The sequence below is a fragment of the Sminthopsis crassicaudata genome, chromosome 1 (genome assembly GCF_048593235.1).
Source record: "Sminthopsis crassicaudata isolate SCR6 chromosome 1, ASM4859323v1, whole genome shotgun sequence".
In the NCBI taxonomy this organism is placed as follows: domain Eukaryota; kingdom Metazoa; phylum Chordata; class Mammalia; order Dasyuromorphia; family Dasyuridae; genus Sminthopsis; species Sminthopsis crassicaudata.
The window spans coordinates 66,031,350-66,089,843 of NC_133617.1; the positions used below are offsets into that span (position 1 = coordinate 66,031,350).

The 58,494-nt window shown below is 37.1% G+C and overlaps 1 protein-coding gene across 1 annotated transcript; it reads left to right on the forward strand.

Annotated features, from left to right (window-relative positions):
* The first annotated feature begins 10,974 nt into the window (after positions 1-10,974).
* UHRF1 (ubiquitin like with PHD and ring finger domains 1) lies at positions 10,975-52,427 on the forward strand. The gene is given in 18 exon segments (XM_074308520.1): positions 10,975-10,992; positions 13,086-13,201; positions 13,204-13,247; positions 25,648-25,911; positions 32,564-32,727; positions 33,231-33,446; positions 37,311-37,420; positions 37,556-37,742; positions 39,304-39,427; positions 39,574-39,681; positions 40,619-40,723; positions 40,846-40,952; positions 43,283-43,445; positions 43,585-43,722; positions 47,504-47,627; positions 47,715-47,872; positions 50,972-51,070; positions 52,126-52,427. Coding segments are annotated over 17 exon segments (2,364 nt in total). The 5' UTR covers positions 10,975-10,992; positions 13,086-13,095; the 3' UTR covers positions 52,273-52,427.
* Positions 52,428-58,494: the final 6,067 nt, after the last annotated feature.

Consider the following 58,494-nt stretch of genomic DNA (forward strand, 5'->3'; position numbering starts at 1 on the left):
AGAAAAAGAAAGAGACCAATATTACAGAAATATTTATAGCAGCTCTTTTTGTGGTAGCAAAGGATTGAATATTGAGGAGATGTCCATCAATTGAGAAATGGCTGAACAAATTGTGATACATAATGTGATGGAATATTATTTATTTATTCATTTATTTATTTTGCTGAGGCAATTGGAGTTAAGTGACTTGCCCAAGAAGTGTTACGTGACTGAGGTCAAATTTGAACTCAGGTCCTCCTGACTTAGTGATGGAATATTATTATGATATAACAAATGACGAAGGGGATGGTTTCAGAAAAAACTTTGGAAGACTAGAATGAATTGCCAGGTGAAGCAAGCAGAACCAGGAGCATCATTCATCATCACAGCAGTATAGCAATAAAGATCAACTGTGAAAAGCTTTTAAGTACTCTGATCAAGATAATGATCCAAAACAATTCCAAAGGTCTCCCTGTGAAAAATGCTATCTATATTTAGAGACAGAGAACTGATGAACTCTGAGAGCATATTAAAGCATACTTTTTCACTTATTTTATTTTTCCTCTTCCCCCCAAAATGCTTAATATGGGAATATGTTTTGCATAACTTCACACATTTTATAAATGATATTATACTACTTGTCTTCTCAATTGGATAGGGGAGGGGCTGCAGGGGAGGAATTTGGAACTCAAATTTTTTTTTAAATGTTAAAATAAGTAAAGTATATTTTTTAAAAAAGAAATGTTAATTTGTAGCTACAGAAAGAGAATTCTTAAATACAAAAAGTGATAAAAGAAATTACAAAAGATAAATACTTTTTGATTACATGAAATTGAAAAGCTTTGTATAAACAAAATGAACAAACCTATAATGAGAAGGGAAATGGAAGACTGAGGAAAAAAATCTTTTCAGCAACTATCTTTGAAAAGGATTGACTATCTCAGAAATATAATAATAGAAATATTTAGGCCAAAATCTATCTTCCAATAGAAAGTTATATAAAAGATGTGAAAAAAATTCTTAAAAAAATAAATTAAGAACCATTAACAATCATATGAAAAAAAGCTCTCCATCAGAAATAATAAGAGAAAGAAAAATTAAGACATCACTGAGATTTATTTCACTTATATCCAGAAGATTTCCAAAGATGATAACCAAAGATAGAACAGTCACTGCTGAAAGGGTTGAGGAAAGATAGGCACACTAATGCTTTGTTGGTGGAGCTATGAATTGGTATATGGATTATAGAAAGCAATTTAGAATTATGCAAATACAGTGGGTAAAATGTTCATATCCATTGACATAGAGATTTCACTACTAAGGAGGTTATTGATTTAAAAAAAGAAAAAAAGCTCTATAAACACCAAATAGTCATAGTAGCACTTTTTCTGGTAATAAAAAAATAGAAAGAAGGTGGTTAGGTGGCTCAGTAGAATTAGGAAGACTCATCTTTATGAGTTTAAATTCTGGTTCAGATACCTACTAACTGTTTGACACTAGATAAGTCATGTAACACTATTTGCCTCAGTTTTCTCATCTATAAAAAGAGCTGGAAAAGAAATGGCAAACCATTCCATATCTTTTCCAAGAAAATCCCAAATGAGTCATAACAACAAAGAACTTAAAAACAAAGTTGATTCCAATTGGTTGAATAATGACTAAACAAATTGTAAATGAATGTAAAGCAGTATTTCTGGGTTATAGGAAATGATGAGCAAGATGAATACAGAGAATCATGAAAGAACTTATATGAACTGATACAAAGTAAAGCAAAAAGAGCCAGGAAAACAATATATACAAGGACCACAGTAATGTAAATGGAAAGAATAACTCTGAAAATAATCAAAAGTGAATTTTGCTAAATTACAGATCAAAATTGGCCCCCAAAAATAAGGATTAAAAGACATTGCCTTTTAAAAAAAGTTAGGTTCCATGAGTGTGTTGATCAGTTTGATCCTTTTTTCTTCAAAATAAATAAATAAAAACACACCTTTGTTATAAGGGAGGAGAGGTGGTAGGGGGTAGAAAAAGAGTAGTCCATACCAGTCCAAGTTTATTTTAAAAAGAAATGTTAGTATATTTTCTGCAATGGAATAATCCTTCTATTTTAGTTTCTATATGAATTGTTTGTGAGACAGCATAGCACAGGCATAGAAAGCTGGCTTTCTACTCAGAAGTCCTACTTCGGATACATATTGGCTATGTGACCCTGTGCAAATCATTTAACCTCTCAGTGTCCTTGGATAATTTTCTAAGATGATAATTCTCAAAGTAGGCATTGAGTTGGGAATTTCCACATTGGGAAATATACTATACTAAAGAAATTACAGTGCTGATTCAAAAATAGGAGAAAAGGAAAAGCAAGAAGGAAGGAAAGTTGGGAAAGAATAGAAGAAAGGAAGAAAAAATTAGGTTCAAAAGAAAAGAAAGGAAAGGAAAGGAAATCAACATCTTTGGAGTTCAATGTTTTTATCTGTAAAATAAGAGAATTGGGCTAGGTGATTGCTTATAATGCTTTTATATTCTAGTGTTCTAATGAATCTTTGATTATGGGCAAATAGCTGATTCTAATAACTTTTAAGCAATTTGTATTAGGCTTACTACTATCCCATTTTATTTATCCCATAAAAAAGGGAAAAGATCCTATGTGCAAAAATATGGAAATTGAGAAGGATGCCCATCAAATGGGGAATGGTTGAACAAGTTGTAGAATATGAATATAAATAGAATACTACTGTGCTATGAGAAATGATGAACAGAGGGATTTCAGAAAAACTTAGACTTATATGAACTGATGCTTAGTGAAGTGATCAGAACCAGAAGAACATTGTATAAAGTAACAAGATTAAATGATGATCAACTTTGATGAACTTTGTGCTCTTCTCAGCAATGCAATGATCCAAGACAATTCCAAAGGACTCATGATGGAAAATGCCATCCATATCGAGAGAAAACTATGGAATTTGAATATGGATCAAAGTATATTATTTTCACTTTTTTCCTGTGTTTTTTTTCTTTTGTTCTGTTTCTTCTTTCACAACATTACTAATGTGGAAATATGTTTAACACAATTGCACATGTATAACCAATATTAGGTTACTATCTTCAGGAGAGGGGAGGGGAAATGATGTAGAGAAAAAAATTTGGAAATCAGAATCTTAAATGAATGGTTGAAAACTTTCTTTACATACATTGGGAAAAATACTATTGAAATTTGTATTAGACTCATTATAATAATAATTCTTTTGTAAAGGGGTTGGATTTTTTTGAAACAGAACATGGCAAATGTCAAAGATGGAAAAGTTTTAATAAAGTAATAAATTAAAAAAAATAAAGGAGCATGTACATGAAAATAATGTCCTTTTGTTTTATGTGGTAATGGAATTTCATCAGTTCATTCTTACTATATGAGGAGGAAATTGCTTAGGTCAGAGGTGGTTAGCAATAGGAACTCTTTGTCAGTCAGACATCTTTCTGATTAAAATATTTATACATTAGTAAAATATGTCCAAAAGATTTTTAAAGGCACATTTTAACTAAAACTTGGAATAGAGATTGTTTTGCTTCCTGAGATCACACTAAAGTTTTAGTGCTTAAGAAAAAACAACTTTGACTTTGGACTAATATTCTTTTTATTATTATTATTATAGCTTTTTATTTACAAAAAAATAGGCATGGGTAATTTTTCAACATTTATTCTTGCAAAACCTTCTGTTCCAAATTTTTCCCTCTTTCCCCCCACCTCAGTCCAATACATGTTAAATATATTAAAATATATGTTAAATCCAACATACACACACACACACAATTATCTTGGTGCAAAAAAAAAAAAAAAAAAAAAAAATCAGACCTAGAAAGAAAGAAAAAAAACCTGAGAAGGAAAACAAAAATGCAAGCAAACAATAACAGAAAGAATGAAAATGCTATGTTGTGGTCCACACTCATTTCCCATATGGACTAATATTCTTTTGAAATTTCTAAGTGGGGTTTTGGAGTTAGCTGTCCAGTTTTTCAGAGTATGTTTGTGTGTGGGGGGGGGGGGAGCTTCTTATTTATGATCAAGGAATCTCACCAAGCCCTAGCAGAGTGCTTGATGCACAATAGATATTTAATAAAGTTGTTGATACATCTCTTATAACAAATAATATTTTTGTGATAATAGCTTTTTATTTTCAAAATAAATGCAAAGATAGTTTTCAGCATTCAGCCTTGCAAAACCTTGTGTTCCAAAATTTCCTCCCTCCCTTCTATTCACCCCCTTCCCCTAGAAGCATCCAATATATGTTACATAGTTTCAGTTTTTTTTTTTTTAAACAGAGTCTTCAGTGATATTATTGCTACATCACAATAACTCTTCTCAGCAACAGAAAAACCCAACACAACAAGAGGTATGTCTCTATTTCCCTCAGATTCCAGATTTTAATTATTTGAGAGATGAGGAGCTTTACATATCACATGAGTGACATAAATATCTAATGCATGGCTCACAGAAAGTTAAAAACCAGAAGAAAGAAAAATCTCTAATATTTAATGGTAGATCTAGGCATAAAAATTAATATTAATCCCAGTTTTGTCAATTTCTCATTTTAATCACATTAAGTTTCTCTTTTTTACTTTCTAGTAAATTTATTTTTAATACACATTGATTTATAAATCATGTTGGGAGAGAAAAATCAGAGAAAAACGGAAAAAAAAAACCATGAGAGAGTTTAAAAAATAGAAAAAAGAAATGAACAAAGTATGTGTTGATTTACATTCATTCTCCTTAGTTGTTTTTCTGGGTGCAGATGGCATTTTCTGTCCAAAGTCTATTGGAATTGCTTTGGATAACTGAATGCCTGAGAAGATCCAAATCTTTCATAGCTGATCATCGCACATTCTTGCTGTTATTGTGTACAATATATTCTTGGTTCTACTTGTTTTGCTCAGTATCAGTTTGTGTAAATTTTTCCAGGTCTTTCTAAAATCAGCTTGTTCATCATTTTTTCATAGAACAATAATATTCCATTGGCTTCATAGCCACTTGTTCAGCCGTTCCCCAATTGATGCACATCCACTCATTTTCCAATTTTTTGCTACCACAAAAAGAGCTGCCGCAAACATTTTTTGCACATGTGGGTCCTTTTTCCTCCTTTATGATTTTCTTCGGATACAGACTCAGTAATGGCAATGCTAGATCAAAGAGTATGCACAGTTTGCCAAAGCAAAGTTTGCCCTTTGAACATGATTTCAAATTGTTTTCTAGAATGCTTGGATCATTTCACAATTCCACCAACAATGTATCAGTGTCCCAGTTTTCCCACATCCCCTCCAACATTCATCATTATTTGTTCCTGTCATCTTAGCCAATCTGACAGGTGTGTAGTGGTATCTCAGAGTTGTCTTAATTTGCATTTCTCTGATCAGTAGTGATTTGGAACACTCTTTCATAACTCATAATTTCTTATAGAATAATAATATTCCATAACATTCATATACCATAACTTATTCAGCCATTCCCAAACTGATAGGCATCCACTCAGTTTCTAGTTCCTTGCCACTACAAAAAGGGCTGCTACAAGCATTTTTGCAGTTATGAGTCCCTTTTCTCTTTTTAATGTTTTCTTTGGGATACAGACCCAGAAGAGACACTGCTGGATTAAAGGGTAAACACATTTAGATAGCCCTTTAGAAATAGTTCCAAATTGATTTCTAGAATAGTTATATCAATTTACAATGCCACTAACAATGTATTAGTGTCCCTGTTTCCCCACATCCCTTCCAATCTTTTTCATTAACTTTTCCTGTCATCTTAGCCAATCAGAGAGGTATGCAGTGGTACCTCAAAGTTGTTTAAATTTGCATTTCTCTAATCAATAGTGATGTAGAGCATTTGTTCATATGACTTTAATTGCTTCATCTAAAAATTGTTCATATCCTTTAATCATTTATCAATTGAAGAATGGTTTATATTTTTATAAATTTGAGTCAATTCTCTATGTATTTTAGAAATGAGGCATTTATAAAAACTCTTGGATGTAAAATTCCTCCCCCTCCAGTTTTTTGCTTCCCTTCTAATTTTGGCTGCATTGTTTTGTTTGTATAAAAAGCTTTTAATTTAATATAGTCAAAATTATCCATTTTGCATTTCATAATGTTTTCTAATTCTTTTTTGTCCTTAAATTCCTTCCTTCTCCACAAATCCGAGAGGTATACAACCCCTTTTTCTTGTTTTCTTATCACTCTTTATGTCTAAATCATGAATCCATTTCGACCTTATCTTTATAAAAGATTTTAGATATTGGTCAGTGTCTAGTTTCTGCCATACCAATTTCCAATTTTTCCAGCAATTTTTGTCAAATTAGTGAGTTCTTATCCCAGAAACTGGAATGTTTATCAAACATTAGATTACTATAGTCATTGAGTATGGTGTATTATGAACCTAACCTATTCCATTGAACTACTATTCCATTTCTTAGCCAGTAATGGTTTTAATGCCTGATACTTTACAATATAGTTTTAGGTCTGGTACATCTAGGCTACTTTTAACAAATAGTATTTTTTAAAGCCATGAAAAAAGAAAAGGGGGAAAAAAAACCCAGCACAATGGATCAGTGTCATGGATCAAAGGAAAAAGAGTGAAAACATGTATAATGTTAACACCTATGAAACTCCCACCTCCACAAAGGAGTAGTTTGGGGGTGCCTTCTCATTTGTTTTTTATTCTCATACTCTTTGATCTTAATAGTTTTATTTTATTCTTTTTTTATTTGGGGGAGTGTAGTTTTTCATTTATATTGTTATAGTCATTGTGTATATTGTTTATTGATTCTTACTTATTTCACTCTGTATTAGTAAGTTCATGTAAATCTTTCTATACTTCTCTGTATCTGTCACATTCATCATTTCTTTCAGCACAGTAATATTTTATTATATTCAGGTATCACAATTTGTATAGCAATTCCCCGTCTATTTTGTTTCTTATTCTTTGCTCTTGCAAAGAGTACTACTATCAATATTTTGGTGTATATAGGGACTTTCTTCTTATCAATGACTTCTTTGAGATACAAGACCAGTAATGGAGTCTTTGGTTCAAAAGTTATCAACATTTTAAGCATTTTATTTACATAAATCCAATTTTCTAAACATTTTCCAATGAATAAAAACTTGGACAGACTTCAAGAGATAGTGGAGGATAGAAGGGCCTAGAGCGAGACTATGGAAGGATCTATGAAGTCATGAAGAGTTGGATACAACTGAACAACAAATGTATATGTAGAGATGTAATGTAGAGATGTTGGTTCAGATCTATGATTTCTTGATTATGTAAAGAGATGGAGGGGTGAGAAATGGATCACAGGGTAGGGGGAGCAATCAGCAGGCCACTTTCTATTTATTTTTAGGTTTATCTGCATTTATATTATATTTTATTTTTTCTCAATAATGTATTTTTTCAAATACATGTAAAAGCAGTTTTCAATGTTCATTTTTATAAGACTTTGTGCTCTAATTTTTTTTCTTTCTTCTTTACCTTCTCCCTTCCCTTTCAAAAAGCAAACAATCTGATATAGGTTAAATATGTGCAATCCTTTTGAATATATTTGCAAATCTGTTAACCATTTGTGCAAGAAAAATCAGACCAAAAGAGGAAAAAACCACGAGAAAGAAAGTAAATGAACAATGCTTTGATTCACATTCAGTCTTCATAATTCTCTTTCTGGATGTGTAATAGGATTCTTAAGTCTTATTGAAACTCAATTGAATTTCCTCATTGTTGAAAAGAGCCAAGTCTACCACATAATCTTGATGCTATGTACAATGTTCTCTTGGTTCTGTTCACTTTACTCAAAGTCAGTTCATGTAAGTCTTTCCAGACTTTTCTGAAACCAGCCTGCTCATCATTTCTTATAGAGCAATAATATTCTATTACTTTCATATACCATAACTTTATTCCCCAACTGATGGGCATCCAACTGATGGGCATCCACTCAGTTTCCAGTTCCTTGCCACTACAAAAAAAGTGGCTACAAACATTTTTGCATATGTGGGCCCTTTTCCCTTTTTTATGATATGTTTGGGATATGAACCTAGTAGTGGCAGTGCTGGATCAAAGAGTATCCACAGTTTTACAGACCTTTGGACATAATTCTAAATTACTCTCCAGAATGCATTAGTATCTCAATTTTCTCACATCCCCTTGAACATTTGTCATTATCTTTTCCTGTTATCTTAGCCATCTGAGAAATGTGAAGTGGTTCCTCAGGGTTGCCTTAATTTGCCTTTATGTAATCAGCAATGCCTTAGAGCACTTTTTCATGTGACTAGAAATGCAGGCCACTTTCCTTAGAATAGAGAATGTAGAGAAGAGTAAGATGAAATAAGACTGAGCAAGTAGGTGGGAGCTAGATTGAAGAATGCCTTCCTTGAATGTGAAGATGAGGATGTATATGTTATCCTAGAGGCTAGTGGAGCAACTTGAAGCTATTTGACTTGAGGAATAATAATGATGATAATAATTATAGCCAGCATTTATTTGCCACTTTAAGTTTTGAATTATAATTTACTATTTCTTTGGTTCCTAACAATAATTGTGAGAGGTAGGTACTATGGTTAGATGAGTTTTAGAAGACAACCATTTTTGCAGCTGGAGACTGGATCACAGATTTAGAGCTAGATAAGGACCTGAAACTCCACATTTTACAGATGGGGGAAACTGAGGTCCAAAGAACCTAATTGACTTGCCCAAGATTGCACAGGTAGTGACAAAAGCAGGTTTGAACTAGATAGATTGCCTATCTCTTTCCAGTGTTTTATCATTCATCTCACAGTATTTAGATATGGATAGAGTGCCAGGCCTGGAATCAGGAAGACATCCTCCTGAGTTAAAAACTGGTCTCAGACACCAGCTGGGTGGCCTTGATCCTGTGTGCCTCAGGTCCTCATCTACAAAAATGAAGAAAATGAGAAATTACTCCAGAATCTCTGCCAAGAAAATCCCAAATGGGACTACCGAAGGGTCCCATACAAGTGAAATGACTGAACAACTATAATAATTCCTCTCTGTTGATTATTGAGGGTAGAAACTGGAGAAAGTAGGGAGACTAAAATTATATCTCTAACTACTTGAGTTGTACAGAGAGGCAGGGCCCTGCTTTCCCAGTATTCATCATCTGTGGATAGATTTGATCCCAGTCTCAGATCCTCAGATAGGAGGGTGGAAAGGTAACTTGTCAATAGCTTTAAATGCCTTATCACTTTGTAAGTTCTCCAGTAATGGTTGAGTAATGACTAGTTAGAAATATTGTGGAAAAAATTCATAGAATAGGAGGAGCATTTTAAAATGCTTTCTCAAGGCAAACCACTGTACTGGACCTCATGGCAGGTAGGGCCTGGACTAGGTGGCCTTTGAGATCCTATCAGCTCCAATTCTCTTTGATTCCAGAATTCATATATGAATTTCAGTGATTATAAGTAGTCAAATACTTCTAAGTGATACCCTCTTTTTTATTGCCATGTGTTTGCAACAAGAGGCTGGCGAGGCTCTGACAAATCTTTCTAGCCTCTCAAAGGTTTGCTTCCTTTTGGAAGTGATCAGACTGATAAGCCGGGGTGCCTGTGGACATAGCAGTGAGTATTCTCTCTTACGGCCAAGGATGGCTGGTCCTTTGAACAAGGAATTATTTTTGTTCAATTCAGTGCATGGTTACTGAGCAGGTATTCACTCTTGTGCTAGACCTGTCCCGGGTTGACTCCTGGGGCTCCAGAATACCTTCCCACAGGAGTAAATTGAGCGCTAAGGGAGCCCGGCAGGAGGCCAGGAGGCCAAGATCTCCAAATAAGAATCTTTCCCAGCTCAGGCAAGACTTCCCAGAAGCGGTAGGACTTGATCTGGCGCTTGCAGAAGGGGTAGAGGAAAGGAGGGGGGCAGGGCATTCCGTGCTAGGAACAGCAGGCTCAGAGGCGGGAAAAGAGCCGGGCCTGCTGGAGAATGGCGCATGGGCCCATCTGTTCGGCTGGCGCCAGCGGGCTCTGCAGGCCGAGGGTCTGAGAGCTAAGGTTGGGAGCAGCTAAATGCCACGTGCTTAGTGCAGAACTAATGTTGCAACAATTCAGGGCTGGAAAAGTTGCCAGAGCCCTCAGTATCCTGTCCTAGGGAGAGCCGTAGGCACCGGCATTGCATGGGCAAGAACAGTACAAACCGGCCTTCACGGGCGGGAAACTAAAAGCGGGGGGAGGGGAGGCAGGGGTCCCAGGGAGCAAGGCGGGCCCCTACAGGCTTGGCCTGGCTGGAGCCCAGGGTTGGGCCTGCAGTGGAAGGTTGGATAAGGTTGGAAATTTAGGGTGGGTGGAGCCGACCGTGGAATGGGTAAATTGGGCAAGTCGTTTAAAAGCTTCCGGCAAGTGATAACCGCACACCACCTGCCCCTGGTCCTTTTCTTTTCGGGGTCTTTGTGTGAGAGTGGAAGGAAGGAAGCTGGTCATCTTGGGAATGAGAAGGGGGGGTTTACTTGTGTCAAAACAGGACCAGATGGTCGCCCCCACGCCCCCAGCGATCCCCAAGAGATGGGGCAGTAGAGGGCTGTCTCAAGTTCGGGGCTAAAGCCAAGGAGCCACAAACACGGGGAGCTCGGGTTTCGCCTTTGCTGGCCCAGGTCCAGTTCCTAGCGGTGCCTTTGCTGGGACTGTGCGGGTGGCAGTGCCTACCTCTGCACTGGCCAGGTCCCAGCAGGAGCAGGAGAAAAGCAGCAGCGGTAGCGGCAGAACTACCTGCTGCCGCTGCAGAGGCCCCGCTGCTCTCGGCTCCCCCACTTAGCTGGCGCCTCGCAGGCTCTCGGGTGCAGGAGGGGAGGGGCAAGGGGCCCCGGATAGGGCTGGGGGGCGGAGGAGGCCGGCCTCCTCACCCCTCTTTTCTAATTCCCGCCACGAGGTGGCCAATCAGGGACTGCAACCCCGGACTGGGGTATTTCAGCGCCAAGCTACAAACCGGGGCTTTCGCGGGAAATTGCAGAGCAGCTGGGAGCGCCGCAGGCGGAGGTGAGTTGTCTGTCACAGCTCTGGGCTACGCTCCCCGGACTGGACGAGCATTTTCCTTTTTCTGGGACGGGACGGATGGTAGCGCAACTCGGGGACTTTGTAAGTGGGAATTCCTCCCGGAGTTCCCGCGCCCGGAGAGCGGAGGAAACTCGGAGGCTGAGAGTTACTCTAGTCCGGACAATCGCGTGTATAGCGAGTCCCAGCCGGGCAAAGGCTGCGTTAGCGGGATCAGCCCCGGTGCCCTGCCCGGGGGTCCCTCGCTGCCGCGCACTTGCCAACTTTATTCGGTGTCTGTGCTAACTGGGGCAGTGAGTAAACGGGGCTAGAATGAGGAACTCCGGAGAGCCGGAGCTCGGGAGAAGAAAGGACTTGAATGAGGGGCCTTGTTCTGCGTGCTCCCAGGAGGGGACCCTCAGTGCCGTACGGGCGCGCTGAAGGAGGGCTGGCCCTGCCGCAGTCTAGTTTCAGCTTACTGACAAGGCCCATGTGGCACAGAAGTTGTTGGGAAGGCGGCTTCTCTGAGTACCACCAGGACCGTGCACCCCCGAGCATCCGGCAGCACCAGCAGCACTGGCCTTTCCCGGGCGCTGCCCACACTCCAGCCCTTGGAGTCCCCCGAGGCTTCGGTGCTTTCTGAGGATCCCAGCAAAGGGCTGCTTGGCCCACTGTAGTTCTGGCCGCCCAATACTGCCACCCATCTGGGGGGCTGGAGGCTTCTCTTTATTCTTAGGGAGACATCCAGCATCATCTGCTGTGGGTGAGCAACAAGTGCCAGGCGACTTGAGCATCCACCACCCCCTTCCTGTGGGCTATCTGATGCTAGGAGCCTTTCAGGGAGAGAAGCATCGAGCAGGAGCGCCCTTTGGGGGGCATCACGCCCCAGCCACGGCGGGGGTTCTTCATGTGCCAACAGTCTGCCGTGGCCAAGCTTCCATTGCTATTTTTTGGAGGGGGGCATTCGGGGCCAGTTGCCATCCCAAGAGAGGGGGGAGCTCCACTTGCCTTCTTTTGGAGTCTCTTAGAGCTACAGCCCTTTGGGGGGCGGGTACCACTACTTAGTTTTTACTGCTCCCCTGGGAGCCAAGGGCGAAGTGAAGTAGTTTCAAAGCCTTGTGTCTAGCATCCCACTCCCTATCCCCCAGCCCCTTAGGAAGTGATGGCTCATTTGCATGATATCGCGGGATCTGGACTCTTGGCGAAAGTGCGAATTTCAATTGTGGCGCGGAGAGAAACTTCGCGCGCCATTGCTAGTTGACACCGCCTTTCCCTGGGCCTCTTCCAATGGGTTTGAGCGGGGCGGGGCGTGTAAGGCAAAGTTAGCCAATAATGGATGCGGAGGCTTCGGGAATAGACTGAGGGGAAGTGGATCCGTAGTGGAGAGGCATGGGGGTGAGGGCGGGGGCTAGGTTGAGAGTGTTCATTGATTCTCTCTCCTATGGGGGGGTGGGGGGTGGGATGCGCGCGCGACCTTGGAGGGCGGAGGGGGGAATCCGTAGTGAGCCCGGGCAAGCTGGCTAGACACCACCTCTGCCCGCGCCGGCCCGCGAGCTGGGACCCCTCCCCAGGAGGTGAGTCCTGGGCGGGCCAGGGGCGGGGCATACCTTGTGGAGGACCTGAGAGGACAGTGCGGGTGGGGGGGGCAGGGCGTGGGACCCGCCCCCCTAAGCCTCCGGCTGGGGGGGAGACCCCCGGGACTGCCCGGGCTGGCGAGCGGGGGCAGTGGGAGCGCTGACCCTTTCTCAGATTCCCCGCCTTCTCTCCCTCTTCCTTTCCTCCTTCCTTCTTTCCTTCCTTTTTCTTTACTTTCTTCTATTTTTCTTCACTTCTCTCTCCCACCTTTTTTCTTTCCACTCTATTTTTCTTCCTTACCATCTTTCCATCACTTCCTGCTTCCCTCTTATTTTCTCTTTGCTCTCCTTTTTTCTTCCTTTCTTTACTTTCCCACTTTCTTTGGATCCTCCTTTTTTCTTATCGTTTCTTTTCCTTCTTGTCCTTTTCTCTTCATCCTTTCTCATCTCCTTTCCTCTTACACTTTCTTTCCTTACTCTTTTATCTTCCCTTCCCTTCCTTTTTTATTTCTTTCCTTTCCACAGAGTTACCAACATGTGGATCCAAGTTCGCACCATGGATGGCAAAGAGACCCACCGGGTAGACTCTCTCTCTAAGCTCACCAAGGTGGAGGAGCTGAGGTTGAAGATCCGGGAAGTGTTCAGGTGGAACCAGGGAGACAAAGGCTTTTTTATCGGGGCAAACAGGTAAACTGCCCTTCCCCCTTCTGACTTTTTTTTTTTCCATCGAGAGGCCTGCCAAGGAGGAATCTCTACAATTACTACCGATGCCTCAGTTTCCTCATCGGTAAAATGGGGCTAATAATAGCACCTACTTCCTAGGGTTGTTGTGAGGATTTAAATGAGAATGCATTTGTAGTGCCTAATAAATGCTGTATAAACTATTATCATTATTGTTAGAGGTATGTAAATGAGGCAAAAGAAAGTAGTGGGGTCAGTTAATATTTATTGAGTTTCCCTAAAGCATTTGTGATTTGCTTTCCCCTCCCCCCTTTAAAAGTCCTTTTAAATCCCTTGTCCCAAAGAATTCTTTCTATGGTGTACAGAACAATTTTCAGGGTCAATTAAGAGCTAATCAAGTGTCTTTGCAGGAAACTACCTTAATAATCCTCTAAGAGTATAATGAGAAAACCTTTGCTCTCTGTTGAGACCAAGTATAATCTCAAAGGGTGTGTTCCCTTGTCTTATTAAAAAAAAAAAAAAAAAAAAAAACCAAAAACGGTCTTAGTACTTTGTGCCAAGGGAGACTAGGAAGAAAGGGAGCTTGAGTTTGCTGTAAGAGTCTGAGATGGTTCCTTCAAATGATTTTTTTTTTTACAAGATTTTAGCAGTAAAGGTATCACATTTGTGGTTGGTGGGAGCACAGGGGAACATGGATAGTCAGCATCACTATCGTAGAGTTGAATAAGTTTGTCAGCTAAATGCCCGCCTTTTTTTTTTTTTTTAAACCCTTTTGACTTAGAATCCAAACATGATTATGCTGCCATCTAGCGATTTCATGAATTCCCAAAGTTTGGCATGGGTTCTGTGGTGACTCCCCATTATTGGAACTAGTGCTAAGAGAAAAAATTTTTTGTTCATTTGAATATATTTTTCATCATTGGCATGTTAATTTGCATCATTATTATTATTTTTAAAATTATATATATATATTTTTATAATATTATCCCTTGTATTCATTTTTCCAAATTTTCCTCCCCTCCCTCTATTCCCTCCCCCCATGACAGGCAATCCCATACATTTTACATGTGTTACAATATAACCTAGATACAATACATGTGTGTGGATATCATTTTCTTGTTGCACAATAAACATTAGATTCCGAAGGTACATGCAACCTGGGCAGACAGATATTAGTGCTAACAATTTACATTCACTTCCCAGTGTTTCTTTTCTGGGTGCAGCTACCTCTGTCCATCATTGATCAACTGGAAGTGAGTTGGCTTTTCTTTATGTTGAAGATTTCCACGCATCGTTATTTTTAACCTTTTTTTGGGGGGGGGGTATTTCTGTTTTTGACACTAGTGGTCTCACCTGAAAACCTCTCCACAAGAAAGATGGTTAAAACAAAATCACCAGTTCTGACAAGCATACTTGATACTGGGGATTTGTGGTTTTCTGTTTTTTAATTGTCTTCTGTCAAGAAAGAAGCTATTTCATTATCATTTGTAATCCAAATTCAAGAACCTTTTAGAGTTTTCATTAATTCAAATGCTTCCTTTCATTTAAAGTTTTCATTAATTTCATATCTCGTTTCAGTTCATTTAAATTTTCTCTGAATTTTTGGTCTGACATTTGTTACAGTTCTTTCTTTAACATCACAGTGATATTCTTTAACTGTCCTACTTTATGATTTATTCAATTTGTGTCAGTGCTCGGTAAGTAAAAATTGATAAATAAGTAGTGGGATATCAAAATATACTGGTGGTTTTGGCTCATTCGTTCCTTCTTTCTACTGTGTTTCTTTTGATTTATTTCTTTCTATGACATCTTAAATTAGTATCATTTGAACTATTAGCTACATGATATTAAGAAGGATGTTTTATCTAAACTTTATTATTTCCCCTAGCCCTTGACACAGTCTGTATAAGTGGGTGCCCTTGTTGTTTGCTGAATTGATTTTGTGAACCTTGCTTTGGATGGATCCTCTTATTAAACTGACATTTTGTTAAAAGTCTTGTCACAGAGCATAGCTTCAATTATATTTCAATTTCTCAAGAATCCATAATTTATTGGCGAGGGTATTTTTTCCATTAATCCAGAGAGGCTACCCCTCCTGTCTTATGAAGTGATTTTCTTCAATTATTTGGTTGAAAAGTTCATGCTGCTGGCTAATCTTCTGATGATATGGCTATCTGAACTTGGCTGGTCCTTGGGCAAAGCATTCATCTTGCATATGGGATGTCTGTGTAGCTTTTATAGCTTGGTTAGCACCTGAAAGTGGCTGTGGTGAACTGATAGGTCCCTTACTCCAATACAGTAGTAACTTCATGCCACAATGAGGCATCAGAGAGTACTATAGAGAGTATTTAGCTGTAAAGTATTTCTGTGTACAACACAACTTATTCAGCTTTTCACACTGATCAAGTTGAAAACAAATGTTTTCACTGTTACAAGTTTTGTTGTTTTTCTCACTCTCTTCTTACTTTGCTAAGGAAGGATCAGAATAATACTAAAAAAAAAATTCATGATTTGGGGGTGGGTAGATAGTGTAGTGGATAGAGGACCAGCCTGAGTCAGGAGGACCTGTAAGAGTTTGAGAATGGTTCCTTGTGTGCTAATTAGCTATGTGACCCTGGGAAGGTAACTTAATCCGAATTGCCTCCTTCTGGTCCCAAAATGAATTCGTGATTTTGTTAGTATTGTTATTCTCTTCATGAGTGCAAATTGCAGCCTTTCTCTAGACAGTCTAGATCTGGCTAGGCCTCTGCTAAGTTTCTGCACTTCTCTAGATTGAATATCAAATGATAATCTGTTATAGCTAATCTGTTACAACCCAGCCTTTCCAGCTTGCTAGGAACTACCAGAGCTTGTGTCTCTCTGACATAGCATAACCTTTAGGAGTTTAGATTTATCTGTCTTTAAATGGATGGTAGAGTTGGATTTGAGTGGATTCCTCAATCACTGGGACTGCAGGCATTTAGATGATACTGTTTCTTTCATTTCATGTTAATTTCAAAACAGCTTAGCATTTATACATTTCATTCATTCTACAGGTAATTTATTAAATACCTATTCTGTGTGAGGCACTGGAGATGTGAAGGGCTTTTGTTCCACTGGGTCCTATAGAAGTGTGGTGTAAGGTTGTGTGTGTGTGTGTGTGTGTGTGTGTGTGTGTGTGTGTGGCTGGGGCTGGGAGAGTGAGGAGAGGAGGGATTAAAGAGCAAACTGTAAGGAGGTCACAAATGAGCTGAATCTCAAGGAAAGAAAGGCTTCTTAAAGGTGAGGATGAATCTTTCCTATAATAGATAAATGGTCTTCCAGTTTTTATTTAGAAATTTCCAGCTTTGGGGCAACCTACTCATTACCTGCCCAAAAATCCTATTCTGCTTTTGTATAGCTCTCACTGTTAGGAAGTTTTTCCTTATTGGAATCAGGTAAATCCTGTGTCTCCATTTAATACTACCTGTGTTACATGGGGCAAGTCACTTAGGCATTAATTTCCTGATCTGTAAAAAATAAGGGATTTTAGACTAAATGATGTAAGATCCCTTGCAGCCCTAAATTTTTGCTCCTAAGGTTAGATTTGGCTCCTTGAAATTTCTGACCATTGGTTCTAGTTGTACCTACTGGGACCAAGAAGAACAAGTCTAATTCTTCTTCCATGTGATGGCCCTTTAAAGTATCCTTTAAAGATGAAGACATCTTGTCCTTTCTCAGCTTCCTACAGGCTAAACATTTTGATTTCTTTGAACTATTCCTCATATAGCTTGCACTGAAGGCCTTTCACTAGCAGTTTTTATTCTTCTCCATTCTTTCCAGTTTCTCAAGGCCAGTACCAAAATTCACTGCTCAGAACAGAAAGCGATAGTCTTACCCCGGCAAATATCAGATGATCTCTCTTTTGGTCTGACCACTGTGCTTCTTAATGTAGACTAAGATCATATTTGCTTTTATAGCTCATAATTATATTGAAAAGGGTATGTGTGTGTGGAGGAGATAAAGAAGCCTTAGAGATGAAGCTGAGATTTCTATCCTGGAAGAGTGAGAGGGATGATAGTGCCATAAGTAGAAGAAAGAGGAGGTGGGAGGAGGGGAATGAGTTTAGTGGAGAAAAATGATCAAGTGACATTTATATAAGTCCTTAAAAAGATGCTTTCTATGTGTTATCTCAGGGAAAGTTAGTTTTGGATTAATTTGAGGTATCAATTGGGTCTTGTACTACATTTATTCAACAGGCAGTAGAATTTGTTCCACTCCATGTAGTTCTGGGAGGGAAAATTCTGAGGTTCTCCTCCCCATGTATCGTACGTATATTGGCATATATATGCTTATATATGTGTGTATATGTATGCCTATATGTATATTTTATATCCATATGTATATATTTAGGAGTCATCTGTACAAATGCTGAGTTTAATTCATGGGAAAGCAGTTTAAGAATAGATAGATAGAATTTATTTGATGCAAAAGAAAAATTGCTCATTTTGTAAAAATATAAATCCTCTGGTATGCATACAGCTTACAGATTTTGGAGTTATCATGGCTTTAAGGGAGTTGTCTTATAATATTGTTTAAATTCATTTCACCTTCAGAGATTCCATTCTCTCCCATTAAAGGGAAAATACTTGTGCCATCTATCTCATAGATTGTTATGAGGAAAATACTTTTGAAAACCTTAATTACTATAGAAATGTGAATTATTATTAGAGCATTTTTGTCATTTCTGCTTCCTATACAGGTTTGATTTTTTTATTATTTTTAGAGCTACTTAGAATCCATTTTGAAGTAGCATTTTTGGAGGCACTAAAAAGGGAAGGAAATAACCTTTAATTAGGTTCATATGCTTTCTGTGATTACATTAATTGGGGAATGTGACTTGTCAGGACTATTACCTGGTTTGGGAAGGAGGAGTTTCTTTTTTCTGGTTTTGGTTTTTGAGATTGAATCTCCTTATCTTGCCCAGGCTGAAAGTGAAGGGGCTGGTCAGAGATTGGATCTCACTTAAGATTTGCACAAAAGCTTTTCTCTGACCCTTTTTCCCCATTTGGCTTAATTTGGTTTTCCTTGGAAGCACTCTAATGGCACTTTGCTCCATGGCGCTCCCAAAGGGCACTATGCAGGGTAGATGAGGTTCAGCCTTCCTGCCACTCAGAAATTCCAAACTCAAGAGATACATTAGTGTTGGCCTCCCCAAGGCCAGGAAGTCAAGATATGTGCCACCTTGCTTGGATTAACTATTAGAAAAATTAGGACAGTAAGTTCATAAGAATGTAAGTATTTAGGAAAATAAAATTTATATTTGCTAGCAAAATTTCATTGTTAAATACCTCAGACTTCCTCTTTCCTTCCCCCCCACTTTTTTGTTTCAAATGGTATTCCAAACTTTAAATCCATTAATGTTTGAGGCAAAATATATTATTTGATTTTGATACCTTGTGAATTATGGACATATTTTGGGTCCATATTTTTATTGTTTTATATATATAATTACTCTGAACATTTTTGTACATAGGAATACTGAACCTTTAATAAGTATACTAATGTTTCATCAATCTTCATAGCCTATTGTGGTTTAATTGTAAGTGTTTTTTGAAGTAAATGCATTTACAGTTCTGCATACTACCTGCCAAATAATTTTTCTTGGAGGTTTAATATGCCAGTAATCTTAGGAAATGATAGCTATTTTAAGGGTTGGGGGAAGCTTGAGAAGCCTCATCTTCCGTTAAGATTCTACTTTGTGGACATCATTTCAGGAGTAGGAGAGCTGAGCTTGATTCCTTCTGTGGCTATAGCAGAGCTATAGAGAATCCTTTTTGTTGTTTTGCTCAGATTTATATTTTGGTAACTTGCTGGGATTGATTGCTGGATAGGTCCCTAGGGAAATCCTAGTCTAATTCTGTCCTTTTATTTATTTTTTAACCCACATTTTTATAGCTATCCTTAGAGTTGTTAAAATTTAAAGTATTAATCTGTTTTGTTTTTACACAAGCAAACCCACCTCCTCTTTTTACATTCCCTGAAACACAGTTATAAACTTTTAACCAGACAGAAAAGATGTCTCCTTTAACTTTAAAAAATCCGGGACTGGGACAGCTAGGTGGCGCAGTGGATAGAGCACCAGCCCCGAATTCAGGAGGACCTGAGTTCAAATCTGGTCTAGACACTTAACACTTCCTAGCTGTGTGACCCTGGGCAAGTCACTTAACCCCAGCCTTGGGAAAAATAAAAAATCCGGGACTGATTTTTGTTGTACTTGACCAGAGTTTTGTTGCCTTCATGCTGACTTTGTTTACTTTGTTGCACTGCTTTACATTGTCCTTGTGACTCTTCTTTGTTCACTGTATCATTTTAAACATGTCTTTCCATATTTCCTCTGAATTCCTCGTTGTCGTCGTTCTTTACAGGGAATAATAGCCCATTTCAGTCAGATGTTGTCATTCCCCTACTGTTGTGAATTTCTTTGTTGTAAATTATGCTGATCGGAGCATTTTGAGACATAGGTTATGTTCTAGTTGTTAATTTCTTTGAAACATACCTTTCTAGTGATGGAATATGTGTGCCACAGAATATAGATAGATCAGTAACATTTCTTGCTTTATTCCAAATTGCTTTATAGAATTGCTAAACACATTCACAAGCTTTATCATAAGCATGTGAAGCAATGGTTTTGATTTCTCATAGCTCTTCCAGCAATATCCAGTGTCTCATGTTTTTATACCTGAAAAAACTAAGGCCCTGAGAGAAACTTGATTAAGGTGACATTGGTATTATGGAGCAGATCCAGGATTGGAACTAAGATCATCCTCTGACTCCTGATATCACTCACTTGTTACTATACTGTGCCACAGTTTTGTGTGACTATTATAGCCTATTGAAGCTAGATGTTTGGGTAAACTTGTTAGCTAAAAGTGGCTCTTCAGACAATGTTTTGTATCTAACTCTGGAATTAAGTAACATGTGAATGTCTGTTGGGATATTGATGTGCAGGCATTTTTAAAAGCCCCTTAGTAAAGAGACAGTATTCTATATCTTCTATATTAAATCTGTGTATCATATTGAGATCACATAGTTGTGGAAAGGTAATGAAAACTTCTGCTTCCTGTATCTGCTTGTCTTGGTAAGCAGCAGCCCAAATTGGATTCCTGCAAATCCTGAATATGTTTTAAGCTATTAGAAGTTAGGATGGAAGGGTGTAAAATATGACCACAATGAGAAAATCTGGAAGGGAGGGTTTCCCTGAGAAATAAATTGGTAAAATGAAGATAGACTTGAGCTGTAGTCACCCTAGCTTCTGGACTTCAGTTTCTTCATCCCTGTGTTGGGAGCAAGAATTCTATTTCCTGCCCCTTTTCACCATTCCTGCTGCTCCCCCTGAATTAGCCCTCTTTTGTTGAGAGAAATTTGTGGGTAAAATTTGATGTAGTCTTAGCCAAAGAAAGATTTGGAGAAAGCATGATGTATGTCTTTATGTTATTTGATTGGCCTGCCAGTGTTTGTTCACTGTACTCATGCCACTCACTCCTTTGAACCTGCTAGTCTGATTTTTTTATAAAGATGCCCTGATTTATGGAGCTAGAAGATCCTTCAAGAACCATGTGATCCAACTATTTCATTTTACACATTGAGGAGATTGCATTTACTGAAGGTGGGGTTTCTAGTCATTATTCATTGGGAACTAACATTTCTTCAAGTTTATCTTTTATAAACTTTAGCAGGAGCCGTCCCAAGCAGTTTCTCCTTATTTTTACATTTAGAGGAATGAAACTGCTGCTTCTAGTTTTTCCATTTTACTTCTATCTTAATTAGAAAGGATTTTAATTTTAATCACATTTTTAGCTGAAGCATTAATGTTGTTATTCTATTTAAAATTTTTAATTAGGGATTTTAAAAGCAATTTTTATTTTTTTGTTCAAAGAACAAAGAACAGAAAAGCCTTGTTTGTAAAATTGAATATTATAAACAACTTGCTTTTTAAGGGAAAAAATATATTCAATATATTCTAAAGCTCTCCCATTTGTCTATCTCCCTACAAATTCTCTTCACTGTTTTAAAAACCATTCAATGACCTTTCTTTTTCCTTTTTGAAAAACTTGAGCCTCTCTCCCCCAATTGCTTCTCCTCCCCATTTAAGAAAACTAGCACCCAAAACCAGGGATAAATTGCTCAAAGAAATCAATATCTAATGACAGCTTCTTGGTGGGCTTTAAAATACTATTACAGATTTACTAATCTATAATCTGATTTTAGTAGCTTTTGTGTTCTACACAGATATTTAAGCCATATATCTAGGACTTTTGAGTAGTATCCTCCGTCTCTTGATAGAAGAAATGCACCAATTCTTTATTTTTCTTCCTTCCATACAGATTGCTTTAGTAAATTAATAATTTTGTATTTCAAATAGTAATTGACTGTAGAGTGAGCTGAGTATATACCATTACACCTGATCACACATATAGACACACTCATATTTTATGTATGCCTATGAATTTGAGTTTAAAATAACTTTTGAGAAATATCTGGTTCTGAGACTCATTTTATTTCTAAGAAGTCACGAAGGAAGCTATGGAGGTTTTACTTCTATGGATTAGGCTTTAGTGACATTAATTGCCAATGAATGTTTTAGTTACAGCTAAGCTGTTTCAGTTCTATCTTCAATAGGAAATTAACCATCACTTTTTAATTCTTTAATAATATAATGGACTGTGTTAAGGCACAGCCACCTGGTGTTAATCAAGGCCTAGCATAGATAGTTTAAATGCTTGATGTGTGTCCTATCACAAGTACCATCTGTGCTCATAGGAGTTCGTTATTGTTAAATGAAGAAATGTGGTTTGTTTTTATTTTTGTTTTTTTTCCCCAAATATTTTTGATATCTTCTATTTTTAACAACATTTAGATTTCCTCCCTATCTCTTACAGGGAACTATTCCTAACAAAGAACACTGAGAAAGTCTGACATTGTAGGTAGTATTTCATTCCCTTCATGTCTGGGGCCAGGCTGGGTCTTGGTAATTTCATAACATTTAGTTTTGATTGTTTTATTATGGATATTCTTTCCATTTCCATTGTGGTGTTCATTGTATATGTTTTTTCCTTGGTTCTGCTTCAATTTGTGTCCATTTTTGCAAAGGTTTCCTCTACTTCTCTGTTATTTCTAATGAGAACTTGATTAGAGGCAGCATGGCTTAGTGAATGAGACTGGCCTTGTAATCAAGGAGTCCTCACTTGCTCTCCCCCTTTTTAATTATGGGGTGGCCCTGGGCAAGTTACTATGCTTCTCTAAGAGTCTTGTTTCCTTATCTGAAAAAATGGGAATATCTGTAGTACCTCCTTCACTGAGATTTTGTGAGAATTGAATGGGACAATTTAGGTGAAGTGCTTAAGAAACTATTAGCAACTTCAGTTTGATGGTTCAGTAGGCAAGAATGCATTTTGAAATATGTATCTATTGTATATGCTTGTTTGCATTTAGTAATTTCGCTCAAGACTGTATTAGAAATGGACGAGTCCCTTGGAATCATTTTCACCTAATAAGGTGAAGCTAGCTGACATTTATATGGCACCTTAAGATTTATAAAGAAGTCTGAGATGTTCAAAGATGGGGTCAGTTATTTTTAGAAGTAGTGAAGAATTACCTCCCCCTGAAATGATTGACTTATTAACTTGGCCATTCAGGTGACTCATTTAAGAATGACATCATGGGTTTAGAGTAAAGAGCACTGAATTTGGAATATTGGAAGCTTGGATCCTAATTCTCTTTCTTACTGGCTTTGACTTTGATAATTTGATCTCTGCAAACTTTGATTGGCGTGAGTGTGATCTGGTTGGTTAATTTGAGTGCCTCTTGGGTATCCTTCCTTGGATGTTTTCAGGAAAATAATTAATACAAAGTTTTACAATTTTATTCAGTGTACAAGGCAAAGGTTGCAGACACAAAGTACAAGTATATAACAAAAATCAATTTCCTGATAGTAAGTGGTGAAGTAAAGGCTAAAGCATATTTTCAATCAGGAAAGGCTTTCTGCAGTTTGAACTGTATCTTGAAGGAAGATGATGGACCTGGATTAGCATGAGGGAGGTACTCTTGTAGTTATGGCAATAATGATAGGGAGAGGCAAGTAGGTATATTAGAAAGAATGTTGGACTTAGAATCAAGAGGCATGAGTTTGATTGCTAGTTCTAAAGCTTGCTAGGATAATAGAATATAAAAAAGGAAATAATTCTAGTTGGATCCTTCTCGTTTTATAGTTAAGAAAACCAGAGAGATCAACTGTGTAGGGTCACAAAGATAATCCATTAGATTTGAAATCTTTTAAGCAATCTGGGCTTTTTTCCACATTTCCATTATGTTTACATAATGTAATACAATTATAATTATGTATTACAGTGTGTTATACACTATGGACTCTTTCCTTCCTTCCTTCCTTCCTTCCTTCCTTCCTTCCTTCCTTCCTTCCTCCCTCCCTCCCTCCCTCCCTTGTGTTCCAAATTTTACCCTCCTTCCCCCATCCCTTTCCCTAGATGGCAAGCAATCCAATATATGTTATACATGTTAAAATATGTTAAATCCAATATATGTAAAATATTTATACAATTATCTTGCTGCATAAGAAAAATCAGATCAAAAAAAAAAAAGGAAAGAAAATGAGTAAGAAAACAATGCAAATGAATAACAAAAAGAGTGAGAATATTATGTTGTGATCCACCCTCAGTTCCCACAGTCCTCTCTCTGGGTGTAGATGGCTCTCTTCATCACAAGATCATTGGAACTGGCCTCAGTCATCTCATTGTTGGAAAGAGTCATGACTATGGACATTTTCTGACACATAGTAAGCATTTAATAAATGCTCTTTGACTTGGGTTCTCTTATACTACTGACTATGTGATTTTGTGCAGATCCCTTAATGCTTGCAGGGTCTGCTTCCCTATCTGCAGAATTAAGATAATAATGACACTGCTTCCTTATAGGGCTTTTTTTGAAAAGGGCTAATATTGAATCACTGTGTCAGGATCCAAAAAGGCTCTTTGTTGGGCCAGATCGAATAAGAACCCATGTAATGGCGATAAAGATAGTTTTGACTTTTCAAAAATTAATTTTATAAGCATACCATCGTGGAGAGGTAGGGAATTGGGAGGCACATTTAGATGGGGTTCCTTAGCAGTGTGATACAAAACCAAAAAATAGAGAGTGCTTAGAGAGTTTGGAGTTCTCCAAGAGAGGCATGGCCAGAACAAGGGAACTGATAGTTTTGCTTAATGTGGCCCAACTCAGATTAAATCTGGAATGTTTTCCAGTCTGGGCATTACCTTTTAGGAAGGAAATTGTTAAACTAAACTGCACTGTCAGGCATATTAGTATAACAATTGTTTTAGACTACTTAAAATAACTAGACAATACAAGGTTGGTATATTGCTGTGCTATAGGAAATAATGAGTTGGATTTAGGAAAATATGTGTGTATATGCATGTGTGTGTTTATGTCCCTGATCAGTTGTAGTCCTCTTGGTTGGGGGTGGGTGGGAATTAAGTAAAAAGTACATTAGAGAACAACAACAAAAAATTAGTTCTGAACATAATATGTAGCATTTATTATATATAGGATTTCTTGAGATGGAAATTTATTGCTTTGTATATTGAATCATCTCATGTTCTGCTATGCACAGAGAAAAATTTTTTCTTTGTTTTGTATTGAGGTTTTAAATAAGTTGATTTTAAAACTAAATAAAAAAATTTTTTTTAAACTAAAGAATGTTTTGAGGAGAATAACCAGACTGGTGAAGGATCTCAATCAAGGCTCTTTTAAGGAATGATTGGGCAGTTAACCTGGAAAACTCTATGATAGAAGGTTTGAAGAAAGAAACATAACAGTGGGCTTTCACAAAGGGTGGAGACAAGTAGTAGGGGCTGAAGGACCCAGACAGAGCCAGTTGGGGTGGAGCATGGAGTGCAGGGAGGTGGGAAATAATAGTTTATAAGGAAGCAGGGGAGGTTGTAGGTGAGGGCCACTTAAGAAGGGCTTTACAAAATAAAGGAGTGGAAGAGGAGTTAGATTAGTTCTGGCTAGTCTCAGAAAGCAGACCCTAGCAACAGGGGGAAGAGGTAGGGAAGCAGATTTAATTTGGATATAAGGAAAAAAACTTCTTTCTACAGATGTTTGTCAGTGGGGTGACTGGCTCAGGAGGTAGTGGATTCTACTTTTAGAAGCCTTCAAGCAGAGACTGGCTAACCATTTGTCAGGTGTCTGGTAGAGGGAGTCTTGGTTCAGGTTTAGAGGTTGGATTGGAGGGCCTCAGAGGCACCTTCATATGCAGAGGTGGATTGAAAGACAGAAGTGATGTGTGAAGGGACAACCTGTGAGGGGGCTTCCTGTAATTTCAAAGGGTATTTACCAATAATGTTTCTGTGGTCTTTGCTTTTCTTCACAGATGGAAGATGGGCACTCCCTTTTTGACTATAATGTTGGTCTAAACGACATTGTTCAACTGCTAGTGAGACAAAGCCCAGCTGTACTTTCTGTTCCTAGTAAAGAAAAGGATTCTGAACTGTCTGATACTGATTCAGGCTGTTGCTCAGGCCAGAGCGAATCTGATAAGAGTTCCAATCATGGTGAAGGAGCCTTGGAAATTGATGGGCAATCTGGCCCAGCTGCTCCAACAGATTGGATTGATCCAGGATTTGGCCTCTATAAGGTAAAGTTCTCATGGTACTCTTTAGAAGATTATTTTTCAACATCTTCTATTTTGTGCCTCTCATTTGGGAATCTTTTTGTATGTACCTGGAATCGCTTTTCCTTTTCAATTCATCCTCTTCCTGAAAGAACCACTGGTCTAAGCATGCAAATATATGTCAATAAGCACTTATTCAGTGCCTACTATGTACTAAGCACTTGTGCAGGACGTTGAGGAAATATGCAGAGAATGATCTAGTTTCTACTGTTTCTTGAGGGGAACAACATTCACGTAATATGCATGTACAAGACCAACACAAGGTATACTTAAGGAAGTTGCGGAGGTAATACATTAGCTTCTGAGGACTCGGGAAAGTGTTTGTGTAAAAAAGTAGGGCTTGAGAAACTGTTTTAAGAGGAGGAGAGAGAGGACTTCTGTGAGACAGAAATGGGAGAGAGACATAACAGTGGGCTTTCACAAAGGGTGGAGACAAGTAGTAGGGGCTGAAGGACCCAGACAGAGCCAGTTGGGGTGGAGCATGGAGTGCAGGGAGGTGGGAAATAATAGTTTATAAGGAAGCAGGGGAGGTTGTAGGTGAGGGCCACTTAAGAAGGGCTTTACAAAATAAAGGAGTTTATAATTTATCTTAGCAGGAAACTACTGCAGTTGATCAAGTTGTGGAATAATGTGGGCAGCTGTGTGGAGAATGGTTTAGAGTGGTACACTGGAGGCAGGAAAGACCAATTAGGAGTCTGGGAAAAGGTTATAAGGGCCTGAGCTAGAATGATTGGATGTAAATGATGTTGTGTGTGAAGAAGGAATAGCAAAATTAACAATTTGATTGGAATATGAACTGAGGAAGAGTGAGGAGTCAAGATTAAAGACAAATGGTGATGCCCTTAGCAGAAATAGAGAAGTTTGGAAGAAAGGTAGACTTGGGAGTGGAGAGGAGAGTTGTTTTAGACATGTTGAAATCGAGATATCTGGGATATTGAAATGTTTAAGAGGCATGTAGGATTGAAGCCTAGAAGAAACCTGAGATATCTTCAGAGAAATAGTAATTAAACTTATTACCTCTCACTAAGAGGGAGAATGACTGACTGACTGAAAAGCCATTTATTAAGCATTTGGGATGCTCCAGGCACATAAGGTCTAAACATGGAGCCTTGGGAAATGCCCACAGTTAGAAGGTGTGATATGGATGATGAGCCACCAAAGGAATCCTAAAAGAAGTGAGCAGGCAGATCAGAGGAAATCAAGGAATAAGAAATGCCAAAAGGATCTGGAGAAGAAAGAGTATTGGGTATATGAGAGGGATGCACAAGGTGTCCAAAAAGGATAAAGATAGGAAAAATGATCAGATCTGGCCATAAGAGGTCATTGATAACTTTGGAGTGAATGTTTTCAGTTGTTAGATTGTTGGAAGCTCAGATAGCAAAGGCTTGCTGAGTGAGTGAGAGGAGAAAAGACATTAGATGTAGGTGAATTTTTCTAGGAACTTAACTGAGAGAGGATCTGCTAAAGGCTTTTTAAAGATGGGGAAGACTTGGGAATACTCTTAAGGCATGATCTCAGACATGTAATAATATATATAAAGCAAATTGAAATAGTTTTCATATGTTGTTGTTAGACAATTAAGTGGCATAGGGAAGAGAGCACTTAGGGAGACGAGTTCAAATGCAGCCTGAAACACTTAGTAGCTTTGTGACCTGGGCAAAACATTTAACCTAGTTTCAGTTTCCTTATCTGTAAAATAGAAATAATAATACTACTAGCCTGGGTTATTTTGAGGATCAAATGAGATAAAATGTGCAAACCTCAAAGTGTTCTATCAGTTCCAACTGCTTTCATTAGGTGCTGGATATCTCATTTGTCAGCTTGAGCAATTTCCTACATCTTCTACTTTTCCATTCTCCCCTCTCCTCCTCTTAATAGAATCATTGGGTATCTTTTTTCATGGCCCTTCTGTCACTAAAAAATAGGGGTCCCTTTTTGACCCTTTTCCATTATTATTTATTTTTTTTGTTCCACCAGTTACTCCTTTTCCATTTGTATCTCTAATCTTTCCCTCATTTTCCTTTTTACCTAGAAAGATTTCCAGATCTTTCAAACAAAAGCTGCAACAATAGGAACCCCTTCTTCCTACCCTTCTGATTTCCTCATGTTATTTCAAATAGATTTAGAGTTGGAACTAAAGTCATCTTGTCCAACTCTCATTTAACAGAAAAGAAACACTGAGTCTCAGCAAAAGGCCTTATGCAAGACCCCACTGACAAATGAAATAGTAGGCTTCAGATCCTCTGGCACTAGGACATTCCTTTCTATCATGCTATCTTGTCCTTGCTGTCTCTTTGTCATCCTATAACTTGATTTACATGCTGAGCAATCTATTCTGAACCTGATCCTCAGAGGGCTTCTCTTAGCCACATTTAATGGTCTTTTCTTGCTTGTTTTCTTTGACATGTTTATTTCACTTTGATCATCCTCTCCTTGACGTTTTTTATTTCCTTGTTTTTGATACCACACACTTTTTCGGTATTCTCATCTTGCAAATAATTTCTGCTTTGTTTCCCATGGTACCTTTTTTTCTCCTAACTCCCTCAAACTCTGGCTTTGGCTTTTTCTCCTTATCTATCTTTATAATTTCTTTCCTAGTCATCCTAAGGTTTTATCTTAGTGCCAATGATTCCCAACTCTTAATTTCCAGTTCTGAACTCTCTTTGGGAGGATCCAGATGTGTCACTTCCATCATCTTACTGATTTCATTTCCATACTCAGGCTTGATTCCATGGTATGCTAAATTGTTTTATTAGTCATTTTTCTAGAACCTTGAGAACCTGCAAATTTGCTCTTCTCTCAGCCTCTTAATCTTTATCCTTGGGAACCTCCACTATATGATTTCTCTTCCTAATTCTATGCTTTAGGGCATCCCTGGAGAAAGTTGTGATACCAGGCTGATCTCCCTCATTTCACATTTCTGTTGTTCAGCCTCATTGACTGTTACTGCTTTTTCTCAGTTCTTACTCTTACAGATTCCCTCTCTTCCCTGTGGTGACTTCCAAATCTTTTCTTCTCTCCTTAATTCCCCAACTATGCCTCCAACTCCATTAAGATTTCACAGAAAAAGAGTTCACTGAATGTGAATTCCCTGAACCTCCTCTTGCATTTTTCGAAACTTCTCCGTATCATCTTCCCTTTATCATTGTCCCCTTTTCTTCTGTTACAGAAGGAAGCTTCACTGAGGTGAACACTGATAGCTCTATTTTTTGTCTTAATCACTTTGTCTAGGCTTCTAGCCTTTCCCTTCAGCAGCTCTCCCTTTTTCCTCCAGATTGCTTTCTGTCTCCCTATGGATGTGCTCGTCTGTTCAAACCTTCTCTTAACATTGCTACTTCAGCCAGCTATCACTTCATTTCTCTTCTGACAACCTTGAGAACATTTTTTATACCTGATACCTCAGCAGCTTCATCTCCTTACTTTTGTAACCTAACTTGATATCTCTGCCACTGCCACTATAGGGAAACTATTCTCTCAAAGTTCCTTAGTGACTTAATTGCTAAATCCAAAGGCTTCTCCCCTTTCCACATTCCTCATTCTTGATCTCTTTGAGGTTCTGATAGGCCACTCCCTAATTTATATTCCATTTATTTCACTATAGTAGTTCTCTTTTTCCTCTTGTTTCCTTTGTTGGTCCTTTTTCCTCTTCCTGACCTAATATTCTGTCTTTATCTTTTCTTGGTCATACATACTGCTTTGGCAATCTCACGGACTCTCTCTATTTATAGAGGAAGCATTCTCACTGATGCAGGAGACTCTTCAAAACATATATTTCTAGTCTTGTACCTTTCTCCTTTTATCCAGACCAGTCTCTACCAGGTATCTATACTTTGATGTGTCACAAAACTTCTAAAAAAAAATTTCCCAAATTGAGTTGCTCTTGTTTTTTGGCTTAATTCTTTCTTATGTCTTTTATTCATAGATGTGGTTGTTAAAATTTTTAATTTTGTTAAAAATTTCCCTGGTTTTTTATTGTCTTTTAAGTTCTCTTTGTTCATTTGCATGACATTCCAGTCACCACAATTTGATGCTAATCTACCTTTCCAGCTTTAATTTATATTATTCTCTTATACATATTCTGTGCTCCAGGTTGATTGATTCTTTTGTTCCTTACTTCTTCTTACTCAACTTTGTGTCTTTACTAAAATAACCTTCCTTTGTTTGCTTTTTTAATTCCTACCTATTCTTTAAAACATAATTCAAATAGCACTTTTTAAATAAAGCTTTTCCCTGATTTCTCCCTTGCTCCCTTTCTTAGTATGTCCCCTTTCTTTTCTCTCTGAATGTAATTCACTTTCTTTGGTAGGTTATCTCATAGAGACTATAGATAATGATACTATATCTTTAAGAGGCAAATGGTGTTAGTGATTGTTATTTGTTTTTTGTTCTCAAAAAGGACCATGACTTCAGGAAGTAGATACCATGACTTGCAAGTGAATTAGATTTAAGTGAGGGTTGTGCAAAGAAAACAGTTTGACACTCCTCTGGAGCCATTTGGATCCAGTGGCAAGATAAAGATCGGAATGACTGAAGATGGCCCTAGATGCACTGGGAGACCTTAGCCTTTTTTTGAGCTAAGGCTTTTTCTCAAATCTCAGTTTGTTTGAGGCAATGCCTATTTGGTTATTAAAGCTAGGTAAAAATGAGAAAACAATGGCCTCTTTAACCTAATCAAAAAAATAAAATAAAATAAAATCAATCTGGGAGGGGAGATCTCAGGGTTTCTGGCTAAAACAGAAACAATTGCTATTTACTCTGAGCCATAGGATTCCAAAAAGTGATCAAGTGAGGCTTGACCTGAGATCTATTGTTGGCCCTTCTGAGAGTGGAGTAATTTGGTTTAAGGCAGCCAAGTGGAATACTGTGGTAAAGCAGTTTGACCTGGCTGGCTAAAGTTAAGTATTGGCAATGCCTTGCTTTGAATGGTGTTTCCTTATGAAATTAGGGGAAAGAATGTATTCTTTAATTTTGATCTTTGAAATAAACTGTGGAGAAGACAGAGAAAGTAAGGAAAAAACTTTTTGTGAGAAATGTCTTAACTATATTATTAAAAATAATTATGAAGAAAATTATGTGGAAGATTTGGCAGTTTATAGTGTATTCTGGAATGACTGTTTAAAGTGAGGATAAAAGAAAATACTTAATTCCTGAGATTTTGAACTTAACTATTATCTTGAGGAATGCAAAAAGAATTCTTGAGACTTTACTCAATATCTGGAATAAACAATGGAGAAATTGTGGTATGGAAGGAAAGAGAAATTTTGTTACAGTGAGAGTTTGAGGTGATTCTAAGTTGTCATCTTTTTCATAGATAGAATTTTACAAATATGTCTTTTATTGCTCATTTCATTTAACAAATTGTATATTCATAAGTTTTGCAGTTTACCTAAGAAAATTAAGGGATTTCACATAAAGAAATATGAGCAATCTCTTTGTAGTGGCCAGAAACTGGAAACTTGAGTGGATGCCCATCAATTTGAGAATGGCTGAATAAATTGTGGTATATGAATGTTATGGAATATTATTGTTCTATAAGAAATGACCAGCAAGATGATTTCAGAAAGGCCTGGAGAGACTTACATGAACTGATGCTGAGTGAAATGAGCAAGAACAGGAGATCATTGTTCAACAACTATAATATATGATGATCAATTCTGATGGAAATGGCCATCTTCAACAATGAGATGAACCAAATGAGTTCCAATAGAGCAGTAATGAACTGAACCAGTTACGCTCAGCGAAAGAACTCTGGGAGATGACTATGAACTACTGCATAGAATTCCCAATCCCTCTATTTTTGTCTTCCTGCATTTTTGATTTTCTTCACAGGCTATTGTATACTATTTCAAAGTCCTATTCTTTTTGTACAGCAAAATAACTGTTTGGACATGTATACATATATTGTATTTAATTTATACTTTAATTTAACATGTATTGGTCAACCTGCCATCTGGGGGAGGGGAGTGAGGGGAAGGAGGGGAAAAATTGAAACAAAAGGCTTGGCAATTGTCAGTGCTGTAAAATTACCCATGCATATGTCTTGTAAATAAAAAAACTATAATAATAAAAAAAAAAGAAGAAGAAAAATATGAGCAATTACTATCAAGAAAGGAAGCTTTTCCACTTAATTCAATAAATATTTTTTATTAAACAGGGTTGGAGAGGCTTGAGCCAACTAATTAGTTAGAGGTTGCAATTGTATTAATTACATATCCTGGTATCATTGCTAATACTTGGAATAATAAGAACAAATATGGAAATAATTCTGGTAGCTGGCTGAAGGATGACCTCAGAATGAATGTTTGATCTCAGGGGCTCAACCTTTTAAACTTATCACATTGGTAATATGACACTTTGCTTTATATTGCTATAACATACTTACCATATATTTTGTATTACATTTATCTGTATCATATAATCCCATTAGATTTTAATACTTGTGAAGTCAGGGATTATGTCTTATCTTAAACTTTGTATTTCCCCTAATTATTTGCATAACAGCTTTGTACACAAGTTTTTAATATCTGTTGAATTGTAGTGAAAAGGTAGTCAGTTAAAATTTTGAAAATTAGAAATTAATTAGGTCAGTGAAAAACTTTTCCTTATTCATCTATAGATTAATGAATACGTAGATGCCCGAGATATGAACATGGGAGCATGGTTTGAAGCCATATTGGTAAATGTTACAAGGAAAGAAAGAACAGAAACCAGCGAATCCAGTGACATTGAAAAGGGCCAAGTGCCTGAAGAGGATGTTATCTATCATGTGAAATATGAAGAGTGAGTTTGGAGTTGTTTTGTGGTTTCTGAATAGTCCCTAAATAGATGATTTTGTGGGTCATTTAGTTTGTCTTTGTGTAAGATTTTTTAAAAACTGTTTTGGGGGTTACATCAAGGAAATATAGTTAAGAGGGATATTCGTATATGAGCATGAAAATTAATTGAGGTTGTAGAAAGATTGCTCATCTTAAGAGTCAGAAGAAGTGTGTTTGTAATGCTTCAGAGGCTTACTGGGACCCTGGGCAAAATCATTTACCCTTTTGGAAGCCCTCTGAGTTTTCCTTATCTGTAAAATGAGATAAGAGCACCTTACCTCATAAGGATTTAAGAATTCGAGTATATAATGTATTTAAAACTTTGCATACCTTAAAATTATAAGTATTATAATTTTGTGAACTTTGACATACATTTGTAATAATTCATTTGAAGGGAGGAGAGTTTAGTTTTCCATATAAATTTTTATATTTATCTGTTAATTGATGGTTATATTTTTAATTTTGAAGCTATCCAGAAAATGGTGTTGTGAAGTTGAGTTCAAAAGATGTAAGAGCTCGAGCCCGGACAATACTGAAATGGCATCAGCTGGAAGTTGGACAAATTGTAATGGTGAACTATAATCCTGATGAACCCAAGGAGAGGGGCTTCTGGTATGATGCTGAGATCCTTCGAAAACGGGAAACAAGGACTGTTAAAGAGATCTATGCAAATTTACTGCTTGGGTAAGTTTCATGTCATTGTGAATATATCTCATAATGTGATAGTAACTCAATATAATAACCAGTCAAGAGCTGGTGATTTCTTGAAAATTAGAGGCATTAGAGTAGCCTAGTTTAATGTAGATTGATAAGAGTATCAACCCTCCAAACTTGGATGCTAAACCATAATTAATTGATTCTGCAGGGCCTTAGCTTGACTTAGTTCTGTTCTCCCCGTTTTATTGTAGTTTTACTTATTTTGATGAAAATTTCCCAATTAGATTTTAATCTGGTTTAGATTGCACTTGGAAGTGTTATGGGCTGTGTATTTGATACCTTTGATCTAGTCCAAATTCTTCATTTTTATAGAATTTGAAATCCAGAAAGAGAAAATGACTTATTCATGTTCTCTCTGAGGTTGTTTTAAACAGTAATATTTTAATTTTTGGCTCTTGATCTCTAGTTCATTGTTCTTCCCACTGTACAACACTAGCTTATGGATACTTAATGAATTCAGTCTGAAGTAAATGAAATCATTAGATTGGGATTTGACTCCTGAATCATCTCTGAGAACTAAGTTTTAATATAGAAAAAAAAAGTTGAAATTGTCTTTACTTTTGACTTGCTGTGATTTCTTTGGTAGTCAAATATCTAAGGGCCTACCTCTCTGAGTTTCAAGAATTTGAACTTAGGGATTGGGAACACTCCTAAAAGGGAAAGTGCTAGGATGGAAGAGTCTCAGCTCTTTTTTTAAGGACTCTACAAGGAGGATTGGTTAACAACGTTAAGTTTTCAGATTAGTTTTCTAAATACATGCAAACCAGGGAGAAACCTTAACTGAGTCATCCATTGCTTCAGCTAGGTGTTTCAAAAGAAACCATTTCGCAGAAGTTACTTTTGCCCTCAACTTAGGTTTCTTCATCTTCTTAGTGGGGAAAGTGATAACTCTTACTTCATGGTTTGTGGGATATAGCTACCTATATAATAGCAAGTGTTAAATGTTTTTTGAGTTGGACTTTATTACTTGGCCCATGTATATGTGGGACTTACTAATATCTTTTAAAATTTTGCCTCCCAAAAGAATAATGAAAGTGGGAATATGGAAGGGGTCTGGGGCTGACTCAGAAGTCTCAGTATTAATGTTAAGTCTGAAGCTTTTGCCCAGAAAGGGGAAGATGGAAAGAGGAAATAGTTGGTTCTTGGGTATTAAAAATGAGTTACATTTAATTTCACACATTATCATAAATTATTAGAGATGGAACAGAGAACTGACCTGGGTTTAAGTCTGGTCTTTGCATATTGGCTATATGATCATGAACTGAAAGTCATTTAACCACTCATTGCCCATAGATAGATATGATAGATTATCTTTCTCAGTTTCTATGGGACTTCTCTCCTAGTAATTCTTTACACTGATGAAGTCACAGATTAACAGATGAAACCATAGGCTAACATTGACTTGACGTTTTTATGAAAGATTAAATACTGTCAGGCCTTAGTTTAGGAGCCACAGGATCCATAGCAGAGCCAGGGTCTATGTTCTGGTCCCAGGTCTGCTATGAGCTAGTTGTTCTACTTTTCTCCAGCTTCAGTTTCCTGATCTGTAAAACTCTGGACTAATTGATTAGTAAAGTTTCTCTTTTAAGCTTTTATAATAACTTGGTGAGTGATATATGGATTAGGCAAAAGGAAGTAGATTGAGTTAAATGTTCTGTATTATGTGAAAACTTGATTAAAATTTTTAATCATTATAAACTAATTTAAAGATCTTGGCAATCTTAAGAGATAATGATGACCCTGCAAAGACTGTTTAGCTCCATGTAAAAATGTCTGCTTTGGTGGAAAGAGTCTGAGGTTTGCAGTTGGAGGACTTGAGCTTCAAATCCACCTCCTGCTCTTACCACCTGTTTAAACTGGATTACTTCCCCGCCACATGTGGAGATCAGATTTTTGAGCTTGCTGCCAGTTCTAAGTCAAGAGTTCCTCTGTGATGGGGATATAGTACCAGTGCCAAGTCAAGTCATGTTTAGGGATTGGTGCTAGTGTGATCTCATACACTTCTGCAGCCTTCATTACATGCTCCTAAATCCCTTTAACAGCTATACTGAGAAGTACTTTGTATTGTCTTTCTCTGCCTATCATTAGCATCATGGTGCCCTCTCTCCTTTCTTCTATATTAATACTTTATTTTTGTCTAGACAAAGTTTTAAAAGAGTAATTTGTCACCTGTATCTTAGGTGGAGTGTAGATCCTATACTTGTCAGCTATAGAGACTAGTCATCCTACTTCAAGCTTCCTTCTTACCCTTCTTCCCTTTCTGACACATGTGTGTTTTAAGTGAACAAATGAAAACATAATCATTTTCTGTACTTCTTTGTTCTCCTTTTTCCTGAAAGCTCCAAGTACGATCCCTGAGGTTGGAACATTGTCCCTGCCCACTCTTTAAGTGCCTCTTCTAATGTGCCTTCCCCCTTTCCCTACCATGTTCTACTTCCTCCCTCAGACTTCACATTGAAAGCACTTTATGTCACGTCTTTAATGTACTTATAAGTTGTTATTTATTAGTTCTCTGTTTTTTCTCCAAGCATACTGTAAGCTTAGTAAAGCAAAAATCATAAACTTTGTATCCCTTAGCATAGTATATTGCCTATAGTAAAGAAAGAGAAAATAAACATTTAGCACTTACTATTACTATTATTACACTTACTATTAGTTGCTAATACAAATACTATCTAATTTGATCCTCACGACTATCCTATAAAGCAGGAGATATGTTATCCAGATATTATAGATGAGAAATGTGAGGGCAGACAAATGATTTAGGAACTGCCTGAGTTCACATTGCAAGTAAATTGAGGCCACATTTTAACTCCAGGCTTGGGCCTCTACACTGTGCCACTTAGCTACCTATATAATAGCAAGTGTTAAATGTTTTTTGAGTTGGACTTTATTACTTGGCCCATGTATATGTGGGACTTACTAATATCTTTTAAAATTTTGCCTCCCAAAAGAATAATGAAAGTGGGAATATGGAAGGGGTCTGGGGCTGACTCAGAAGTCTCAGTATTAATGTTAAGTCTGAAGCTTTTGCCCAGAAAGGGGAAGATGGAAAGAGGAAATAGTTGGTTCTTGGGTATTTGAACAGCCTGGGAAGTCACTGGCACTTTGAGTTGGGAAGGTAAGTGATATAGGACTATCTTCTGTTAGGTCCTCCTCTCCATAAATTTTCCCTTCCCTAAATCTGCCTCTTTCATGAACTCACATACTCACTTTTTTGGGAGTATATATGTTATATATAATATATATGCATATTCTCTCCCCTGATAGAATGTAAGCTGCTTGAAGTCAAAGATCATGGTTTTTTTCCCCAGGGGTGAGGGTGGGGTATTTTTAGTGTTTCTGGCAAGACTGGTCATGTAATAGCCCATTCATCCCTCCGCAACTCTTCAAGGCTACAGATTCCTTTATAAGTAGAGGAGGCTCCCACTTCAATGAATCCCATAGAAGCCCAGGCCAGGCCCTGCCCATCCCTATCACCAGTGCTCCTTAAGAAATGGTTCTGTTGGTTGACTAGGAAGAACACTAAATTTAGTGTTAGATGACTCAGCTCTTACCTGAGTTAGGGTACCTATCTTAGCACTGTAAGACCGCTTCATGCACTATACATTTGTCTCATTATCCTTCATAAGCTAGATAGTCAACACACAATTTTGATTCTTTTTTCCCATTCCCTGCTTTTTGTAAAATGGGATACTATCAGTTTTGTAGTAGGTGTCATAGTGAATATGTACTTATTTGAATTATGTAAAAACTGATTTCAGGATATTGAAGGAATAAGTGATTGATTGTCATGGCAAAAGCTTAATTTTATGCATGAATTTGTTATAGGGATGCGGGCGATTCTCTGAATGATTGTAGAATAACTTTTGTGGATGAAGTTTACAAAATTGAGGAACCTGGCAGTGTGAGCCCAGTTGGTTTCGAAAATCCTTTGAAAAGTGAGTCCTGGTTAATCTCCAATGTTTTCTCATGGAATGTCTTTAGTATTGTTCTCAAACTTTGACATTAGAATACTGGCTTTACTAAACTGATGTGTTGGTGTCTATTTCTGCTTCATGATCTTCTGCATTTAGGACAGAGTGGCCCCATTTGTAAGCACTGTAAAGATAACCCCAATAAGACCTGCAGAATGTGTGCTTGCTATGTGTGTGGAGGAAAGCAAGACCCTGACAAGCAGCTGATGTGTGATGAGTGTGACATGGCTTTCCACATCTATTGTCTCAATCCCCCACTGAGCCGGATTCCAGATGATGAGGACTGGTGAGTCTTTGTGCTTTCTGAGGAAAGGGCTACAGAGAAGTGGTTGTGAGAGACTGACAGGGCCACTTATCAAACCCTTAAGTTTGCTTTTTCACTAGACTCCGTTTGGGGGATCTGAAGAACAGATTTAGGTGGGTTGAGGCTGGGGTGGGAAAGTTGGAATAAGATATAGGAAATACCTGGCAGCTGCCTGGGAAGCTCTGATGGGCCAGGCTGGAGCTTGGAGGAATGAGGCAAAGGAAGCACCGAGAACCTAGCACTCAGCTCTGTGCCTGTCTGTGTGTGCCAGACTGCCTGGATTGATTTAGATGTGCTGAGGGGCTGGGGGAGGGGGGAATGATGAGAATGGGATCACGTGGGGGCATGTGGTGAAACTTGGAGTTTTGGAAGGAGTAGTATTATGTATGCATTATAGAGGGAGAATCTTCTGTGGAAAGACATCAAAGAAATAGAACAAACTGGGTGAAGTGAGTGTTCTGTAGAGATAGGGTAGGGAGATGTGAAGCCTCTGTTGACTATAGTACAAATAATTTGCATTTTATGTACTTGAAGGTTTGTCAAATACTTGACTTGAAACAGAGCTTTGGCGTAGGAAGTATAGGTTTTTGCATCATTTTATAGGTAAAGAAGCTGAGGTCCAGCAGAGTGAAGTTACCCAATATCAGGTAATAGGAAATAGCCTTGGAAACCATCTTGAGGCTTCCTGACACCACAGCCAATGCAGTCTTGGTTATAGCATAGCTGTTTCTTCCTGACATTGATGGGATAAGATGAAAAGGATATTTTCATTCAATCAGCAAACATTTATTAAGCAACTACTATGTACCTGGCTTTCTGCTGGACTTTAGGGATTCTAAGATAAAGATGAAATAGCCCCTGTGTTTGAGGAGCTAACACTACAGGGGAGAGACTGTATGCATATATTTAAGTATAAAGTTGTACTCTTATTTTTGAGCTTTAGGATACTCAGATATAGAGATAAGGAGGGAGAGCATTCCATGCTTGGGGCAAAGACCAGGAGAGAGGAGAGAGGAAATGGAATATCAGGTGTGAAGAAAGCTGTTTTGATTGAACTGCAGAATATATGAAGGGGAGTAATGTGTTAGAAGTCTAAAGACAGACAGGTTTAGAGAAAATGTGAAGGGCTTCAGGCATTCCAAATGGATTAATTTTGCTCTAGAGGTAATTTGGAGATATTCCAGTTATATTGAATAGTGGAGTGACTAGGTCAGATCTCTGTTTGGAGAATAGATTAGAGAAAAAGAAGAAAAGGGAGATTAAGACAAAGACAATTTAGGAGGCTGTTACTATAGTTTTGATGAGAGGTAATAGGACCTAAATGAGGTGGATGGGTGAAGTAGAAGAAATGTTGTGGATGTAAAAATGACAAGACTATTAAAAATATCCTTTTGAAGAACAAGTGAGGGAGGTTGAAGGCAGTTAGCTTTTTCTCCAAAATAAATGTACTATGATAATTTAAGAAATATGTCCAAATCTTTCACTCATTTTAACTGTTACCCTGCTATGTCCAGTGGATAATTTTACAAGTGTTTAATTGTAGGTATTGCCCTGAATGTCGGAATGATGCTAGTGAAGTGGTCTTGGCTGGGGAGAAGTTAAAAGAGAGCAAAAAGAAGGCAAAGATGGCATCTGCTACATCATCATCTCAAAGAGATTGGGGCAAGGTATGGAAAACAACTTTTTATTCATTTTGATATTTTAGTGATACATTAAGGTTGGTTTTTTTTTAAAACTGATTTTTGTCTCCCAAATTTATTTATTATTTATTTTAATTTATTTATTATAAATTAATTTATTATTTTTAATACAGGGTATGGCATGTGTGGGTCGCACAAGGGAGTGCACTATTGTTCCTTCTAATCATTATGGACCAATACCTGGGATTCCTGTTGGTACCATGTGGAAGTTCAGAGTGCAGGTATAATAACATGGCAGTCTGTAAGTTTGTGGTGATAGTTTAATGGAAAGGGAGGATTATGTTCATTAAGTTTTAGGTTCTCTTCAGAATTGATCTAGATTGAATGTGATCTAAAAGTGATAAGATATAGTGGTCTGGAATAGCCTTGCTTTATGATCTAGTCTTGTGTTAAAAGAAAATCTTTTTGGGGAGGAGGTACTTAAAATCCTATTTTGTTTATTTATGCCAGCTAGTGCCCATCCTCCACAGCAAAAATAAAATAAAATAAAAATTTTAAAAATACCTCTTAGTCCCTTCAAAATGATTTTAAGATTTAAGATTGTGTTTAAGCTATTGTTTTCTTTTTAAACAAGTTATATTTAAATATTAGAACATTAGAGCTGGAATAGTTCTGAGAGATCAATCAATCAACTGGGTCAGCCCTGCTATTCTATAGATGAGGAAATTAATAGAGGTCAAGTGACACTTAAGATCAGATAGTGATAGAGAAGACTTGTACTCAAATCCTAGACTCTTTCCTAAGCCAGTTCATTTTTTACTATGATTTGTTCAATTAGTTCACAAGCATGATCACCATTATGTTATATTTTGAGTGTTTCCTCTGTTCCATCCCTGGAAATCTTTAAGTACATTACTTAAATTACTCTACTTAAAAGAGGTTTGATGGTATTAGTATTGTAGAGGGCATTCACAATTTAAATATTGGTTTAACCAAGTGACTTGAGGGCCCTCCATCTTTTAAGTTAAGCTTTTATGAGCACAAAAGATTATATGATAATCTGTAATCTTTAAGTATAAAGTTGTTACTAACTAAAATCAACATATATAAAATCTACATATGGGATTTTTGAAAAGTTTTTGATAATTCCACTTTGTAAGATATGGTCTGGTTTCTGAGTCATGTTTGTCAAGACATGATTTGTTGTGCTTTTCTTAGGTGAGCGAGTCTGGTGTCCATAGGCCCCATGTGGCAGGTATACACGGAAGAAGCAATGATGGCGCTTACTCTCTGGTCCTGGCAGGGGGCTATGAAGATGATGTGGTAAGTGTTGTTTTATAATTGTGAGTGTCTATACCAGAATCTCCCAGGTGCAGTCTAATCTTATTCCCTGGTCAACTAAATAGGTTTAACCAAGCCTTGTTCTGTGTGCTTCTCTACTTCAGGATCATGGCAACTCTTTCACTTATACAGGCAGTGGGGGCAGAGATCTTTCTGGCAACAAACGGACTGCAGAGCAGTCCTGTGATCAGAAACTTACCAACATGAACAGGTATCATGATTTTATGGATTTCTTTCCTGGTTACTGTTAAATTCTTAACTGGATTTAGTTTGGGAGGGAAGTATTTATTCAGTTAATAGTGTTAAACAAGAATTCTTTGCTGTTGAACTTGGGAGAAGGGAAAAATTAATTTATGTTCCTAATTTAAATTAAAAAAAAAAATTACATGTAAAAACAATTTTTAACTTTTTTTTTTTTTTGGGGGGGGGCTGAGGCAATTTGAGTTAAGTGATTTGCCTAGGGTCACACAGCCAGGAAGCACTGACCAGTGCTCCACCTAGCTGCCCTAACATTTTGGATTTTTTTTTTTTTTTTTTTTAAATTCAGAGGGGCAGCTAGGTAGTACAGTGGATAGAGCACCAGCCCTGAAGTCAGGAAGATCTGAGTTCAAATCTGGATGCAGACACTTAACATTTCTTGGCTGTGTGTGATGCTGGGCAAGTCATTTAACTTCAATTGCCTCAGCTAAAAAAAATTCTGAGTTTCATATTCTTTCTCTCTCCTCTTTTTTCATTGATGAGGAAGCAAACAATTATACACTTGAAGTCATGCAAAAATATTTCCACATTAGTCATTTTGCAAAAGAAAACACATCTCTCAAAACACAAAGAAAAATTGTTTAAAAAAATATACTTTGATTTCCATTCAGATTCCATAGTTCTTTCTCTGGAAATAGGAAGCATTTTTCATCATAAGTCTTTGAAATTGTATTAGATCAATGTATTGCTGAGAATAGCTAAGTGATTCACATTTGAGTATCACACAATATTGCTGTTACTGTGTACAATGTTCTGGTTCTGCTCATTTCACTTTGCATCACTTCATTTAAATCTTCCAGGTTTTTCTAAATCATCTTGTTCCTCATTTTTTATAACATAATATTCCATCATGGTCAAAACTTATTCAGCCATTCTCCAGTTGAGGGCATTCTCTAAATCTTGAATTCTTTGCTACTGCAAAAAAAAGTTTCTATAAATATTTTTGTACCTATCGATCCTTTTCATTTTTAAAAATTGGCTTACAAATCTAATGATGGTATTGATGAATCAAAAGGTATGAATAGTTTTATTGCTCTTTGGGCATAGTTCCAAATTGCTCTCCTGGGGCAGCTAGATGGCGCAGTGGATAGAGCACCAGCCTTGAATTCAGGAGGACCCAAGTTCAAATCTGATCTCAGACACTTAACACTTCCTAGCTGTGTGACCCTGGGCAAGTCACTTAACCCCAGCTTGGGGGGGGGGGGGAGATGCCAAATTGCTCTCCAGCATGGTTGGAACAATTCACAACTCCACCAACAATGCATTAGTGTTAATGTTATTTTTTTTTCCCCACATCCCTTCCAACATTTATCATTTTCCTTAGCCAGTTTGATAGGTGTTAGGTGATATCTTAGAGATTTTTCTATTTTCATTTCTCTAATAGTGACTTGGAGTATTTTTTCCATACGATTAACTAGCTTTGATTTCATCTGAAAACTTCCTGTTCATATCCTTTGACCACTTATCAGTTGGAAAATGACATGTATTCTTACAAATTTGACTCTATTCTCTATTATATATTTGAGAAGTGAGGCCTTTATCAGAGAAATTTGTTAGTCAAATTTTCCTCTAACTTTTTGCTTTCCTTTTTCTCTTGTTTGGTCATAATTTCTTCCTATATCCATAATTTTAACAGGTAAACTATTATATGCTTCCCTAATTTGCTTATGGTATTACATACCCATTTTGACCTTTTCTTGGTATATGATGTGAGACATTTTCCACCTTGTTTCTGCCATTGCTTTCCATTTTTCCCAGTTTTTGTCAAATAGTGAGTTCTTGTCCCAAAAACTTGGATCTTTAAATTTATTAAACATTAGATTACTGTAGTCATTTACTATACTTACTATTGTGTGCTTAAAGTAGTCCACTGATCCATCATTCTATTTCTTAAATGGTACCAGATTGTTTTGATTTTTCAATTCCCTTGATTTTCTTGACCTTTTTTTTTTTCAAGATTAATTTTGTTACAATTTTTTCTAACTTTATAAGATAATATTTTGGTAGTTTTTTTGTTATAGCATCAAATAAGTAAATTAATTTAGGTTGAATTATCATTTTTATTGTATTGACTTAGTTTACCCATTAGTTTATTATTCTAATTCCTTTTTTTAGGGGTAGCTAAAGACTTGCATTTTCAGTGTATGAAATAAACTCAGGTTTTTTTTTTCATTCCTCATCCTGCCATATTCACTTTCCACATATGGTATGTGTGTTTTTTGCCTGTCTCTGTCTCGTTTTAGACTATCACTTCCTAATGTTTTCTACCCTGTGATCTCTTAGAGCTCTGGCTTTGAACTGCAGTGCTCCTATTAATGACCGAGGTGGAGCTGAAGCCAAGGACTGGCGAGCTGGGAAGCCAGTCAGAGTGGTGAGAAACGTTAAAGGAGGGAAACACAGTAAATATGCCCCAGCTGAAGGGAATCGATATGATGGCATATATAAGGTAATTTTTGGTGTGAATTTTTCCCTCTTTAGTGTTAAAAGTATTTTTTTTCCCTATGTTGACTGGGTGAGGGTTTTTCCTCCTTATTCATTTCGTTCATTTTCATATTAATTTATATTTAATTTCCAACCCTTTCCAGGTAGTGAAGTATTGGCCTGAAAAAGGGAAATCTGGTTTCCTTGTGTGGCGTTACCTCCTCAGGAGGGATGATGATGAACCTGGCCCATGGACAAGGGAAGGGAAAGACAGGATGAAGAAACTTGGCTTAACAATGCAGGTAAGGTCATGGCAAGAACTATGTTGGATTATATTATAATGGCAGATATCTCTGTGGAGGATGGGCTAGAAACTGCTAATTATATCTTCAAAGCCAATTATCCTTGACTAAGGAACACTGCCTACCTAGTTCTTCCAGGTTAGCCCTTTGAATATAGGCCTTTTATATATAGGATAAGTTTGCTAATGTCTTATGGGAGATTAAATTCAGGATGGTAAACACTTATTTTACACTTTTAAATTTTTAACTGACTTTTTTGTTTTTATATCACCTTTATTTCCAAATATAGCCTTTTTCCCCTCCCAAGGGAGCCATTGCTTATGTAACAAAAATTATAAAGAGAAAGGAGAAAAACAGTTCAGCAAAAACCAACCTAAATATCCAACAAATCTGGTACAATGGACAGTATTCTATATCCACAGTTTTGTTTTTTTTTTTTTTTTTTTTGCAAAGTTCTGCAAAAATGAGAATGAACTATGTTTTTCTCCTCTTTGAGCATTATCATTATAGTTATCTAATTTCATGTTGTTGGTTGTTTTTTTTCCCCCACTTATATTGTTGCATTTGGTGTATATTGTTTTCCTGGTTTGGCTTTGGTAAGTATTTGTTAAGTAATGTATATTCTTGTAGGTGTTAGAGATAAGGGTAAAGTGTTCCCACGAGAAATTTTCAATCCATGGAAGAAGTAAAACTTGAAACTTGATACTTATTAGTTGGAGTGATAAATACAAAGGAGAGGTCTAGATAAAGTGTAATAAGAAATCTGGGTAGATATTAGGGAAAACTTCATTGAAGAAGTGGCCTTTGAATTGGGCCTTAAAGGACAAGTGAGATTACAGTATTCAGAGGTAATGGAGGGAGAATGCTACATTTAAGAGAAGCATGGGCCAAAAAGGTGCTTATAGAAATGCATGAGAAGGGTCAGCCTGTGAGATAGGGCCATAAGAAAGATTTGTGCTAGATTGTTTAGGGCTTTGAAGGCTGGATTTCAAGACCTCAGTTGATGAATAACTGCTCTTGAAAACGTCTGAACTGTATTGGGAAATGCATTTTGTGAGATAAGTTGAGAATTGTTCAAATTTACTGAGACTAATGTGTGAGATGGACTGGATGTTACTTTTGTAGTAATTGCTGTCGAAAGAAGAGGTAGAATAGCCACTTGTTTATTTATAGGAAGGTTTAGGGTTCAAGTCCTGACTTTAATGTGGTTCATACAACTGGAATCAGCAAAACAGATACTAATAATTTCTGCTGTTGCTATGGTGCTATTGCTATAGTGTTGCAGTGGTTTATAAAAAACTTTGCTCATGATCTTATAAAATAGGTCATCCAAATATAAGTCCCATTGCTCTGTAACTGAGGAAACAAAATTAGTTGTAAGGGAAGTGATTTGTACATAGTCACACTAGGCATTCAGGTTTGTATTTGAACTCGGATTGTCCAACTGCAAATTCATTATTCTTTCTACAATTTTATATTGTCTCTTATGATAAAATACATGATTGTATTTGGCTTCTATCTTCATTAATATTGAATATAGTTGAATGGACCCTACTCACTGTTGAGAGGACAACTAGAACTTGAAAGTAGATATACGCCTGTGTTCCAAGTCTTTTGTAGTGGTTTAATAGCTGTGGGATTGTGCAGATCACGTCAGTACTTTTCTAAGCCTTCCTTTCTTCAGCTATAAATTTTTAGAGGTTAAGAGAATCAAATCATTGCAAACCTTAAAATGCATATAAATGTTAACTCATAATTGTTATCAGCCGCTAGATTTTCTTTTTTTCTTTTGGGATTGCTGTTGGTTTTTAGATTTGAGGTCATGTCTTTTTGTGTTAGATGCTTATATATTCCCGCCTTCTCTGATTGCAGGAGCACAAAACATCAACTCCCTTAGGGCACCATTGGTAGTTGTATTTACAATACTTCTGTCACTGGGAAATTTGAAACAGGAAACACAGAGCCAGAGGACCACTAATCAATCCCTTTTTTGTTTAGGTTGTATGTTTTTGTATTTAATTGATGTGTTCAGGTATAGTTCTTTATATTCAAGATTAATTTGGAGTTTTTTATTTCTTCAAACATTACCAAAAACTATCACACACCAAACATGGATAGGGCATTTAAAAACTAATTGGGCATGGAGTGGCAAGAGGAATCTTGGAGCCATTTATTATTTTTTATAGGATGAAAATAGTCTAACATTCCTACTCTTCTGAGATTCTAAATTTCACTTGGCTTTACGTAATGTTAATAGCTTACATTTACAGATTGTGTTTTAAAGTTTGCTAATATATTGTATCATTTGGTTTTCACAGGGAGGTATGTACTGATCATATCCCTGTTTGACAGAGAGTTGAAATAACTTGTCCAGGGTCACATTGCTAGATGGTGACTGAAGCAGTGTTTGAATTTAGATCTTCCTGATTTTTAACCCAACTCACTAGATGGGGATTCTATCAATCTGGTTGCCTCTCTGATATTAATCAAAGAGCTTCCTCTGTTGTGGCAAGTCAGTTTATAGTGAATTGATTGGTGTGGGACTATTTAAAGAGTCAATAAAAAGTGATCCTATATTCTTGAGATCACAAAGAGTTGTCCTTTTAGTATAATTTTGGCACAATAGAAGATTTTAGGTTGTGAAAACTGAAATAAAAATCCAAATCAAAAAGACTTATTAGAAGTAAAAGTGTTCAAGCCCTGGTGGAAGATTTTTGATCAAGATTTTGTTTTCTTTCATGTTTTCATAGAATCAAGAAATTAAAAAAGTTGAGATTTTAGAATTCATTTAACTTATCTCTTCCCCTCCAAATTCATGCAGAAATCTTTTCTTTGGCTTTATGCATTTTTCATATCGTGAAAGGATAATGTATATGTTTTAGTAAAACACTATGATTCATTTCCACAAATATTTCTTAAAGGCCAACTGTGTACATAGTATTGCTCTGGGTGCTATCGAAGAAATGGGAGATATCTTTGCCATTAGGGATATCAAAAGGGAGCATTCATCATCCTGTTAACAAGCTGAGGAGGAATATTTGCTGCTAAAAAAAAAAAAAAAAGACTATAGTGGTAGTCAGAAAAAGCAATACCATGATATCCTCAGTGTTTCTTAAGAGCTTTGGAATTGATAATGAGACATGGGAGACACTGCTACAGGACCACCCAGCATGATGCTCTCATCAGAGAAGGTGCTGTGCTCTGTGGGCACAACAGAATTGAAATAGCTCAAATGAAATGTGATATGTGAAAAGTCCTTCCCAGATGTTCACATGGACCATTTGTGTCTGACCTGAGATAGAGCATTCTGAGCTTGTGTTGGTCTGACCAGCCAGTTGAACAGACCATAATTTAAGTCTAACATGTTGATGTCATTTTGTTTCTCTTCAAGAATGAAGGACAACAACCAGTTAAGTAAGATTACCCATAATATCTGATTTCATACAAAAGTGAATATTGACTGGAGCTTACATTGGGAGTTAGAAGACTTGGAAAAATGAATATTCCTGTAAGAGGTTAGGAAGCCAGAATCTTGAGAATAAGCAAGAGGGGCTATTTGAGAAGAGATAATTAGCAAATGAAAAAAGCCTAGAGGCTGTGATATATCTGGAATTATTGGGGAACAGGCAAGCAGTGGTATTAACTTCAAGAGAGCATTTGTGTTGGCCAACAGTAAGAGAAGAATGTAGTTGGCAAATAACTCGGGATTGTAAAGCTCTTGGAAACCATGAGTGCTAGAAAGTTGGTATATTTTTCATTTGACTTTGTTTCTATCTTTCAGTATCCTGAAGGATATTTGGAAGCAGTTGCTAATAAAGAGAAGGAAAAAGAAAATAATAAGAGTGATGATGAAGAATTGACATCCCCAAGGAAAGGAAAAGGGAAAAGGAAAAGGAAGTCAACAGGTTGGTATTTGAGTAGCACTGTACGTTCTGCAGCTTTACTTCAAGGTTTTGAATTCCCTTGGGCTGACCAGGTGTTCTTTCTTTTAGGGGGCAGGGAGACCTTTCTGGCCTCTCTTAGTACAGTGTCCAAGAAGACTAAAGTGGAGCCATACAAGCTCACCTCCCAGCAGAAGACTCTCATTAAGAATGATGAATCCAATGAAAAACTGTGGAACGAAGTATTAGGTGCACTGAAGGATGGACCGGTAGGCATGGAGATTTTATTTTTCAGTCTTTGCATAAGGGCATTTGTTAAAGGGTCTGAATGAACCAGGAATGTGGTGTCTAAACCTGAATTCTAAAACCCTGTGCCAGAAATGTATAAGTTGCAGGAGCCACCACATAAGAAAGACTTGGCTTTTAGGGTCTGGAGACAGTGTTTCTGTCATCTGAGAACATGGAGAGTCAGGTGTTGTAGATTAAAGGGTGTTTCTCTCCCTCCCTTCTTCCTTCCCTCCCTTCTTCCTTCTCTCCCTCCCTCTCCCCCTCCCTTCCTCCATTCCTTTCTCCCTTCCTCCCTTCCTCCTTTCCTCCTTTCCTCCTTTCCTCTCTCCCTTCCTCCTTTCCTCCCTTCCTTTGTCTTCTTTCCATTACTTATAAAGACAGTCTTTTGGGGATGGTAGAAATTTTGATTTTTTTCATTAGTGTTCAATATCTGTGAAATCACAGATCTTTTTGAAGCATTGAATAATTTATTTTTAAGAGAAATTTTGAAATGGTTATTAATGGGTAAAACAAATTGAACATGAAAACCTTTCCTTTGAGAAAAACTACAGTGACTATAGTATATACAAATGTAATGTTTTGGAGATAATGTATCAGATGGTGTCCTTAACTTAATTCTATCAGGAATTTCATTTCTTCAAAAAGGCTATTTTATGTAAGCGTCATATTAGGATGATACTTTAGTGGCTTCCTAGGTATCATCATTCCAGTGCTATCTTCTGAGAAAGCTAGATGATTTTTTTGTTATTAAATGTCTTATTGATGTTTTTAGTCACCATCGTTTCCCAGTGACTTTACCCTATTCCACACATAGAACTCTTTCTTAGAATAATGAAGTATAGTAAAGCAAAACACACTTATTACATAAACTGTGGCTGACAGTATGTGCCTTTTTCCCAGACCCAAAATCTCTCTCTACCAAAGAAGGGGTGACATATTCCATTATTACTCAGGCACATCAAGTTCATTACTGCAATGATCAGAATTTTGATGTTTTTCATTTGTCATTGTATAAATTATTTTTCTTGGTTCTGTTTACTTTGCTCCATATCAGTTCTTACAAATCATTGTAAATTTCTCAGAATATTTCATTTTGTATATCATTTGTCATTTCTTCTAGTTGCAGTAAGTAGTACTTTATAATAATAGCTATTATTATATAGTGTGTTAAGATTTGCAGTGTTTTATGTATATGTTATGTTATTTTATCCTCATAACAGCCCTAGAAAGTATATGCTAATATCGCTATTTCAGAGTAGAAAACAGGCAGAGAGTGCTTGATTTACTTGCTTAGGAGAGACACATAATTTTACAGTCAGTCAAATCCTGACCCCTTGTCCACTCTGCCAGTGGTATCAAACTCCAGCAGAAAAGGGGCCATTAAACTGTGATCCTTGTCAGCTATATATTGTTGGAAAACCATGTATTAACATTATCTGTATGCTATTTTTGTTTATTTTATTAACTATTTACCAATTACTGAGTAATATTACCATTGGCAAGGCATGATTGAGTCCTCTGCACTGTGCCACCTAATGGCCCTGAACATACCAGTTTGTTCAGCTGTTTTCTATTCAGTGGGCATGCATTGTCACTATGTTTCCAGTTCATAGTTGGCAGAAAAAAATGTTGCAATAAATATTTTGCATATGTGGGACCTTTCCTTTTGTCCTTGACCTCCTTGGGTGGGATTGGTTAAAGTATAATCTAGTATAGTTCCAAATTATATTCCAGAACAGTTGAAACAATTTACAATTCCACTAAGAGTGCATTAATATGTTTATCTTCCTTCCCATAAAACCATATGCATTCTTTACCATTTTTGCTTTTATAATTTTTGTCAATTTAATGGACAGCTGAAATCTCGAGTTATTTTCATTTGTGTTTCTCCTATTAATATTGGGATATTCATTGTAAAATATTAGCACTACTGTCTATCTACCCAGGTTACTTTTACCTTAGGAATCTAATACTTAACGTGCAACAAGAAAATTGAATTTACACACATATATTATGTCTAGGTTATACTGTAACACATGTAAAATGTATGAGATTGCCTGTTATTTAGGGGAGGGAGTAGAGGGAGGGAGGGGAAAATCTGGAAAAATGAATACAAGGGATAATGTTATAAAAAAATTACTCATGCATATATACTGTCAAAAATGTATAATTATAAAATTAATAAAAATATTTTAAAAATTGGGATATTCATAAGATTGATAATAGTGTGTCTTTACAAAAAACTGCTTGTTTATAACTTTTGACCATTTACCTATTGTGGAATGGTTGATTTTTCTCAAAAAGCTGGAGCTGGAATATTTTTTCTTTTGGATAAGGTATTATCTTACTAGAGGGCCCTTCATAGATGGGATTCAGTTCTGGTCTGGTCTTTTGATATATAATCCAGTCTAGAAAGTTATACCCAGTTAAGAACAAATGCAAAGCTCTGAATTGTGAAATTCTCTATGACTTAATTTTACTGGAATTCTGAGCTTGGATATTTCAATGTTACATGCACACTTATTCCTTTAAATTTTTTTTCTGCCTAAAATTATTTCACATATAAACTCACTAGGAAGAAGTGGTAGGTTAGCAATTTAATTATTGTGGGGCTAACTTTCTTTTGGACCCAGAGCATGTGTTGATAACTAGTTTTTTAAGTTTTCTGATTTTGTATTTGCTGAGGCCATCTGATTTCATGGTAAAAGCGCTGGGCTTGGAGCTAAATTTGAACTGAGTCTCTACTTTGTCACTTTTACTAAGCTTTATGACTCTGGCAAATCATTGTCCCTTTCCAAACCTCCATTTCTCAATGTGCAATTTGAGAATCATAATTCTTGTACTACCACCTCATAGTGCTGTTGTGAGGAAAACACTTTGCAAGCCTTAATGTTGTAGAGAAAGGTGAATTAGTTTGTTCGTGACTCACAAAGCCTGAGTACTAAGGAACATTTTACTTTAACTTAGGATTCAGAAGTGGAAAGGACCTTAAATGTGTTATCTAGGCATGTTCTGGAGAATTGTGTTTTGTATATAAGGTCAATCTCATTGGTGACTTCACATGGTCTTTTATCTTATAGAAATTTCTGAATAAAGTGGAAGAAACATTCCTGTGTATTTGCTGTCAAGAGGTTGTGTTTCGGCCAATTACCACTGTGTGTCAGCATAATGTTTGCAAGGTAAGTATTGTTGGTCAGTCCTGTGCTGTTTGAGATTCATGTTGTATCTGTGTGGGAGATAATGCTGAATGACCTAGAAACAGACTTGATGAAGATACCAATGGATCCACAGTATCTCTTATCACTATGGTGTCCTCATGTCTTGTTTGGAGCATTTGTAGTCTTAATTTTACTCCCTTTTTGTAGCCAGGACATTTAGATTTTTTTATAATATTCTTTAGTGTTTTATATTAATATTTGTTCAGGTAATTGCCAGTGAAACATCATAAAAAACACTGCCTTCTTGGTGATATGTATTCTAGTCCTAATTCTTTCAGTGGTAATCTGTGACCTGGGGAAAGGGACTGAAATCTCTTGACTTTATTTGCAAAAGGAAGAGATTTGTCTAAAGAGGGATTTGGAGTAGAGTACATTTAAGATTTCTTATAACTCTTGAATTCCATGTAAATGCCTGGACATTTTTTCTTAGAACAACGTTTTGCATTATTTAGATGCAAGTCAGCATATTTATATAAATATTTAGAGATTAAAAAGCAATCCCAAAAGCTCCCCAAATCCAACTTGATTAGATGGAAATGCCATTTCAATTATAAAGGAATTTGTTAAGAGCATTTTTAATAGCCTTGACCTTTTGTAATCTAGTACAAATGAAGGGACTGTTCCTTGTTGTTCCTTCCAGTTCTTCCAATCACACTATCTATGATCCTCTGAACTCATATAACAATTTATTACCAGTATCTTTCATATTAGATCTTGGTTTGTAGAAATGCCCCCCTTAGGAATCTAGCCTTTGGAAATAAAGTGAAAACCAGCAGTCTGGATGGTCCTAACAAATCCACTGGTAACTTCATATTTTTCCATACTTAATAGTAAAGAATTGACAAGTAAAGGTAGCAAGGACATAGTCATTTTAGTGACTTGGAATTGAATTCTCTGTATAGAGTGTAGCTAGCTTAGAAAAGTGAGAACTAATTCAGAGTCATAGCATAGCATGGGTTATCAAGATTTTGCATTTGGGGGCTGTTTTTCTAAAATCCTTCAAATTTTGATTGCAGGATTGTTTGGACCGATCCTTCCGAGCCGAGGTGTACAGTTGCCCAGCTTGTCGGTATGATCTGGGTAAATCTTATGCTATGCAAGTGAATCAGCCACTGCAAACCATCCTCAGTCAGCTCTTCCCAGGATACGGCAATGGGCGGTGATTCTGTCTGTCAAGCACTTCTTTCTTTGATGATAAAACTTGGCATTGGGTTTTCCAGTAGGCTTTATTTAAACACATTAGCTTCACCTTTTCCCTAAAAAAGATTTGTCTTCCCCACACTTTTAAAAGTCTATAAACTTTGAGCGATTTATTTTATATGTGTTTGGCTTTTAAAAAAAAATGTTGGATATGGCATTCAGTTTTTTTTTAACCTGCAGTTTATCAGCATAAATTTTCCTACTTTTAGTAAAGGCTGCTAATGAACCTGACATTGAGTTCTTAAAAGTTCCCTCTCTTATGTAGACTGTGGCTCGGTTGCTAGAACAATCTTTGTAAAGTCTGTAGATTTGGTCTCAGAGGTAGAAATATGCTCAACTCTGGCAATATTTTGATGTTCAAATTCTCTAAGATGGTTCCTGGTGTTTTTGGACCTGTTGCTTAGATGATTGAAAAGTTGTTTGAAGAAAAAAAAAATCTTAAAATCGGTTAAGCTCTTTTTCAAGGTCATTCTCTACCAGTTTACTTTTATGTTTAAAATAAGTATAAAAAAACTCTCGGCCTGCATTTAACTAAGTGCTCGGGGCAGTACAGAATGCTACCTCAGCTGGACACTTCTTTTACCAAGGGAACTGGTTGTTCAGCCAGATGCTGTCTCTGATCCAGAATGCCATTGTGGAGCATACTAGAGCCATTCTTAAGTGCCTTTGGTCCGTTTCTAAAAGACTGGGTTCTTTTTAGCACTGAAATGTTGAAATTGCCAACCAGATTATATTTCTTCCTTTGAAAATGGAACACTGTAGCCAAACGTCATTAGTATGGCATTGCAAACCTTGAAACTCTTTTCTTTGCTAGGGTGCATTTTGGTAAGATTAATTTCCTTTATCATTTTTTAAAATGCATTTCCATTTCAAAATGGAGAATTATATAAGTGAGAAAGTTTTTCTTTTTAAAGACACTTTTCCAAATGAAATTTTTTTTCAGTTACTGTATATGAACCAAGAAAGATAACTTAGTTTTAGGGGGTTTTTATTTGTTTTTGTGAATGGATTTTCAGTTTTTCTGACAGTATCAATGTTTGCAGTTTAATACCTCAATGTAACAGGGATATTTTAACTTGCCTAACTGCAGACAGACTGGATTGATATATATATACATATATATATATATATATAATTTTTTTTTTTTTTGTAAAACTTTCCTTATGGTAGAATATTAATAGGATAAAAACAATGAAACATTGTGTAGGCTTTTTCTAAAAAAAGTTCAGATGTTTTTTGTACATGTGCAGATTTTAAGTTCTCAAAATAAAGGCGTTTAAAGATGTGTGTTTTGTTATTCTTTATAGAATATTGTATGAGAAAAACTCAGTTTTCTAACATGGTTATCTTAAATCTTAAGAGTGAATAGATACATTATTGGGATTAGATACATTTAGGATCTTATGAAGATTTCTGAACAGCCTGTGATGCTAGACTCGGCCTGCTTTTCTATGTGATTTATAAGAAGAGTCTGATATTCATTCAACATGAATTTATCCCACTTCTGTTTCCTTAGCATTTGTAAGGAAACCTCCCAAAAACAACACATATATTAATGAATATATCATGATAGATTCAGGGCTGGAAAGACTCTTGGAAGCCAGCTAGTTTCTAGCCCAGCTCAATTTTACAGATGAAGAAATCGAGATATTTCTTAGTTATTTCTCTAATCTAAACTAGTACTCTTCCAATGTCATGTTGCCTACTGTTGATTCAGATGAAATTTTGAGAATTTGTTAGCTCTGTATCATAATCAGGACTTGAACACAACCTCCTTTCCTGACTGCATGTTAAATTCTACTATGCTTCCTCATTCTGTAGGGATTTTAATTTTTTTTCAGAGCTTCAATAAATTGCAAATATTCAGTGAAAGAATATTTATCAAAGTCCATTTAAATGTAATGCTTTTAAGGTGGATTTTGAATTCATCCTTGTAAATCCATTGTGGAGTTGGTCTAATTTGTAGAGTGAACCCTGGTAAGGAGTTTGAGATCTTAATGCCCTCATTTGCAGATCCTTACAAAAAGTCCAACCAGAAAGATTTAGTTGTTGATTAAACCGATTGTACAGATGAAGAAAGTGAGACTTTGAGGGGCAGTAATTAGCTTTAAAGGCATGGAGGTTTGAGGCACAGGATGATCATTACGATTTGGGAATATTCAAAGGCAAGTAAATAAGACTAAGAAACAATATCATTATGAAGATATTTGTAATTTATCAAAACCATGTCATACATATGCCCAAGACTAACCCAGGGTAAATAACAATTTTGGATTGATGTATAATAATGTTGATTTTTTTTAAACTTTCTGTCAGGGGAAATTAACTTTAAAGGAAAAAAAAGATACTCCAAGAAATGTTATATTAACAGATAAAAAATGTAAAGAGAAAGGCAGTGTTTCTATAGTACATTTTAAATGTCTTTGTGCCATTTCTTCTTTTCTCCTTATACCTTTTATTTACAGGAAGTGGAGTCACTTAAAAAGAGTGGAAATTCAATGCAATTTTTAAAAAATTTGAAATGGTATTTGCCAGTTGGTTCAATTTGTGTACTTGTTAGGAATATCTTCCAGAATGTAGTGTAAGGGAATGTTTTAGGAAGCCTGAAAATGAAAATTCTGTATAAATGGAAAATTGATAATACAAAATGTATTTCCTATGAAGCTGTATCTTTTTTTTTTAACCTTCCCTTTTGCCACCATTTGTTCAATAGCAATGGGCCTTGAGGTTGGACACTCATATCTGTGGTATCCAATACAGAATAGGCCCTCAAGCCTTTAGTAGATGAAAAGTACAGAGTTTGGAATCAAAAAATCTGGGTCACTTAAATCTACCACTGGGTGATGTAGGTCTAGAAGTATTCCCCAATTTGAGCTTCAGCTTATTAATTTATAAATGAGAGTAGACATGGATAGTCTGCAAGCTCATTTGAGTGCTTAGATTGTATGAATCTAATGAAAACGTTAAGTGCTTACCATATGTTAGTATTATCCTGAATACTGGGAATATGAAGAGAGAATGAAATAATCCCTCTGTTAATTTTGAGTTTACATTTTAATGGAAGAAATAATAGTTATGTGCATATAAGATACATATGAAGAAAATACATGCAAAAAAGTGGTTAAGTAAAAGGCTGTTTGGAAGGAGGGTACTAGCAGTTGAAGGTCAGAAGAGTTTTCATGTACAAAGTGGTCCTTGAGTTGTCTTGAAGGGAAGTGAGCTTATCCTTTGTATTCCCTTCTGTTCCAAATTTTCCCCTCGTTCCCTCCACTCTCTCCCCTAGATGGCAGGCATTCCCATATATATTAAATATGTTATAGTATATCCTAGATACAATATATGTGTGCAGAACTGAATTTTTTTTGTTGTTGCAAAGGAAGAATTGGATTCAGAAGGTAAAAATAATCTGGGAAGAAAAACAAAAAAATGCAAACAGTTTACACTCATTTCCCAGTGTTCCTTCTCTGAGTGTAGCTGATTCTGTCCATCATTGATCAATTGGAACAGGATTAGATCTTTGTGTTGAAGATATTCGCTTCCATCAGAATACATCCTCATACAGTATCATTGTTGAAGTGTATAATGATCCCCTAGTTCTGCTCATTTCACTCAGCATCACTTGATGTAAATCTCTCCAAGCCTCTCTGTATTCATCCTGCTGGTCATTTCTTACAGAGCAATAATATTCCATAACATTCATATATCACAATTTACCCAACCATTCTCCTATTGATGGGCATCCATTCCCTTTCCAATTTCTAGCCACTACGAAAAGGGTTGCCACAAACATTTTGGCACATACAGGTCCCTTTCCCTTCTTTAGTATTTCCTTGAGGTATAAGCCCAGTAGTAGTATGGCTGGGTCAAAGGGTATGCACATTTTGATAACTTTTTGGGCATAATTCCAGATTGCTCTCCAGGATGGTTGGATTCTTTCACAGCTCCACCAATAATGCATCAGTGTCCCAGTTTTCCCACATCCAACATTCATCATTATTTGTTCCTGTCATCTTAGCCAATCTGACAGGTGTGTAGTGGTATCTCAGAGTTGTCTTAATTTGCATTTCTCTGATCAGTAGTAATTTGGAACACTCTTTCATATGAGTGGAAATACTTTCAATTTCATTATCTGAGAATTGTCTGTTCATATCCTTTGACCATTTATCAATTGGAGAATGGCTCTATTTCTTATACATTAAAGTCAATTCTCTGTGTATTTTGGAGATGAGGCCTTTATCAGAACCTTTAACTGTAACTTTCTTCTAATTTTGTTTGCATTAATTTTGTTTGTACAAAAGCTTTTTAATTTGATGTAATCAAAATTTTCTGTTTTGTGATCAATAATGATCTCTAGTTCTCCTTTGGTCACAAATTGAGGAAGGAGCTTATTAATAAGCATACTGATAGGAAATAGAACATGGCAAAAACAGAAAACTGGATGGTTGAGGGTAGGAAAAGGAGTAATGTACACTTGGCCTAGAAAAACTGAGGCACAGTTGGTAAGGGCTTTTAATTGACAGGGACCTGAAAGTTGTATAGGGGAGTGATTAAGTCTCTGGCCTACTGAGAAACCATAGGAAGTCTTGAGTTGATCAAGTAAGTAGCAGGTCATGTTTAAAAAAAAAACTACTTTGACTTCTTTGTATGGGATAGATTGGAGAGACTAGAAACGGGGAGGCCATTAAGGAGATGAGGGCCCGAATGAAGGTTTTAGCTGTGTGAGAGAATGAAGTTCAGGAGATAATATGAAGGTAGAAATGTCTGAATTGGCAACTGATCCGGTTTTGTACGGAGAAAAGAGTGAGGATTTAAGGATGCTGCTGAGCTTATGAACCGGGAAGTCTGGAAGCGTTCTTTCCATTGAAGTTGTGATATGAAGATGAGAGGAGGAGGGTTGGAGTTTGGGAAAGGAGTTTAGTGTTAAGACTTATTGAATTTGATATATCCGGTCTGAAACTGATGATCCAGTATGGTGATCAGTTTCAGAGGAGGAAACTGAGGTTGGACATACAGATGTAGGAATCACACGGTGTGTGTTAAATCCATCACAGGGAGGAGCAAATAAATGCACTTGGACCTAAGTAAGATAAGTCAGGACAGTATTCAAGTTAGGGAGGTGTGATAGGGAGCTAATGGAGAAATGGGCAGACAGGTGAAAACTAATAATGATGTCAAAGCAAACCCAGAGGAGAGAGGGTGCTAAACAGTATCTAATATTGATATTTCAAAACTATGAATCAACAAATTAAGTGACTTTGGAGGCTGCAGCTTTAGTTTAGTTTAGGATGAATTTGGGAGGTTGAGGCAGACAACCTTGGTGATGAGGACCTCTGGCTAATGCAGAGGCTGGATTTGAACTCCCGCTTTGCAGACTCTAAGCCTTGTGCCACCTGGCCGCCTCAGACTGAGGAACGAGAGAAGGTGAAGGCAGCGAAGATTGCGATTGATCACTATCTAGGAATTTGGCTTACAAGAAAGCAGGAGGTGAAGAGATTTAGATCAAAGACAAGAGGGGATCCCTAAGGGACCTAGGGAAATGTATTGCTTTTGGGCACCCGGTTTGGAGGTGTGTCTGTGTGGGGAAGACTCCTGCAGAGGAGCTTTGGAGGGACAACGAGCCGGCCTGGGCCCGGAGAATGTCATAGATGAGGTACACGTGTGTGGAGACGAGTGGGAGGAGGAGGCTCTCAGAGGCTCCGTTTTTTTTCTGGTTAGAGGCGAGCTCCTCCGCTGGGGAGGAGTGGAGGGAGGAGGCGGCAAACACAATTCAGAAGTAGCCTTTGGAGCGGTGGTCTTGGCAGACTGAGGGCTGCCTGACTTCATTCCTGCCACTTAATACTTGTATGACCTTGGGAAAAGTCATAATCTCGGGGTCTCAGTTTTCTCTTTATGACCTGGGCCTGAATTCCCGCCCCATCGGGAGAGCGCGCGGCCACCCGTATTTTTCATGTGTTCAAGAGGTCAGTCTTCCCTTTTATTTCCTCCTTTCCATCTCAGGTGCTAAGGCCTCTACATTGCAAAGTGAAGGTCTCCAACATTATGGGAAGCTGCCTTCTCACCAAGCCCAGCCTGCTGTTGTGCTGGGCATCACGTACTCATTTCCCAGCCTGATTGCCAGGGCGGGGGCTTACCGAGAGGGGCTTGAGTGACATCTGCCACATCCATTCTTTGCGCCTCCGGCTTGC